At 38.0% G+C, this 72089-nt stretch overlaps 2 protein-coding genes across 2 annotated transcripts; one reads left to right on the top strand and one right to left on the bottom strand.

Moving 5' to 3' along the window:
- The first annotated feature begins 12112 nt into the window (after positions 1-12112).
- LOC145984347 (carboxy-terminal kinesin 2-like) lies at positions 12113-58386 on the top strand. Its single transcript, XM_083118003.1, has 15 exons — positions 12113-12195; positions 20303-20398; positions 23433-23537; positions 25725-25841; positions 27235-27348; positions 32903-33101; positions 35554-35689; positions 36037-36246; positions 42499-42616; positions 48129-48235; positions 51690-51848; positions 53621-53764; positions 54899-55064; positions 55568-55707; positions 57690-58386. The coding sequence occupies exons 2-15, from the start codon at positions 20314-20316 to the stop codon at positions 57906-57908; spliced, it is 2019 nt and encodes a 672-aa protein (XP_082974129.1). The 5' UTR covers positions 12113-12195; positions 20303-20313; the 3' UTR covers positions 57909-58386.
- A 10903-nt stretch (positions 58387-69289) lies between these two features.
- LOC145984383 (uncharacterized) lies at positions 69290-70765 on the bottom strand. Its single transcript, XM_083118045.1, is given in 1 exon segment — positions 69290-70765. A coding segment is annotated over 1 exon segment (1476 nt).
- Between the last annotated feature and the right edge of the window lie 1324 nt (positions 70766-72089).

The raw sequence follows: 72089 nt of genomic DNA, 5'->3' as shown, positions 1-72089 counted from the left end.
TGAAAAGGTTCGTTACGGTCCAGAACCCATTTACGCTTGCTGATTTTCTCTCCTGGACCGGAATTGAATTTATTTAAAATTCCTGAACCTTTAACAACTCTGGCCTCCACCCGCAAATGCAGACGCTGTGGCTGCTGATTAGGCGGGAAAGTTCACTACACATACAAATAAAATTAATCCAAAGTTATATAGCGAATAATAGTTACTTCCATAATAACATCATGAAATATGGATAACCAAATTACTTATCAAGCATTTTCTGTTATTTGTCTATCCTAGTGGGAGAGAAAATCTTTTGCCCTTGCTGGTGAACTCGGTTCCTGCAAATTCAAGACGGCATTTTCTAATTTTCATTTCTATTTGGGCCGACAACTCCGTGGTGGAGTGGTTAGCAGGTTACGCTACGAAGCAGAATGTCCCTTGTTCGAATTCCGGCCTGAGAATGTGTCTTCTTTGTGATGGTCCTTTCATCAAGTTAATCTTAACTCATTCTCATCTACACGATTAGTCGAAAAGAGTCAGAAAAGTGACGTAAAATCGTAAAATGAACCAAGTCAATCAATAATTTCTATTTCATTATTTTACGCCGGTTTTTCTATCTCTTGGGTTAAATGCGACGATGAGATTGAATGATGATCCGAAGGAATAGCGATGCGAGACATGATGCAACCACACCTGTCCAAGGTCCGAACCTTGGACCTCTGGTTTAGTAGTGCGTCATGCTCATGCTTCGGGAGTGGAATGCTTTGAATGAAAAACTATAAAAGTACGATGAAAGAAAACAACATTTTACTGTGCAAAAGAAGCCATGTTTAGGTCCTCTAAAGAAAACTACACTTATTCAGTAAAATTAATTTTGAAGGACAAAGCCTCCGAAGTGTTTTTCCATTCGGGGACGCGTGGTCATCACATCGAGTCCCATCTAGTTTTGAGAGTGGAATTCGCTTACATATTGATTTCAAGTAGCTTCCCAATTGTTCTCACGATGTTAGGCCATAGTGTTGCCCACGGGACGAGATGGGACAGGTTTTAAAAATTCGAGACGAGACGAGATTGACCATGTGTCATGAGACAAACGAATATTTTCGAGACGAGACAGCATTTCCACGAGACGAGACAGGCCAAAGTCTCGTCTCGTGGGCAACACTATTAGGCCATCACAGAAATTTTGGAGTTCCTACCAGGGATCGAACCTTGAAAGACTAGAGCGCAATAATTTGAACGCGCGGGAATTTTGTTGTTTCTATTGCCATCATATATTTAGTTTTGCACGCGCAAAGAGGATTACTTTTAAGAAATTAGATGTGTGCATAAAATTTCATATATATAGTCATCATTCTCCAATGTGTACAGTACGACGCCACAAAAGACTCGTGCATGTCCCATAGAATTGTGGTTAAGGGTGTCGCCTTGCACTAAAGGCCGCCGGATTCGATTGTGGTATAAACAATATACATGGGATGCCTATCTTGAACTCATTACACAAACATTTCATTTTCGCACCGTTGTCATACTTGTGCACCTGATTCCAGCACTTTTTTTATATCTAAAATGACGGAAGAGGATTTTCTCTACTTCTCAATTTTCTTCGAGCAAATTTGCAAATCTAAGGAGTAAGGACTAATGACATTGTTCTTGGTGTCTCAAAAATCTGACATAAGAGAAAATACATGGATATTTAAAGACTGTCTAGATGCCATTAAGTTAATAAGTTCATTCTGCATTTAGATTCCCGAATAATGCCGTGGATTTCGCGAGTCTATATCCGTAAATTTATATATATATATATATATATATACACATACTATACATATACTTATGTAGGCCTATATGGTATATTAATAGTTTGTTAGTTTTTAATGGTTTGATAGAAAGCAAATCTTAAGTTTTGGGCCCTCCCGAACTGATCAACCTAGCTACGTCCCTGGGTTCGAGGAAGCGTAACTTTTCTCCTGAGATTTTGGCCTGTGTATGTCTCATGATGGTGGCCACCCACCATCGTGATGAAATTGGGAAGTTTAAAATGAATAGCATAACCTGGTGACAGGGAACCTACAACTATGACTATGCTGACCACACATCACCCCGTAACCAGTTGGATGATATCCCACATCTGGTGGGAGTGAGGTCGGCAGTCAATAGGCAGGCACTAGCTATCACAGGCTGTTATGCCACGGGGTAGTTTTTGCTACTTTTGCCCCCACACTATGCTAAACCAGGCCCATAGCCAGGCAGGGGCCAGGGGGACCGTCAGCCCCCCTCCCGGCACTGAGGTCATCCCCCTTGACATTAGGTAAAACTATTTTGTGTAATTTGTTTGCAGTGAAGGGTGAAAATGTACACAGGAGAAATTATTTTGCTCACAACTTTGGTGAAGGATAAATTCAGGGAGCATGAACAGCAGTTATTTCATTCGTTCATCTTATTTATAAGAAGTCTAAGTAGCGGCAAGTATTTAGGAGATTCTCTTCTCTAGACTTTAGAAAATTCCTTCACAGGGGAGCTTCTTTGCCTGTACCTTCGTTGTCCCTGTTGCGACCTCCCATTTATACAGAAATCTGTGATGTGTCAAAGGTGAACAGCTCCCAAGTTTTGGGAATGAAGAGGAGTTTTATTGTTTCAGCCAGGAAGTGGAAAGTACGCTAGGCACTATGATTGAATATTGTCCACCTTTTCTTGGGTGATATAAATATCTGTATCATCAAACGTAGTATGGAGTGTGTAGTAAGGGATGATTTTAGTAAGAGCCAATTAACACTTCAAGTGATATTTTAAAAGATATAGAAAACATGTAGTATTTGTGTGATATTTCTAAACTGTATGTCACTTAATGACCCCCTCCCCCACACATAATTAACCTTCATTTAACACTGTTAAACTATTGAAAAATGGACTTGATTTACAAGTCTGATAACCTGTGAGCCCCCCCTGGAGATCAATTCTGGCTACGGGCCTGTGCTAAACCTTATGTATAAAGGGAAAATAAACTGTCCTTGCCCCCACAGTTTTTCAACCCAATCGCCGCTACTGCCATGGGGGCATTATTATTATTGTAAAGATTTTTAAGCTAAATTGATCGACGTTTGTGCACATGACGGATTTTTCATGCTCTTTCAGCGAGATATGTAAATAAATAAAAGCAATACTCTTAATGTATTCGGCCATTGCCTGTATTTGTACTGGAAAATAATCTACAGATTGACTGAATTATGGTAAATGCTGCAGCAGTTAGAACGTAATCCATCTACACAAAGGTGCAGTGGGGGCCAAGTGGGACCCTTGCTCCTGAGATTTCTGGAAAACATTCGTGCAATTAGAATGATAAAATTGTAGTGATATTTGATTACAAATAATATTGTTTTCTGCGGTTTACAGGCTGTCACCTACAGCAATTAATTGTCATTTCCAACAAAATAACGAGAGAACGTTTCTCACAATCACAAAAGACATTAGAATCGTGTCGACTGCCATAACTATGGGTGCGCGGGACGGGATTTGGAAGATATTGTTAATAATACTGACATTCTATATCGAAGAAATTTTCAATTTACCGACAAGGCCGGAACATTTTCGAAATTTCCCAATGATGTGAATATCTCGAATCAGGCACGTATCCAGGAATTCCTTTTGGGGGGGGCTGAACACCATTTTTTGAAGGGATATAGATAGAACCTCATAATTGTATGTTTAAGGCCAATGGTGACACCAAAATGGGGGGGGGGTGCAAGGAAAGTTTACTTACTCTTGGTAGACAAGGCTTAACAATAAGAGGCCATAGTGTGATAGTGTGGAGGCAAAAAAATGGGGAGCAACTATCCCCTAAATCGCTACTGTTTAAGGCTTTCATTTTAATCAGAACGTGAAATCGGAACATTTTCTACCACTCAACTCCTCTGTTTCCATTCATTAACATTGTTTGCCGAAACAATCTCAGTATGTGTGTTTGTCCATTTCTTCTCATCAGGCATCAAAGCATCTATATACCAGAACTGGACACAGACAGTTCTCGAATATTTCTCTCTGATTCGAGCCTGAACACCACTAATGTGTCTTGTCCTCCCATGTTTTCAGCTCTTACAAAAGCCGAAACCCACCAAATTGTTCATATTCAGGCCTAAGCACTCACAAGTGTTCAAAATTGTCTGTTGAGTGTGTGTCGAACCCAGTAGGCTTAAACAAAAGTATTTTTTTATGCCATGAAACTCTCGGACTGCATACACGAAATTTGGTCCAGGCATAACTAAATCATCACTCAAAACTTTGATTTTCAGTTGATCTATGCAGCTCAATTATTTTTTAATAAACCGCTCCAATACCCGGTCATGCCGAAATATTCACTTTAGAGAGAGAGACCTTCGATCTCTTCGGCCCTCGACCCGAACTACTTGTAGCACTACGCTGAGGCTCCGGAAGTTCCGCTGCCGTCAATGTCTTCAGCTTTGGGCCCGAACTAGAACTAGTAGTAAGTAGACTTCGTTACTTTACGGTATTTAGTCATTTTCATTTTCGAATCACTAGATCTTATAAAGCAACCAATGGGCACTGACTGATCACTAATCGACTGTATGAATTGTCAGAGTAACCTCGAAGTCTCAACCGATTCTGTTGTACAAGGTAACCAAAAAAGTTCTTGCCGTTCTAGAGCAGTGATAAACAAAGAACAATACAGTGGACGGTACGTACCTTTAGGTTTCGAAGTAATCTCCATCAGCATCCAACACCTTTTGCCAACGTTCATGCAGCTGCACAATACCCTGGTGATAAAACTCGGCGCGCTTGGATGCAAAGAAGTCCGTGAGTGCGTTCCGCAGGTCTCCCTCATTTGCGAAGGTTCTCCCATTGAGGTGGTTGTCGAGGGAATGAAACAGGTGGTAATCTGTTGGTGCAAGGTCCGGTGAAGATGGTGGATGGCACAGTGTCTCCCAGCCAAGTTGCTGAAGGGTCTCCCGGGTCCTCTTTGCACATGTGGTTAGGCATTGTCATGCAGAAACAGCACACCCTTGCGATTATTAAATTAATATTTTGGAAGAGCATGACATCTTAAAGTGTGAGGTCTTGTGCGGTAGCACATGTTACACACACACCTAACAGTGGCCCTGGATTGATCACTATTGATAAACACATCTATTGCATTATTGTAATGCTTTATGTTGAACAGATTGACAGTTACTTGAAGCATGAAACCACGAAGGTTTCAATTATTGTTGTTCGTATTTTATGCTCATGATTCTTATTGAATGTTGTCATTGTTTAAGCCACTTTTGTGTTTCTTGAGGCTAATTGCATCACTTACGATAAATTACGATCAGATGAAAAAGATGACTAGTAAGAGAAAGAAATACCAAGGTCATGCCAAGGCCAGAGCACAAATCTGGAAGCCACATTTGTTTTTAGTTTAATACAGATCAACCGGTAAATTGAAGCCGCGTATGTATATCCTCATTATATTCCAAAACGTTCCGCAGATTAAACGATTCGTAAATATTGCCAGTAGTTCGACTCCTTCTCTTATTCAAGAACGTTCCTTCTCGCTCTAGCACCTTCCAGAGATTATAAATTACAGCGAATCGCCCTACGTGTTGCTCTACCTTTGTTGTGCAGCTTCCAAATGCTGACAAGTCTCTACATAGTGCTCAAGTTCGCTGCGACAACACCGAAAGCGCAAGAAAAGCTTACATGCAATATTATCAACAACAGGGTTATAGAACATTCTCCGTCTTGCCTTGATAAGTATTTCTCACCTTAAATTATCGTCACATTATTCAAGAAGACAAAAACCTACGTAAATTTATCTAGTGTAAACAAAACAATTTCCTGAAGAGGGGGGCTCAAGCTCCTGATCCCCAACTTGGATACGTGCTATTGACAATAATAGGGTTATAGAACATTCTCAATCTTGTCTCGATAATTATTTATCTCCTTAAATAATCGTCACATTATTCAAGAAGACAAAAAACTAATTTTATCAGTGTAAACGAAAAATTTCTTGGAGGAGTGGGCTCGAGCCACCTGATCCCCACCAGTGGCGTCTCCTGACCCTGAACTTAAGGCGTTGGCAAAGAAGGAATGTTAACCCCTCCTCTTCATATTTCTGTGAACCAATATTACAAATTTTCTCCGTATCTTTTTGGTATAAATTTATAAATACTTAGAAAAAACGTTAAATTACATAAATTATTTTAAATGAAGTAAATACTTCATTTAAAGTATTAATATATTTGAAGGGTAAGGAGAAAATTAATATGTTCAATACTTCGCCATTTTTTAAAGCACCAGTTTGCAACCAGAGGGGTTGGTGGAACTCCTACCTATCACCCCTAAAAAAAACACCGTGGACATAAGAATGACCGTTCATTGAAAAATCGCTAAAATGCACATTTCCGGTTTTTCCCCTTACCCTTCATTTATCCTTTCAAAAAGTAAATTTTGAAAAATCAACTGCTCATTACTTATAGTTACTTGAATTCCAGCTCTATTCTTCTTTCTTTAGAGAGAAATGCGCTGATCACCGCCTCATAAAATTTGGATTTATCCCCTTCTCGCAGCTTAGAAAGTAATTCTCTCTGGATGGAGATAAGACTTAAATTCGTCATCCGGTTCTGAGTTTGAGTAGATCGGAAGAATGTGTGGATCCTCTTCAGTGAAGAGAACGATCTCTCGACAGATGACGTCGTGGAAGGAATTGTTGCGTTAAACACTGCTAATTTATATATTTCCGTAAACCCACCCACTAGATTTGTGTCCAGTAGATAATTTACAATCTCAATTGGTGTTTTCTCTGATCCTTCAGTGGAAGCATACCAAACATAAAGTTAATTCTGTAGTTTGGTTAAATTAAACAGACTGCCATAAATTTCCTGCAATTTATGTACGAGATGGTGAGGAAAGTTTTCTCTTTTATTCAAGTGGGATTTAGTAAATCAAAATATTGCAATTTTTCAAATGATGCGAATCTAATTGTTATCTGGTTGCTGATATTATCAATGATTTCAAAGTAAAGCCTCCGGCAGTGGTCTTTCTGTGATTCGTTGTTCAGTCGCCTCATTTTCATTTCAACAACCTCTTCCTCTACTGCACCAGTTATATAATTCCATAGTGTTTCGAAATTCTCACTTTCCTTTTTCAGCTGTCGTTGAAATTCAGTTATTTTATTACTGCAATACAAAATATCAACATTTTTAGACTGCAATATACTGAATAATACGTCTGAAAAGGCAAGCAAGTTGGATAAAGCCTTTTTTAAAAAATATATTTTCGAAATCCTTCAGGAAGCTAGAAAATGCTATTGGAGTCATTGCAGTCAAATGATCGAAGTCTCCACTTTCACTAACATGTTCAAAAAACATAAGCAGTGTTTCTGTTGTCATTGACTGTCCACACTAGCCTAGAGGTAAAATTCCATCTGGTAGGAGCTAATGACGGGAGCTTTCTGGACATCAAAGCAGAAAGTTCGTGTAACCTCTTTGAAGAATGAGAGAAAAACGTAGACATTGATTTAAGACCACAAAAGAACACCTTAAGCTCTTTGTTACATTCTAACGATTGTTGCAGCACCAAGTTCATAACATGAACATAACAATGCGTAAAAAAAAGCTTTCGGATAATTTTCCAAAACTTTACTTTGAAGGCCACTCAATTGACCATTCATTACAGAATATCCATCGCATGTCTGGGCAATTAATTTATCCCCACACTTATATTTATCCATTATTTCAGTCACGTGACTAAAAAGAGCTCCTGCAGTTTCATCGGCGCTCATGTCATGAAATCCAAGAAATCTTTCAATTACTTTTTTCTGTGAGGCCGAAAAAAAACGTAACACTGTTGACACCTGAGATTTTTTGCTAATGTCTGATGTTTCATCGACCATGATAGCCACAAAGTCTGTGTTTTGAATTTCATTATAGATTTCATCTCTCAGAACATCCGAAACTGAATTTATTAAATCATTTTGAATGCCTGCCGAAGTACCGCGAAAAACTGTAGAATTTAATAAATGTTCTTTTAATGAGGGATCGAACTCGGGCACTTGCAATAAGGAATTCCATGTAATTGCCCTGCCCTTATTTAGAGATGCTGCATTTTCCTCATGGCCTCGGAATGGCAGATCTTGCTTTGCTAAATAGCAGACGGCGTTAATCAACCTCTTTAATATTTCCCTCTTTAATATTTCCCTTTTACTTTTTCATTGTATAGCTCAGCTTTTCGTTGAGTATCAAAAAGAACGTCAATTCTAGTAGGGGTTGCAACAAAACTACTAAATTTAAAGAAACTATAAAGATGCAATTCAGACTCGCTGTGTTTTCTCACTGCAGTATTGAGATGATTCTAATCCGCACACCCTTGATAATTCCCAACACCTTTTTTAGTCTAGAATAATAAATATGTCCAACAGTAAAATTTATTCACCACATGACACCCGCAAAGCCAGTCTGAAATAGGGATGGCCAAACGGATACGGATCCGAAAAATCCGGATCCATTCGGATCCGGATCCAAAAGTTACGGATCTGGATCCGGATCCGAAAATTCCGGATCTGAATCCGGATCCGAAAATTCCGGATCCGGATCCGGGTCTGAAAGTTTCGGATCTGGATCCGGATCCGAAAGTTCCGGATTTGGATCCGGATCGATCCGGATCCGGGTCTGAAAGTTTCGGATCTGGATACGGGTCTGAAAGTTTCAGATCTGGATCCGGATCCGAGAGTTTCGTATCTCAATCCCATTATAATATTAATAATAATAATCCGTTGCGCAACAGCCCATGAAGGGCCTAGTCATACCTACCGCCTGCCGGTCTCCCTCCCACACTTTCCTTCGTCACCTCTAAGCCTGGAGATCTTCAACCAGTATTGGAATAGTCGGGGCGTCAGCCCGACGTATCCCCAGCCGTTATAGTAGGTCTTCTCGACCGGATTACGCTCACTCGTTCGGAGCTCCCCAATTTCCTCACGATGGTGGGTTGCCACCGGCCCTATACGTAGGCCGAATAAATTCCGACCAGAGCCGGATTCGAACCTACGCCGTCCCGCAGCGAACGATCTCAAGACGAGTGAACGCCTTAACCCGCTCGGCTACGGAGGAGGACACATTATAATATTACCACACCTTAAAAGGTACAAAGTTCGATTACAAAGAAATTTTTCATTAGTTAGTCCTACAAGAATTTTTTTCAAGTGTTGTTCCTAAAATACTTTGCTACGCATCGGCTAACACACTCGTGCACAAATGTCAGAGGTGATTTTGTAAATGCCATTGAAACGAATATGTATTCATTCGAATGTATTGGAAATGAAAACACACACATAAATGTGAGACATTCCATTCCAGGATGAAACCTTTAACACATATAACAAGATAGAAATGTTATACAAAAATTATACAATTGTTCTACAGTTACAGTTTTACAAATTAAAATAAAACATTATAATATATGCAGTGTTAAATAATTACAAAGTGTAAGACTAACAAGGGAGGTTATCTAAGTGTCCCCCTCCGATTTCCATGAAACTTGGCAGTTTAGTGGAGCCCAAAGGAAGAATTACGTGTTTTTTTGTTTCAGCTAAAAAACTGTTTTAGGGGGCAAAACTCCCTCAAATATCAAGATGAGGACAAATTGAAGTGAGGATCTGACATCTGTGTCCCTCCGATTTCCATAAAACTTGGCAGGTGTATAGTGGGGCCCAATGGAAGAAATACATGTTTTTTTGTTTCAGCTAAAAAACTGTTTTAGGGGGCGAAACCCACTCAATTGTCAAGATGAGGACAAATTGAAGTGAAGATCTGACCCCTGTGTCCCTCCGATTTCCATGAAACTTGGCAGGTGTGTGTATAAACGGGCCCAATGGAAGAAATACGTGTTTTTTTGTTTCAGCTAAAAAACTGTTTTAGGGGGCAACCTCCCCTCAAATGTCAATTTGAGGACAAATTTAAGTGGGCATTTGACTTATGTGTCCCCCTCCGATTTCCATGAAACTTGGCAGGTCCCAAAGGAAGAAATATGTTTTTTTTTTTTGTTTCAGCTAAAAAACGGTTTTACAGGGCGAAACCCACTCAATTGTCAAGATGAGGACAAATTGAAGTGGGGATCTGACCCCTGTGTCCCCCTCCGATTCCCATGAAACTTGGCAGGTGTGTGTATAAACGGGCCCAAATGAAGAAATACGTGTTTTTTTGTTTCGGCAAAAAATTTGTTCTAGGGGGCAACCTCCTCTCAAATGTCAAGATGAGGACAAATTGAAGTAGGGATCTGACCCCTGTGTGCCCCTCCGATTTTCATGAAACTTGGCAGGTGTATAGAGGGGCCCAAAGGAAGAAATACGTGTTTTTTTTTGTTTCGGCTAAAAAACTGTTTTAGGGGGCAAAACCAGCCTCAAATGTCAAGATGAGGACAAATTGACGTGGGGATCATCTGACCCCTGTGTCCCCCTCCGATTCCCATGAAATTTGACAGGTGTATAGAGAGGCCCTATGCCCCCTGTTTCTTCCTATTCCATATTTACATGGTTTCGGGGTCAGTTCCTTACTTCAATTTTTCCTCATCTTGACATTTGAGGGGGGATTCTATACACCAGCCAAGTTTCATGGAAATCGGAGGGGGAGACTTAGACCTCCCTTGTAAGTGTATTAATTAATTACAAATCCCGCACGCGCGCACACACACTATATATATGTGTGTGTGTGTATGTATATTATATATATATATGTATATTAGCAGGTAACAATATGTTATAAGCACATTCTTACTTTCCAAAGAAGCGCATGTGGGAAGGTAAAACGGATCCGGATCCGAAAGTTTTGGATCCGGATCCGAAAGTTCTGGGTCCGGATTCGAAAGTACCGGATCCGGATCCGGATCTGAATATTCCGGATCCGAAAAATTTTAGGATCCGGATCCGAATTTCGGATCCGCCAGGATCCGGATCTGGCCATCCCTAGTCTGAAATTTCATAGAGTTCTTTTCGAAAATGTCTCTCAAAACCTTTTCAAGCACCACTTTTTCCTTTAACACATGTTGACATCGTGAGATTCGGACATGGTCGACCATTGTAAATCACTTGTTTCTTCTCTGAATACGAAAGCGAAGAAAATTAATTATTTAAATACTTTTGCACAACACTTTCACTATTCTCCATTTTAAAATAACAGCATCACTTCACACCACACGTTTAAAAAGTAATGCACAACAATCACGAGCAAAACAACGCGGAACGCGGGGCGAATGAGAGCCAAATCGTTGGGAACAAATACAACGCCTTGAGAAGGTAACCATGCTGGTGGGTGGCAGGGTGCGCATGCGCCGCGTTCGAAAACTACCGGTCGCTCGAGACTGATAATTGAAGAAAAACGCTCAGAATCATAATTTATAAAAGTACAGATACTTTCTTCTTTATTTCATTTTCCTTTGGCCGTTGACACACGACTTACACACCCAGAGAAATCGCCACTGATCCCCACTTTGGATACGCGCTATTAACAATAACAGGGTTATAGAACATTCTCCGCCTTGCCTCGATAACTATCTCTTTCAAATTATCATCACATTATTCAAGAAGCCAAAAACCTAATTTTATCTAACGTAAACTGAAAATTTTCTGAAGGGGGCTCGAGCCCCCTGATTCCCACATTGAATACGAGCTATTAACAATAACAGGGTTATAGAATATTCTCCGTCTTGCCTCGATAATTACTTCTCTTCTTAAATTAACGCCATATTATTTTATTTAGCACCACAAGAAACAAAAAATCTCATTTTATCTAGTGTAAACCGAAAACTTTCGGGGGGGGCTCGAGCCCTTTAAGACCCCTCCCTTGAATACGTGCCTGTCTCGAATTGACTTTTGTCGGGAAATTGCGAATTTTTGCCGTCCCGCACACCCGTAGGGCACGAATGTCAACGATGCTTTAATGCGTATTTCTCAAAACCGAAAGAAAAGTAGCACATTTTGCATGTTTCATTTCATTTCTGTAGTATTATGTGTAAAATGAAAGTGCATTTCTTATCGTCGTGGAAATTTGCAGTGGAAATGTCCATTCCTCCTTGGTGATGTTTTGGTAATTACTGATATAAAAATTACAAGCCTGTGCTTGGCAACATTGATGTCTACAAGATTTGATTTGTGTTGGTGCCGGCGATGTAATGAAGTTTGTGTTTTTTTGGTGTTAATTATCAGTTGTAAACGGAAATATATATTAGGTTGGTGTGTTTTTGTGTCAATATACTATCAGTGCAAACTGTAAGTACCATATGCATGTTTTGAACGTGATATTAATACATAATTGTGTGTTTCGGTGCCGTTTGTTAAATGGCTGTTTCAACTTTCAAGTTCATAATTTCTAAGATTGCTGATTATGTCGACTGTTCCAAAGGATAAAGAACAGTGTTAAACAAATTTAGATCGAAAGTTTGTAAATGCCGTCAATTGATGTTTTTTTTACATTAATTTGAGGATAGTTAGATGAAATACGAACATAATAGGAATTAATTTGCTCTAGTTTCAGAAACATGAGCTCGTAGTATTAATATCAAACATTAATTTTTTTAAAAGAAAAGCTTCATCTTTCATGTCATTTAATACTAACTGGATAATAACGAACAGATCTAGCTTCAATATCAAGCAGTTTACCCCTGCGTCTTTCCACAATTTTGTCAGCTATGTACTAAATTTCCTCCTATCTCATTCAAGATAACATGAAAGATGACATAGAATTCAAAATGGACGTGAGAGAAGTGGGTTATTGGAGACATTTTCATAACATGGCAGCAACTTGCCCAAAATGTCATTGTAATTTTCTGATTCTTTGAACAATATGGACTACGGTAACAGTTCCGATTGATTTATGCTTTTTTCAAATTCTCCCAGCAGAAAGACGGCCCAAGTTCCTTTTGTTTTATTGCAATCTCATCATGCTATGTATGCAATTTTTACATGGTTCAATTTCGATTCACGTCTCTCAGCTCATACTGCAGAGTTTTATTGCATGTTTCCTTGACACTGTTTTTTCACTTCCATATAATTCTGTACTTGCCAAAAGCATTCATTTACTATCAGAATGTTTGAGGATTTTGTTCAGTACATGCTTTCCTGGCTAGGTTAGGCGGGTCAGATTTAGTTAATAAAAATTACATTGCGCAAGCATGTGCACTCCCCATTCTCCATTGATAGAAGTGGTTCTGATTGTTTTATGATTTTTTTGGTAAAAATTTACTATCCTTCGGACACCTCTAATTTTTTCGTTTCGTCAATTTTTGACATTCGTACTTACGTATCTGCTTCGCGGAACATTCCTGAAGGTGTAGCAACGTTGTTTTGATGAAATTTTAACTATGTTTCCTAACCTAACCACGCGCCAATGGTTCATGGGGCTAGCGCCAATAGTTCGCAATTATTTCCAATTTCTTGATACTGATACTAACACGACACCAAATTTTAACTATGTTTCCTAACCTATCCACACGCCAATGGTTCGTGGGGCTAGCTATTCTCCGTCGGAGAATTAATTTTCAACAAACAACATGAATTTCAGCTATGAAACATTCCCACATCACACAAAACACCTTCCCGATGTTCGACAATGCTACAGGAACTTATTACAGTAAGTAGTTTCTTCTGTAAAAATAAATAAATGTGTCCGAAGGATAGTAAACTACTATTGTAATAAGTTCCTGTAGCATTGTCGAACATCGGGAAGGTGTTTTGTGTGATGTGGGAATGTTTCATAGCTGAAATTCATGTTGTTTGTTGAAAATTAATTCTCCGACGGAGAATAGCTAGCCCCACGAACCATTGGCGTGTGGATAGGTTAGTTCTGTTAGGTTGGGAAACATAGTTAAAAGTTGGTGTCGTGTTAGTATCAGTATCTAGAAATTGGAAATAATTGCGAACCATTGTGCTAGCCCCACGAACCATTGGCACGTGGTTAGGTTAGTTCTGTTAGGTTAGGAAACATAGTTAAAATTTCATCAAAACAACGTTGATACATCTTCAGGAATGTTCCTCGAAGCAGATACGTAAGTATAAATGTAAAAAAATGACGAAACGAAAAAATTAGAGATGTCCGAAGGATGGTAAATTTTTACCGAAATGGTGAACCATTCATGCTAGCCTCACAAACCATTGGCGTTAGCCCTACGAACTATTGGTGCGTGGTTAGGTTTGGCAAAATAGTTAAAAGTTGGTGTCGTGTTAGTATCAGGATCTAGAAATTGGAAATAATTGCAAACCATTGATGCTAGCCCCACGAACAATTGGCATGTGGTTAGGTTAGGCAAACATAGTTAAAATTTGATGTCGTGGTAGTATCAGGAATATATATATTTGGTTGTGAAACAAAAAAATTTGCGAAAATTGACAGTTTCCATTCCAAAAATGCCTTATTTTCGCTTATTTTGCAATTTCCTTACGTTTCCGACTAATTTTAACTTCAGATTCGTGATTAGGAGCCTCAATTAGTGAGTATGCCAAATATGATGAAAATCGGAGAGGAGTCCGGTCATCTCAAGTCGTTCCTTCCTTTATTTTCTTCTTTTTCACATTGGTACTTATGTATTCTATATTCCTAAGGATTCTTCAAGGTGCCATTTCATTTTTTTTCACGCAAATAATCTCAATTTTCAACATATTGAGTAATTCTTGTTTGTTCGTTTTTGCTTGCATTACACGCAATATGGCAGAGAAATCTTGACTAGCGTTGTCCATGATCAGTGGTTATGCAGCGTTGCAACCTTCTTCATCAAAATATACCTACTTTTGTGTTTCTGATTTTGCATTTTTTTCTAGGTTCGAAAACCCCACAAAACATGCACGGATAGCCCGACAAACTATTTATAAATAAATCACGAACCATGCACGGCAAGGTTAGGTTCGGTTAGGTTAGGCAAACATAGTTAAAATTGTCATGTTCTTGGAAAACAACGGTGTGGTTGGAAACACTGACTGGGGGTTACATCATCGAATGCACGCAACATTTGCATTGGAGAGACATTAATCTTCAAAAATACATGATTTACCAGCGAAATAAATTAAGCGATTGGAAAAAAAACTTCCATGACCTTTCAAAATCACATGGAAAGTCAGTTCGGTAAGTACTTTCTCCTGTAAATTTGGAGAAATATGTTTCGGGCATACTAAAATTTCACGAAATCTTCAAACCTTTTGGCCACGTTCAATATTACAAAGCATTTAGGGATCTTATTTTAATGCTATGAGAACTAAACCTGTTCCTCCTAACCTAACTACTAAAACAAAGAGTAAAATCTAAGTAATCACTGATTCTGCTGTATATGTTAACAGGCGCAAATCGAAGTTGGAACTTTTAAAAATACATACGTAGCATCATGAAATTGCAATAAAAGAGAAGGAACTTGCGTCAAAATGTGTTACATGTGCGATGCTTTAAAAATGTATTAAAATTTGACTTATCTGTGAAGCATATATGCTGCAGATGCTGATAATTTTTGTTGGTGAAATATGCGTTCAAGAAAATGTAAACCTGAAAGCTATTAAAACACTCAAAATTTCCAGATTAATTCATTGTGTTATTTGCATGGAGTAGTACCACTTTTTGTGAAATGCTCCAAATGTTTTTGTTGTTAGGTAAGTCAGGTTTAGGGCTGTTAGCATTAAAATTACTTCCGTAAATACTTCCAATATCTGATTGTGTGATTTCTGGTCTTCCAACACTTTCTGTGGCCCAAGTTCCTTTTGTTTTATTGCGATTTACTTCTGTTACCACATGCTGTGGAGTTTTAGTGATTAAGATTTTGTTCAATATATGCTTTCGTAGTTAGGTTAGGCAGGCCAGGTTTGCTTCCCTTGACATTAAAATAAATTCCGCGAAGGTTGAAATTTGCTTCTAGTCTATGATACTTACAGTCAGTCGCTTGTCAATTGAAAATACATTGTCCATGGGAAGCGTGCATGCTTGCATAATGTAATTTTTAAGTTGTTTTTATCAAAATCCAGACTGTGTTCATTACTTTAAGGAAGGTTCAAATTTTGTGACAATAATTGCCAATATTCTACTATAATTTGTCTTCCAGCTAGGAGAATTTGAAAAAAGTCAAAAAACAATCTGAACTGATACCCTTTCTACCAAAGCTCATAAAATCCTGGCCACCATGGCAACTCAGATTTTCGACCTGCGGACTGTGGTGTTTTGTTGTAATGCCGTTTTTTATTTTGCATGTATGAATTTTGTTTTACCAAAAGCAAAAAATTGCTAAGTTACACTGTACTGCAATATGAACTTAGAATCTTAAAACTTTCATACATGCAAAATAAAAAACTGCATTACAACAAAACACCACATTCGCCAGGTCGAAAATCTGAGTTGCCATGGTGGCCAGGATTTTTTGAGGTTTGACTGAAAGGGTATCAGTTCAGATTGTTTTATGACTTTTTTCGGTACTACTTTACTATACCGGAGACACCTATCAATGATATATTTCACAATTTTTTACATTTCTAACGTACTATTCTGCGTTGCATAACATTTCTTTAGTTGAAATAATGAATTTCTAAATAATTGTCTATTTCTTACATTAACGAGTACTTACTGTTGTTCCTTATTTCCCACAAACCATCCACGGGTAGCCCCAAAAACCATTGACGTTAGCCCAAAAATTCACGATAGCCCTACGAACCATCATGGGGATGAGGTATGCCTACTAGGTTAGGTTAGGCCTGTTAGGTTAGGTTCCATTAGCACTCCTTTCATTCAATTTAGCATATACGGACAACATCGGCTTGTAGCAGCAGCAATAGCGCGTATTGTGCTCTCATGCAGGAAGCAAATGGCGGCAGCAGCAATAGCGCGTCGGAAATAGATTTTCGTAGAAAACCACATGCATTCGCATTAAAATGGATCAAAACTACGTTCCCGAACATCAACAACGCTACAGAAAATGATTTGCGTAAGTACTTTCTCATGTAAATTTGAAGAAATCCGTCTCTGGTATAGTAAAGTGTTATCCTTTTTTCAAATTCTCCTAGCAGGAATACTAATTATAGTAGAATTTTGGCAATTATTGTCATATGAAATTTGAACCTTCCTTAAAGTAATGAGCACAGTCTGGATTTTGAAAAAAGCAACTTAAAAATTACATTATGGTTAAAATTTTAGTTGTTTTTTAATTTTACAGGAGAAAGTACTTACCGAACTGACTTTCTGTACACTTTTGAAAGGTCGTGGAAGTGTTTTTTTCCCATCACTTAATTTATTTCACCGGTAAATCATGTATTTTTGAAGATTAATGTGTCTCCAATGCACGAAAGCTGTTGCCTCTATGTCCTTCTACTATGTGAATCAAATGTTGCATGCGTTCGATGATGTAACCCCCAGTCAGTGTTTCCAACCACACCATTGTTTTGCAAGAACATGACAATTTTAACTATGTTTGCCTAACCTTGCCATGCATAGTTCGTGGGGCTATCCATGCATGGTTCGTGGGGTTTTCAAACCCAGAAAAAATACACAATTAGTAACACAAAAGTAGGTATTTTTCGAAGAAGAAGGTTGGAAACACTGCACACCAATGATCATAGACAATGCTAGTCAAGATTTGCCAGTCATATTGTGTGTAACGCAACTGAAAAGCAACGAACTATAATTACTCGATATGTGGAAAATTGATACTATTGTCGTGAAAAAATGAAATTCCACTTTCAACAATCCTTAGCAAAGCAGAGTACGTAAGTACCAATGTGAAAAACAAGAAAATAAAGGAATTTCAGACGCTTGGCGGACACTAAAGTTTTTAACATCTTATTTTCGCTGATAAATAGGACTTTTTGGAACTGCAAACAGTGCTAATTACTTTCATGAAGCTTCAGATTTACTTTCACAGTCATTTTCACTATTGTGCAAAACTTCATGTGAATAAATAATGCCTTTTCAAGGGAAGTACGGATGGTGAGTGAGGGGGCTTTTCATATTTATTTATTTTTTCACTGATAAATTGCACTTTTCAGTACTCGAAACAGTGGCAGTTACTTTCACAAAGTTTCAAATTTACTGTAATAATAATAGTTTCCACAATTCTGTGATACTTAGTATTTCTCCCATGAAACTTTGAAAAAAATCATTAGTCGGGGGTACCAAGTTTGAATCCCACACTAAACATGGGTGTTCTTTGTGAATGTCCTTCATCAATTTCATCATATCACCATTCATTGTTATCTTAGCAATTAGCCAAGAGTGGCAGAAATACATAGTAAAATAAAACAAATCAAAAAAACATTACACATTTGGAACCATTACCAATGTGTTTTTCATAAGTCAGTTTTGAGATTGTATGTGTTCCAAGATCTCTGTGTTCAGTTTCTTTCATCAGAGGAAAACAATTAAACATATAGTTACCTTCAAGTGTGTTCTGTTGAGAGAAATAGATATGTTTGTGAACAATTTCCAGCATTTACACCAATCTGAAACTGTTTGTCATTTTGGAGAAGGTCTGTGGCAGATGAGTGTTATTTTCTCTTGGAATTTGACATTCACCAGGAGACTCCCCAATGGCACAGTGGTACTATCGTCACCTTGTAATCAAGGGGTCCCAGGTTCGATACCTGGTGGAGGCACATTGTTGTTTGGATCCCACTTTAAACTGTAGGTCCAGATTAGCCTTACTGTGCATAAAGTGGACTTAAAATGTCAATGAACATTCATCAGGAAATATTAATGACTTACTACAAGTTGAAAAATTGAAATGGTCTGCTAGGTTATCTTCCAGTTAAGAAAATTTTCATAAAAGCATCTTCCCAGGTACAAAAATGTAATTAAGAATCTCTCCACTTCGTTCCATACAAGCATCCCCTCTCGGTCCCGGGTTCGATACCCGGTGGAGGCACAAGTGGTTCGGATCCCACTTCAAACTGTAGGTCCAGTCCCAATTAGCCTTACTGTGCATAAAGTGGACTTAAAACAACAAATCAACCAAGCATCCCCTCTCCTATCGACAAACTAACAAAGATTTCCCTCAGCCAGAAATTTCCACTTTGAGCACTAGGTGCAAACAGATGTACGGGTAAATTTTAAGCTATATATATATATATTGGAGATGGACCGATGCCGATAAAGTACGAATATAAAATTAGAAATGGTCCTTGAAGAACCTGAAATGTTCATTGATCTCCTTAATAAATGTGTGTTTCGAAGTGACTGCGGTGCAAAAGAAGTTGAATATCTAGACATTTACTCTTTTAGAAAGTAGGGCATGGAGATTATCCATAAAAAGTACAACCAATTTTCAGAATTTTGCACTAAATTATAAGATATTTATTGATGTATCAGATCGGTAATTTTACTGATACACCTGTATTGGCCAATATATATATATAGGGTGTGTGTGTGTGTGTGTGTAGAATTGGCATGGAAACATTTATTTAAAATTCCAGAAACAAGACCAAATAAATGCTCTATAGATCGAACTTATTCAATGAAGCCACCTTCAGCTTCAATCATGGCCTCCAAATGACCCTGGAAGTGAGAACAGGCACATTTTACAACCTCAGAAGACAAATCTTGAAATACCTAGCAGATTCTCTTCCTCTGCGTTTATTGTTACAGGCTGTCTTATTAGTGATCCTTTCAACCACGCCCCACACATAATAGTCAAGAGGTTTGCAGTCAGGTGAGTTTGGAGGCCACATATCAGGGGTAAGATGATCAAAAACGTTATCCTCGAGCCACTTCTGAGTTTTCCTGTCTATGTGTGCTGGTGCCTACGGCAACTTCTTCAATCCAAGGCTTAACTACATTTGCCAGAACGTCTCTCAGTGCTTTGAGAATGGCCCAGACATCGAGAAATCTCTCTGATTGTGATTCAGGGATCATTGTCAATGAGTTGCTGTCTTTCTGGCAGCCATGGCCTCCACATCAAAGTCTGAATCCCCCAACTGCTTCCAAATTCTCTGAATTGTCCTCAATAGCAGCTTCAACTTGTCAACGTTGGTCATCCTGGCTCAGAGTAGACTATCGCCTTCCTTCTCCACTCCTCAGGCCACTCATAATCATCCAATCTGTTTGAGGTCTGAACTTTTTGAAATCTTACTGATATCTGAGAATCTGTAATGAATTACATGGATCAAGAAAAATCTTGTATTATCTGTAATTTTCTGTTTAAACTTGTGCCAATTCTACTTGTGCACCCTGTGTATGTATATATCACTTAATCTTTTATTTACCTTGTATTCAATGTGTTAATTTTATGTAGTATATTTTGTTTTATTTGTGTGTATATAAAAAACTATCAAATTAACTGCAATTTAATGATTGCTTTCATGATTGTTTATCTCTACTTGAAGGTCTGACACCAATGAAGTCTTCTCGTATCCCACAGAAGAGGGGTGAAGCTCCATCAAAACTTCCACAGCCTGCAGATCTCCCAAGGAGCATGACTGGTATGTGAAGAATCTTGTTCTGTAACTTAATTAGTCATATTCTTAACCAGTTCTTAATCTTAAATATGATGAGATTTAAAAGATATGAGCAACAAGAGAGACTTTTCAGAATGATTTGATTTCTCATGCTTCCTAGGTGGAGGCAGGATTGGTTGATTTAAAGTGGGAATCATATAACTTAAGACCTTCTGTATACAAAAGCATGTGTACCTTAACAGTGTTGCCAACTTATGAAAATAAAATACCCCACATAGCCACAAGGTGCAATGATATAACATTTGTCAAAGGATGTGGAATAAGCAGTGTTTCACTGCTGACCTGTTGGGAGTTAAATGTATGTATGTAAAAAATGAAAAATCAAAATATACATCTTGCCTTGTGGCCCACTTTTAGAGTTTCCACCAAAGTTCCCTGGTTCGAATCCCGGCATGGGTGTTATTTGTGAGGGTCCCTTCATCAATGTCATCTCACGATCACTCATCCTCGGATTAGCCAAAAATGGAAGAAAAGTGACGATAATTAACAAAAATCAAATACAAAATACAGCTAATGACAATGTGCTCGACGTACATCTTAGTGCCACACGTTCCTGTATCCTCCAGAGTGTACCTCAACGTATCTAAAGTTACATCATTCAAAAACACACTTTGTACACATTTTCTTTTACCCTACATACAAAATAACATGCACATTTGAGGGTGAATTCTGAAATATTGTCACTTTTTCCTCTTCCTTGTTGAGACGTGTTCCTTTTATTTTAATTCAACCTCCCCCACCCTGATGGGCTGCCCTCACCCCCATCGTCACGACTCGCCCTGCTTCACCCACACACTTCTGCATGCCCCCCCTGCATCATCATCCTCACTTCACTGACAATGTGAAATCGCCCTATCGTATGCCGACATACCATTTCCGTGTTTGTACTTGACTTAGTGAGAAGTATTGAGGTTGGCAACAGCCTAATAACTGATTTCTTCCACAGCATGTAGTCCGTTCTATAAAAGTACGCTAATGCAAGAGAAACTTGTAAATTACATTGGGATATACATTTTAAAATATATTTTCATTAAAGGTTTCTCTTAATAACAATAATACGTGATGATTGTATAGATTACAACCTATCACGTGAGCAGCAAGAAAATAGCGGCAGTTTCGAACATTGCATCTTCCATGCATGCAGGAAGGTCTCAGTGTTCTCAAAATTTCTTTTGGAAATACAGCCATTTGAAAAGTGGTGAGAAGCAGGTTGATCTTAACGTTTATAGTGGTATCCTGAGAAAGCAGTGAAATTAGTGTCCAGGTGTAGTTGTGTGTCTGTGTCTTGTGTTTTCGGTCTGGTGAAAGAAAGGAAAATGACTGGTCAAGTTGTGAGTCCTGTGAAGAAACACATTGATGCTCGCATAAACAAGTACACCGATTTTGAGATAAGCACAATGCGACGCAAGGTGCATTCGTATTTTTTTCAATCAAAGAGCTGTAAATGTGAAGAAGATATTGGCAGATGTTAATAGTGATGATGACGACGATCTCCCTGTTCGACGTTAAATCGCCTCTTGTGGCACATTGAGTACGTTTTGGGGAAGCAAATTTGACAGATGACACTTTGACAGGGACGATATCATTGTCTAGCATCGAAAATGCCTCCAGTTCAAAAAGGAACTTCTGAATCAAGGTAAGAAAATACATTACTTGCATGAGACGGTAAATAATGTGATTATTATTGTCTTATTGTTTTCCAGTGCACGAGAAACGGAAAGAAATATAAACAATCTCTTTTTATCTCTCAGCTTATCTTTGTTTAGCTTCCGCTAAGACTGGCGGTTTATTTGTAGCACAAAGCAGAAAACAATACACTGTATGTCAACAATGTTGGGCAATAATTTGGTGGAAGGGGAAGCAACAAAACCAAAAGTCTTGAATTTACTGAAACGATTCTCTCACTCTCTTGTAAGTTTTACTTTGGCACTGTCATACTGAAAGAGGAGGGGGAAGGGGAACTATTAACACAATGTCAGATAAATTGAACTTTTGGCGTAGAAAAATATGTTCATTCTTGAACAACAACATGTATTTAATCCCTTCTCAAAAATTTCTTATACTTCAATGTGTATAACTTAAAATAGGAATACGCTTTTCCATGGTATGTAAAATTAAAGATCGGGTGAAGTGCCAGTGAACAGCATATGATGGCCACGGCATTCACGAACAGCTGATGTGGAGTGATATGTTACTCGAAGTGAGACGGTTTGTTTACAGAGGGTCGGAAGGTTTGTGATTCTGACTTTAGTGTTTGTATGATCTTTTAAGGTTTTGCTTTCTTTCCATACAGTTCTGTAGTTACGAAAGTTTGATGTTCTTCAATTATTAAGGCAGAGTAGAAGTAATGTTGTTTTCAAAAGGCACTTCAATGTCAAAATCCTTCCTCTGTGGGGTTCACATTCTGTGTTATGTATTTCATGTGGTCACCATTAATTTTCATTGTTGTGATTAACCAAATGTAGCAGAAAAGTGATGTCGAACTAACCAAATCACTCACTCGTTAAATCATTGGAGTGACTGCTAAGAACCCTCTAAAAGTAATGTTTCAGGATTTTGTGTTGATGCCTTGAAACCACTAAGATTTCCTATCATGCAATGCCACTCAATCACTGTGCAGATATGGAGAAGTCTGAGAATAGGCACAGTTCAAACAAGCAATGTATGCTGGACTTGAGATCATGAAAGCAAACTAAGCCTCGCGACAGATTAAGTTTGCAGCAAGTTTTATGTATTAATCCACTCGAGAACGGCGCTCATCATCTCCCGTGCCAGTCTTGCTTCAACCGTCGAGCTGTTCATGTCACAGGCAGCCAGAAAATCAGCAGTATTGCAGTGGAACTATATTCTGCCGTACGTTTGGGTCTACATATGTGAAATGTTGCTGCAAACTTAACCTGTCGCGGGGTTTAGTTGCATTTTTCTTCAAAGATTACCAACAGATTTGACCAAATGCTTGTGATGCTAACATGTGTGTGTTTATATTTATGTATTGCAGAAAGCTCAATGAATGAGTTCAAGGGTAGGAAGAGGCTGCTTTCATGTGCATCTGATCATCCAACTGCATTGAAGAGACCAGATCGATCTAATACAAAGTCTTTTGGTATGTAACAAATTTATTTGAAATTTTGTAAGATTTTCCATGATAAAAATATTTTTAAAGATTATTAACTCTGAACTAATGAACATTTTCTGATGTTCTGGTAACAGATTTTTGAAAAAAGAAACTCTGTGATTGTATTACAAATTTGAAATCTGGTTGTGAGACAAAGAAGTTAAGCTGTTTTAATATTAATAAGTAACCTTAGAGATGCTTCAGATTCTATAGCTTTTTGACACTCATATGCAGACAGGCTTAGTCAACGGTCTTAGTGACTATATGTATGGGTGAGGGTGGGGGTCAAATAAGAAAGTTATAGGAATCTCTCACCAGACACACACCCAGACTGCCTCTTCTTCTTTAAGAAAAAGGTAGTGGAAGAAAAGTGTGTGTTTGTTCTGCAAAGTTGCCAGGTTCTGAGAGAAGATATAGTCATTACAGAAATATATGGGTTCTTCCCAGGCTTTCCAAAAATTGTGATTGGTGGTGTATGTGTATTGTAGGGGTGGGGGAGCAACATGAGGAGGAGGAGGAGGCAGGAATGGGGTTGAGGGGTGGAGGTGGGATTGGTTGTGAAAATTACTGAGTGGTCTTATTCAGGCCAGGCGGTGCGGTTGCCCTCACTGCTAATATGTATGACCTATCCCATCTTTTCTGTGCTGAGGTGTTGATGGATTGTGGTGAGTGATTGCTACCTGGAGCCAGTCATTAAAAGGGACATTATGATTGTATGGATGGGGACTCTGAAATCCAGGTTTTGGGTGATATATGGATAATACAGTGCTTTTCATGGTCGAGTCATCCATGGAGCTATGGCTATCATGCCGGGAAGTAAGGGCATGTCTGCCAGCAAACTGGATGCAACATCCACATAACTAAAACCACTAGCTATGTAATGAAATAAGCTCGTAGAATTACATTGACAGTCAATTAAAATGAGCATGTACCTTGTTACAAGGGGTGTTGGAAATGTCCTCCTGCATTCACACATCTACACCATCCTTTTAGGAAATTTTCACTAACACGTATCAGATCATCTTCCGAAATTGCTTCAATTTCACCCCCTACTGATATTTTCTTTCAATTCTTCTAATGTATGGCTTCACGTTTAAAATCTTGGTAGTTCTGTTTCCCTAAATTTGTTCAGAAGTTTTGAACACTGTCTGTGTGTGGAATGGGAACATCTGGCAATTCTGCTGCAAAAATCCTTCTAACTTCCCTACAATAATTCATAATGACGTAAGAGTCGTACATAAAAATTCATTGTTTTAAATTGTACGTCTAGCATAGCATTATTAGACTGCAGAAATACACCAGTAATACTTAAGCTAGAACAAAACAATCTAAAGTACTTGTTAACAACTTAACACTTCACAAACATGTGCAAATTGGACACCAGTTTTCTGGATACTGAAGCACTGATGTGTCCACTGCCACGGTCAGCATAAAGCTGTGTGTGTAAATGCCGGCAGATTCACTCACATTGCCCAGCATGCCTCTCCAAGGATGACTTGAGGCCTCCCCGATGGCACAGTGGTAGCGTCGTCACCTTGTAATCAAGAATACCCGGGTTCAATTTTGCACTTTGGTGGTAGCATTTGTGGGTGGGGGAGAGTTGATTGTGACTTGGGGAGGTATGGTGGACCAGGATGTTTTGGAGGGGGGGGGTTTGAAAACAACTCTGGGCTTGTTGGGAAGATGTTTGAGAAGTTGGGATCACTGTGGAGGGAATGTAGAGAGTGTGTGATTTTGTTGAGGTGGGGGTAACATTGGGTGACAAGTACAGGAGTGTCGGTGGAGGTGTAGGAAGCCGCTCAGGATATTTATTTGGTGACCAGTTGTTGTTCTGTGGGGAGGTGGGTGAGGTGTTGACCCCTTAGGTCCAAGGAAAATGGGATGGGAACTGGAGAAGTGTAAGTATTGCATATGGTTGGTAGGTTTAATGTTGATCAAAGAGAAAGGAGAGATTTCAAACATGAAAAGGTGGCCAGAGCATGGTGCTGTTCACATCACCTCCAACATGGCCGAGATCGAGAATATACGGGACCCTACCCCCACATCCCCTAAATGTACCTTCATGGCATGGGAAACTTTTGTGTTTTATCTTACCTTAAATTTTTGATAAGTTACGAATTTGATGGGTATATTATTATGTTCTAAAGTGAGCCTTTTTCCTTCCTCTCTGTGCAGGTCTAATAAAACCTAAGACTGATGGTAGTGGTAAGATAGTTGGTGCTACTACAAGTAGCCACAGTCTTGCATCAGCACCCATGATGAATAAGTTACCACCTGGTGTTGCTGCAAAAGGTATCATTGTTTGTTGTAAATTTTAATTTTTAACTTTTTTCATTTTAAAGGTTACCTAGTGAATTGTTTTTGTTTTTTTAAATAAGGGGGATGTGGCAGTGTTCACTGAAAATGCCTGAAATGTTTTCAAATTCATTTCATTTGGATAAACCTGATGCATATAATACATTCGTGTGATTACGTGTGAGTGGAATTACAATTGGAACTAATTTTGCACACCATAATTAAAAATTTATAGTTCTGGTGATTGTATTCTTGAATGTTGTAAGACACAAGGGCAGTGTGGGGCTTAACAGCACAGTTGGTTGTTGTTGAGCTGTTGTTGGGGTAGGGTTGCTTTTGACAGCAACAGGTTGCTTGTTTCTTGCGATAATCACTGTAGCCAATTTGATTTTGTAAAGCCAGACCTGGTCCTTTATCATCGTACTTGAAACGTAAAGTGCAAAAAATTGGCTAAAGCCACATGGACATTTGGGGAGCAGTGCTCCTTGGCAGGGTGTCTACCTGTGTTGAAATCCTGGAAAAGGCAGGGAATTTACTTTTTCTGGAAATGTCATGGAAATTTACTGTTTTTCTGGAAAAATCAACATTTTTGAAGTAGGTTTTTGAGCAAAGGAAAAAAGAACAAGTGAGGAAGTTTGAATTTTGTTGTGTACAAACAATAGTTCAATTTGGTATATTGAATATTACCAGCAGTTACAGTAGAAATTGCATATTAAATACTCTAGGAAATGGTCATGTTTCGAACAATTATCAAGTAGAGATCTATTGGCATGTACCACTTCTTTGTTGCAATTTTTGGGTTGTGTTTGGTTGATGTTGGGATTAATACATATGTTACTAAATTCTACTCACTATAATTGTTATGATTTTTTATGTAAAAATAATTATTTGTTTATCATTAGTCAATGTGTGGTAAGTAATATGTAAAAGCTCACCCCTGGTGCTCCTAACCGGCATTCAATTTCTGTTCAGTTTCCATCTTCTTACTTTTAACATGTAAATTGAATATTCTAAAACTTTGTTAAATGGGGTTCCAAGTATGGTGTTCAACTAAAATATAGTGATGATCTTGTGCACATATTCAAATACATTAATTACCCTAATGCTTGGACTGAAATAGTGAGGGAATTTTGTTTTTTGCAATATTGGGCATCCCTAGTTAGTTTGACCATAGTCATAGTTAGGAAAACGTCAAAAGGTCATTGTCATGGATTTTCCACATTTTGCAGTGTATACCTGAAAGTAGTCATTTATGTATTTTTTTTTTATGGTTTGAGTGATTTTAGACTGTATCTCAAAGTGTTCTTTTTGATTTTTTTCCATTTCTTTTCAGGAACAATATAGAAATTGATTTTCTTAAATTAAGTGTTTTCTTTTCCTCTGTTGGCAGGTTCCCATACCATGCCCAGAGTTCACATCAAGGTCGAGGGTCGTGGAAAGTCCACTGCTTCAGCAACTGTCACTTCCGGTCATCCAGAGGGACAGAGCTCAAGCTCCGTTGCAAGTAAGTTAGGCAACTTCTGGTGTTTGTCTTTTGTTTGTTGTAAATTTTAAGTTTTACATAGAAGTTTAAAGTTTTCATTCTGGATTTTAATTGCTTCATTTACATGTGAAGTTCATGAATCTTTCTGATTTTGAACCTACAGACTACATCAGACAATTAATGGTTTTATCATCAACAGTATTTCATTATTCAGAGCAACAAGGAGGAAAGGTTTTGAACTTAAAAATTATCATTACTAAATAAAGAATATTACCTAATGTAAAAAATTGTGCCTCCCCAATAGCATAGTGGTATGTCATGTCCTTGCAGTCAAGGGTCCTGGGTTCAATACCCAGAGGAGGCACGTAGTGGTTGGGATCCCCTTTGAACTGTAGGTCCAGTGCTGATTAGTTTATCTGCACATAAAATGGAATTAAAAGAAAAACTCAAACAACTCTTAAATTAATGTAAGAAATTCATATGTTGAAAATTATAAATACAGAGAAACTAGTACTCACTTTTATCCGCGAAGCTGTTTTTTCTTTTTCGGTTAATTTCAGTGGCCACTGCCACCATCCTCGTTGGAACTTGCTGTACTGTTGCTTGTCGTGCGTCTTTTGTTTGTAGTTCTCTGGCTGCCATTAGGTGCGCTGTTGTTAACTGTGTGTGTGGGTCTGTGTCGTCTGCTATTTCCCGGTGTTAACTGTTGTAGGGGAATCCAAGTGTGGTGTGCCTGTCCGCTATCGATGTTGTGTGCGGGAAGTGCATTATGGCATGTATTTCCTTGATTTTGGTGTTTACAAGTATGTGGGAAGTGTGTTTGACTTGTACCTTTTGAATTTTATGGCTATGGTATTTGATGTGTTTGGCAAGACAAGTAGTGGGTTGGCCTTTTTTTTTTTTTTTTTTTTTTTTTCATTCATTAGGTGTTGTTGGATTCTTTCATTGACAGATCTGATGGATCTGCCAATGTAATGTGCCTTGCACTCACACTGTATTGTATACACCTGGGTTATCAAGGGGGAGGAAGTAACTTTTGTGTTTGTTTAGTTTATCAGCTATTTTGGCATTGGGTTTGTGCACTACTTTGATGCCATATGGGAGAAGGGCTTTGGATATGCGGTTGGAAGTGGTGGGATGGTAGGGGAAGGCAAACCATTTAAATTGGCCACTGGAGGTTGCTTGCGGATGGGTTGGTTAAGGTGTCTGACCTGTATTTCTGCTTTACTGCACCAAGTGGAAAGTTGTGCTTCAGTGTAGCCATGTTTCAGGGCTATTTCAGTGATGGTGGCTATCTCCTCTAGTAGATCCTCTTCTCTGCAACAGTAGAATAAGGCTCTTTGATAAAAGTTCAGCCACACATTGGCTTTTTGCTTAGGGGGATGGCTAGAGAGAGCATGTATGTACTGGTTGCCTGCATCCGGTTTTCTTAGACAGTGGTTGTGAATTTGTTAAGTGCACGGCTGATGGTGATGTCCAGGAAGTTGATTTTACCATGTTTTTCTTCTTCTATAGTGAAGTTGAGCCTGGGGTGGATGCTATTTAGCTTGTTCACTAGAAGGTTGAATTCTGTCTTTTTGTATACGACTATTGTGTCGTCCGCGTACCTTCCATATCGGATGTATTGTAGTTCTGGAGTGTGGAGTATATATTTTTCAGCCAGGTGCATGATGATGTTGGCTAAAGGAGCTGATAGCGGATTGCCCATCGCAACGGCCCTCGGATTGATTGTAGAATTTATCCTCAAACTGAAAGTAGTTGTGTTTTAGACAAACTTCCAATAACCTGGTTATCTCTCTAGAGCAGGGATTCTGTTTGTTGTCAGCCATCTTCCAACTGAACGCAGCGCTAGGTCTATGGGGATTGAACTGTACATATCTACTATGTCAATGCTGGCTAATTTTGCACTATTGAATTCACCAGATTTTTAGCATCGGCACTGTTGCAGAACACACATGTTAGTTTGTGGTTGTATTGAGATATTTTGTTTTTTAGCCAGTTAGGTGGACCATGGGGTAATTGAAGCCAGCTATTATAAGGTGCATGGGGATTCCAGGTTTATGAGTTTTTGGAATGCCGTAGGTAATGGCAGGTGAAGAGTGGGGGTTGGAAAGGAATTTGTGGTCTTGTTCACCGAGTATGACACTAGACTTTACTGCATTTTTCACAATTCTATTGTACCTGTCTGTGGGTTCCTTTTTAATGACACTGTACAAGTCACTGTTTAGTTTGTCTATTACTTTCGTAGAGTAATCACCCTTGTGCATGATTGCAAACTGGTTCGTTTTGTCAGATTTTAGACACCAAACTTCGTTGGCGTTCAGCCATTTGCCAAAATCTGAGAGGACAGAAGAGATTTCTTGGGGGTACTGGATTAGGTTTCTTGATTTCATTGTTGGTCATCACTTTTTGGAAAATTCCGGCTGCTGACGTTCTGATGTTTTGTGAATCTTGGGGTTTGGGGGCAAAACAAGCTTCTTTTTCTGCCACACATATGAGGTCGAGGGTGGGGGGCTTACTGTTTTGTACGTTAAACTTATCACCACCGTAGGCAAGGAGTTCTTTGAATTTGTTTGGGATCAAGAGATTCGACAGATTTATGATGTTTTTATGTTATATGTTATATCGCAATTGCATCAACGACAATCAATTTATTACTTCATATTTAGTCTTTTGGAATCCTTACAAACTGTGAAGTAAGCCAACTAACCTGAGAATTAGGCAAAATACTGAAGAATTATGTCTAAAAAATCTTGATGTTAAAGTGACCAAAAAATGTTAGATTTCAATTATCCAAACTTGAGTTTGTATCTCCTATTTTGGCAGTAGGTATAAACTAGAAAGTTAATTCTGCCTGTAACAGATTTTTTAAACTTGTGAAGAAACCCCAAAAGTATGTACTGTAAAATAATAAAATTAAAATGAAATTTTAAATAGTTACTTTGTGTCTTGAATTTCTATCTGCCAGAGAAAGGAAGTTGTAAACCTCCTGGTAGAATGCTCAGCATAATGCACTATGAAGCTGTAGGGCCCAGGTTCAAACCCTGAGTAAGCTATACGTGTATCATTGTTTTCGTCCCACCGTCCATTTCATCATTCATTCTCATTGTCATGATTAACTCAAGAGGTAAGAAAGTTGTGTGTAACCAAAATAGCACAAGGAAAGCCATTTTCAACTATGCAACTGAACTGCCAAAAATTGGTTCTAGAATCACTTGCATTTCTCAAGAAACCATAGCAGAACACTTTTGAAGGAAATAATACCAAAAAGTTTTTAAAAGAGGACCACAAAAGAAATAAGAAAATAGAAATATATTTCTCGGAAATCTTGAACTTTGGCTCTCTCTTGCTCACCCCTAATTATAACATGGTGGGGAAATCAGTTTGCTCCTATAAGACACACCTTTTAACATGTTCATAAACAGATGAACATTACAGCTCTCATTCACTATGTTAGTGCCTGCCTCCCCTGTTCCAACTTGCATCTTTGTCTAGTGTTTGATGTGGCAGGCTGATTACCATGTAATGTTGACACTCTTCTGCTCGTGTCAGGGATCACAATGCCCCAAGACTTGTAGAACTTCAGGTGTGTCAAGTGAAGAATGTACATCCTTAGGAGCAGAAAAGTGTTGAGGATTGCCTTGTCTAGGAGGTGGAAGAATAACTTCATTGTCAGTTTTTGCATGTTGTAGATATTTAGTCTGCGAGGTCAATTTATGTTATATGTCTGTTATAGTCTTTAACTAAAGTAGTTTTCAGAACATTGTCGTGAACATATCTGAAGTTCCTACCTGCTGCTGATCTGTGGAAGCTTGAGAGGACATGGACCTTCCTTATCCTTTGTTTTTACGGAGCATGTGTGACCTTGTTTGAAGTTTCAGTTGTGCCGTTGGGAATGATATATGAATTTCATGTTATGTATTTTTACATTTTTTCATGGATATTACATGTTTTCCATTTAAAGTACATTTTACATAAAGTATGGAATTTGTGCCATTTCAGTAGTTATCATTGAGTAATGCATATGCAGTGAATTTCTCATTTAATGTATTTTCATTAGACTGACCAAAGAAGCATTATATCCAAGAAAATTTTATATCGAAAATGTGAATTTTCAGAAGATACATGTAAATGATTATCAAATTTGTTGTTAGATGAATGTAAGATAATACGGAATATCAGAATTGCATAATATGTAATTTCATTTAGCTCCTACATGAAAGAAAGTTAGAAGATCATTTATTTTTAATTATAGGTTTTTTTTTTTTATTTTGTGCTGAAAATTAGGACAGCTGCATACATTGACCCTTGTAGTCAGGGATTTTATTGCTTTGACACATGCATACCATGATATATACAAGGGTTGATCAAATGAAAAGGTACAAAACAACACTGTCAGTGTAAATGAATACTTTATTCAAAGTATCCTCCATAGGCCTGAGCACATTGATCCCATTGATGAATGAGCCGAATGATTCCTTTTTCCCAGAATTCCTTTGGCCGTGACGCGACCCAGTCCTTCACAACGTCCTTGAGTTCATCGTCCGAGGTGAAGCGCTTTCCTTTGAGATGCTTTTTCAGGGGACCAAACACATGGAAGTCACAGGGGGATAAGTCCAGACTGTAGAGCGGATGGTCTTGCTGCTCCCACTTAAACCTGGCCAGTTCCGCGTGTGTGACCCTGGAGACGTGTGGACGTGCGTTATCATGGAGCAGAACGAAAACGGGCACTCCATTTCCTCACTGATTTGCCAGACACACAGTCTTCCCCATAAACATTCACCATCCGGTGATGAATATCGGCCGGTTTAACACCTTCCGCTGTCAGAAAACGGATAACGCCTCGCTGCTCCTCAACAGTCGAATTTGCCAATGTTAACGCCATCCTGTCCGAACACGCACTGCCGCGTCACTTGGACGGCGCTCTGTATCGGAGCCTCTGCTCTCTCCTGTGCATGCGCATTCCCCTGCATGCTCCGATGCCGTGTGGCGACTCCAATCGCACCCCTACATATCACGCTACGTTCTCCCATCGCGGCATCGGTATTATATAAACAATTCCGTTGTTACAACGTTTTGTACCTTTTCATTTGATCAACCCTTGTATATATATATCACTAATATCATGATACAAAAGTATTGAATCATATTTGTAATCTTGCTGACAATGTATTACAATATCTAATTTCCAATATTTGTCCATCTCTAGTCATTACATTTTTTGCCAACCTGAGTTAAACCATGCTAGTCCCTATTTCAAAGCTGTGAAGCCCAGAGTAGTAATTCTTTCCTAGAATAAGACAAGCAACTCAGGTGAAAATAATAGAGGATAATGGTGCACTCTGAGATGGCTCAGTAACCCTAGTTTTTGAGCACGTTCGTGGAAGTCACACCAGCTTCAAGACCTGCACGAGCATATTTTTTGCCCAAAAATTTATCTTAAGATGTAGATGCTTGAAACCCATTCTGTTTACCTTCTTGAACTTTTCTCCCTTTTGTGCATCCGTATGATGTTGGTATAGAAAGGAAAATAATTGACTACTGAACTCATTATTTTTCATTTTCCAAATTTTAGAAATCCCCAAAAGAGCTGGGTGGGACTTCAAAGGCAAGTTCGAAGATTCCCGAAAGTGTATGGAAGAGCAGCGCTCAAAAATCAAAGCTCTGGTAGCTGAAGCAGAAGAAAAAGACCAGTACATTTTGGAACTCCAGAGGGACAATGATCGTTTGAGAGACTGTGAAGAGCAGAAGACAAACTTGGAGCAAGCGCTACGGTAAGTTGCTTTTATTTGTAATAAACATATATATAAACATAATAATGGATCAAATAGTAAGGAAGAAAATTAAAAGCATTGAAATTAATTGAGACTGTCTGGAAGTAACCTTTTCTTTAAAAAAAAATATGAACGCCATTTCTTTTAGACAATTACCCCCTAATTACCAGAGCTAGGAATTTTAGGTGCTGCACCTTAAATTTTTTTGTGTGAAAATGTGTAAAAAAGTGACTCATCCCCAAAATAAGCATGTATTGAACTCTACTAATGGTGTTTCGGTTGCACCTTTTTTACAATCTCAGAACCTTTTGCACCTTTTCGCCCTTTTTGCATCTTTATCATTTTTTTTAATACAACTCGCACGGTGTTTAACCCCACCCACATTCGAGGCACGGCTTCTTGGGACGCGATTCTTGTTTACCGCACAACAATGAATCGGCTTTCTTCAGTTCTTGTACGTTAATGTAGTAAGCGCGCGGACTTTAAACAGTGCCAACAATGATGCGATACAATTGCTAGAAGTTGTGCTCTTTTTGTCCTATGCTGTATTGTTTACGAATTGTTGTAGGAAAGCTGTTTTGTTTTCGTTTTCTTCTCCAGTCTCAGCGAGCAAGGTTAACTGCAGTCCGTGATCGACTGATCGATGCATCGGATTTGCTTGTTCACCATGCCAAAATATTTTCTCGGCAAAACAGATAATGCAAGTGTAATGCAAAGTTTCAATGATGCATGTTTTGTATTGTAGCCGGAGGGCGTAAAATATGATAGTGTGTGGTTAGTTCTTACAGACCAAGCATCTTACATGTTAGCTGCATTTTCTAATCTGAAGAATATGTATCCTAACTTAAAACATGTGACCTGCCTTGTTCATGCTTTGCATCGAGTTTGTGAAGCTCTTAAAGATGAATATACATATGTGAACGAATTTGTTTCTAGCATTAAGAAAATACTGAAAAAGGCTCCTTCTAGAATACAGAAGTACGTAGAAATTACGAAACTTCCACTACCACCCTCTCCCATCCTCACTAGATCGGGTACATGGTTAAAAGCTGCAGTGTTTATTTGGAATCATTTCCATACAATATCGAAATTTTTAGATGCTTTGCCTAGTGATTCCTCAGCTGTAGAAAAAGCCTTGGCTTCTCTTTCCTTACTACTGCAATCACAAAACTGGAGGAGCAGTGTCCTGAAAAGGAAGCACAGTGGGCTGTTTTGATGTATGTACAACGAGAGCTGCAAGGGGTCGGGAAAGAGAAGTTAGAACGAAGTTTAGCCAAAAACCCTGATGTTCAAGAAGTTGCAACCAACAAGGATGTGGATTACCGGTTGAAAACAAAATACGCACCACTTGTGTCTATTGACGTCGAACGTTCTTTTTCAACTTAAAAGTAGTATCTGCTTAGTGACCGCAGATGTAGCCTCACTCAGAAGAACATAGAAATTTTGAATGTAATCTATTTTAACAGTTTTCTAGATGACTAATTCTAAGCAAGTAAGCTTTCTAATGTATCAGAGAATTATCTTTGCTTAGTTATATTAAAACCAGAGAATACTCTATGTGTTTATCCAGACAAGTTGAATCGTATATGTATGCACTGCTAACAATAAATTTTACATCTGAAAATTATCACCTATTTTAGCACCTTTTTTGTACAAAAATTGGCACCTTTTTTGCACCTTTATTGGCAAATTTTTGCACCTAAAATTCCTAGCTCTGCTAATTACTTACATGAAATTTAGAAATTTCGTATTTCCACATTGCAATTAATTGTATTAAACTGCGTAAGTAATTTTAAACTGCGTTTACCACATCCATCATGAAGTACCCCCTAATTGTTTACAAACACATGGCTGTACACATTTTTCATTTGTTCAGAACTAAAGCAAGTTATTTATTTGGAAAACAGTTCAAATGCCACATACTAGATGGCAGATGGCAGCATGTTCTGACTGCTTTTTTTACAAGGCAACTTCACTTGACATCAGCAATGATGAGAATATGTGAAATAGACTGCAGTCGCTTTCTGTAAGTTACACAGTGAAGCAAATAGACTGGAGTCTCTTCCAGCAGCAAAAGTGTTAAGCTAATGGATATGATGCTATGTCGTTGGGGAGCAACGAGACTGAAATATGTACATAATCATTGTAAATTATCATGTGTGCACGTGTGTGTGATTTGAACCCTTTGTATTATTACTTAAACTCACTAAAGTTATCCAATGTAAATAATCATATGTTGAAATAACAAATAAAATTTGTTTTTACTCCACTGCAACAGTTTAAGCGTGATCCAAAACCTAAAATTGGTCACCTTTTCTCAAATATGTTTTGTTTAACTTTACTGCACTAACATAGGAATGAATATGCTTTAAATTTTTAACTACTGTTCTCTTTTATTTTTAATAATTAAGGCCAAAAAGAGAAATTAAAATATTAATCTTTGTTGTTTCAGTGATGCCCAAACCAATATTTCAGATCTACGAGCAAAAGCTTTTAAAAAAGATGACGAAGTGAAACAGTTGGAAGTGTGCATTGAGCGTTTAAAGAATGAACTTGCTACTAAGGATAATGAGTTAGAACAGAAGAAGGTATGTACATGAATGCAGTTAAATTTTGATAATTCTGTTTTGGGGTGGGTGTGTCTATTATGAAAAAGAAACATTGCTATTTTTTATGAGGTACCAACTTTAAAAATAGCAAAAGGATAAAAATTAAGTATAAAAAGTTTGTATTTCTTTGAGTGAGACTGCAGAATATTGAGACATATGCACTATCAAAAAATCAATGTAATAATAAAGATTTTTTATTGACTACATGCAGTAGTTTGGGTGCATGAAATTGGAGTCTTCTGGTGCAGACAAATTATTAGATTGTGCTTAATGTTGTTTCTCGTGGCTATTGTTTTCTTTATTTAAATCATGATTTTGTGTTACAGCATGAAATTTCTCGTTTGACATCAGTATGCAATGAGCAGAGAGAGGAAGTCAATATGCTGCGCTCTTCACTCTCAAAGTCAGAAGCTAAAGTCAATGGTCTTGAAGGCCAGATAAGCACTCAGGAGAAGACAATTCAGACATTTATTGAGAAGATTCGCCAAGATCAGGCTACAAGGCGAAAATTGCATAGTGAACTGCAAGATTTGAAGGTAATACATGATATTGATAAATGTAGTAAGAATTGTAGCTTTCCTAGCAATGTGATTCGAACAAAGTATTATTGGGTTACAAGCCAGTTTGAATCGGTGTTAGCTTTAACCTGGCTGGTAACATGAGAACAATTCTTCAATTTGGTTGAGATATTTATATTCTTTTTAAGTATAAATTATAGCTTCTAGACTCTTGTCCGCTGCTTCTTTTACATGTTTATTTGACTTTGTATGTGATGTGTTTCCAAAATATGTTCACTGTAGCCTGTTGCTATTGGTGATCCCGAGTTAAAAAGTACAGTATGGGGCTTATGGTGCCTCATGGTGCGCAGTAGAAGATGGTTCCATTGAATATCTTCCATAGTACAGACGGCCCCGTGATGGAGTAGTTAGCATATCATGCTAGGATGCCAGGGGTCCCAGGTTCGAACCACAGCCTGAGCATGGATGTTTGTGAGTGTCCATTCATGAATTTCATCATGTCATCAGTCATCCCCATCTTCACAAATTAGCCAAAAGTGGCACAAAAAGCGAAGTAAAATAAAGCAAATCAATCAATCAAATGTTCCATAGTACACACTGAGCTGCTGTTACTGTTTGTTACTAGAGTGAAAATTCCACAACAAATCGGTGGGGGTAAGAATCACTAATTTGAAAAGCAATGAATCGAAACTAGTAATAATAATAATAAAGATTTGGGTACTCAGAATACTACCAAAGGAACAAAAAGCATCATTTGTCTCATCACAGCTTCAAGTGCAAGAAAGTTCACTCAAATGCAGGAAAGACTATTGTCGAACTTTTGCCTGGCTGTTATTTTTAACCCCCCAAATCCCACAAGAAACAGATTCGTTTTGGTATTGGATTGAATTATGGGGGTTGGAAGTTGATAACATTACATTTTGTATACTTGGTGCATATTCATCCCTTTCTCTTCAGATATTAACAACTTTCCTTTCTGACAAAAACACTCTTATTGGGGGGATTTTAAATGTTATTGGGGGGATTTTAAACGTAAAAGCCCATAAGGCTCCATACTGAACTCTTAAGTTGGGAATACTTGTAGTCTTCCAGCTCTGATATCATCTTGGTATTACTTCTACCTTGTTTTCATAGTCTGCCAGTTTCACTGATGGAATTTTAGGACAGTGTCACAAGCGGTTTGATGTCATTAAATGATAGGGGAAGGCAAACCACTTATATTTGTTGTTGGGAGTTGGTTGTGGCTGTGTGTTGGATTTCTGCTTTACTGCACCATGTGGAGTGTTGGGATTCTGTGTATCCTTGCTTTAGAGCTAGTTCATTGATGGTAGCTATCTTCATCCCTTAGATCATCATCTCTGGAACAGTAGGAGAAGGCTTTGGTAGAAGTTCAGCCACACGTTAACCTTTCACTTGTGTGGGTGGTTTGAAAGTGCAATTATGTATTGGTTGCCTGTGTCCGGTTTTCTGAATACAATGGTTATGAATTTGTTGAGTGTGCGGCTGATGATGAGGTCTAGGGAGTTGATCTTGCCCTGCGTTTCATGTTCTATTGCGAAGTTTAGTCTGGAGTGGATGCTATCCAGTTTTTTCATTAAAAGCTTGGTTTCTTGTATTGACTATTGCGTTGTCAGTATGACCTGACATAGGAATATGCTTTAAATTAAATATATCCATATCTGATATATTACAGTTCTGGAGCTTGGAGTATATTTTTTTCTGCCAGGTGCATAACTATGGGAACTGATAGTGGATTTCCCCTGATGAGGCCTTCTGATTGTTGGTAGAAGTTCTTCTCGAATTGAAAATAATTGTATCTGAAGCTAATTTCCAGTAATTTGGTGGTCTCTGCTACTTCTAGTGTGGGGACTTTATTTATAGTTAGTCACCTTTCAACTGAAGTTAGGGCTAGGTTTATGGGAATTGCATTTTACATGTCCACTATGTCAATGCTTTCAATTTGAGCACTGTCTGCTTGTACATTCACGAACACTGCTGGGTTGTAATGAATACATTGACTTTCAATGGAATCGTTACAATGCACCAGTGTCTGTGACTGTACTATGGATGTTACTGTACTAGGTTTTTGGCATCGGCACTGTTGTGGAACACATATGTTAGTTTGTGGCTGGATTTAGATATTTTTTTTAAGTCAATTTGTAAGGTGTACTGTAGAGTGGTTGAAGCCAGATACCATATTTACTCATGTATAATGCACATTTTTTTCCAAAATTTTTGCTCCCAGAAACTGTGGTGCATATTATACACAATAATTCGGACAGCCAACGTGAAACCGTACAGGGCCATATCATGATTTTGTGACACTTGCATTGATTTTTCATTAGGGCTGAGCCGATACCGATGTATCGGTATTGGCCGATACCATGGGTATCAGTATCGGTTGATAATTTTGCACCAATATTGGCTAATACCATTGTTTTTGTGTCGCTAGAAGTGCAGCAAAACCCTTTCAAATGTTTGTTCAGCTTTTCCAACTTACCTTTGGTTTTGAAACAAATAGTTGTTCATTTGTTAAGTGAACCTATACACAAGTTTCCGTGAACAGCAAGTACGTGACACAAAGATCCTTACGTAGATAAGACTCGCGGTCAAGTATCTTGCAAATCAAGGGTAACTTGAAATTATCCCTATAAGAGTTTCTTTGAAGTCTACCAGGCTTTGTTCCTACAGATGCAGCCTCGTGTAACAATAATCCCAATGAGGTTCCGGTAACTAACGAGGCACCTGGTGTATTGTGGACATGTCTCTCTTTATAGACCTCCTGCAGTCAAAACAGTCATCGCTGACGTGAGTGGTGGACGTGTCTCACACATAGTACATAGCATATTCCTGGAAATTCAACCGCCTTTTGCTTTCCAACTTTAGACTTTTGTTTGTCCAGACCTGGATAACTGAGTTTCAACAGGCATGTTTTGGCAGCACAGGGAACACGACAAGGGAATAATTTTCTTTGAACTACAGTTGATGGCACTTACTTTCTGGAAAGTGTAGTGATGTGTTTTAATTTCCGTCCACGCCAAGCGACAGAAAATTGCTTTTTTTAGAAATCATTTTCCGATAATATATTATATCGAAACCAAAGTCACATCGGAATATCACTGTACTTCAGTCAATCGCCTGATATAGAAGTAAGAGACTGGTAAGTTTTCATTCTCTCCTTATATTTCGTTTACTAATTTTTATTCTTTTTGATAAAGGACAAAAAGGAGACAAGATTGGTTTCACATTACAGCTGTACTCTTAGTTTTAGACGTCGTGTCCAGAACTGGTAAATCGCCAATTATTCTTGTATTCACGGATGATTTAATGTTAGTTTGGGAAGAGTGATCCCTTACTTTTAGAGAAGGTTGAAGAGGCATGATCTCATTTTTCAGCACTGGGGGAGAGGGGGACAACAACGATGATTGCCTCGCTCTTAGCTGCACTTAATATTTCTTGCATATTTGAAACATCTGATCGATTGTCGCTTATCTAAAAAAAAAGATACTGTAAAGTTGAGATGCGACGTTGGAAGAGAGCATCATTTGATGGGTTAATTTATTCATCGCCCCTCGTTAGATGCACACGTATAATATGTAATAATAATAAAAATTACACACACACATGTATAATTATTCTATTTTTATTTTAAATTGAAATTATACAAGTATCGGTATTGGTGAGAGTGTTGGCATCGGTATCGGCTCAGCCCTAATTTTCATGCTTACGGAACCCTATCATGTTATATATCGTTGTAAAGCTTAAAATATGCATTTTATGAATATGGCAACAGTATTCCATTCAAGATGGCAACACTAATGTGCAATGAGATTGAAGTAAGTTCATCACAAAATGAAGGAACATTTTGATTTTTATTGTACTTTGGATGAAAGAAAAGATAAGGAAAACGAAAATAATAATTAAAATGTATTACTGGCCAAATAATATGACATACGTGGAGTGTGTAAATGCCTTAATTGAAGAAATCTTGTTCTGCTAACTGCTAGTTTGAGGGTCCTGAATGTGCTTCCTATAAATGTTACGTTAGTCATGGAAATTATATAAATTTTGAAGTTTTTTTATAAAAAGTAAAGAAGGAATGAGCAAAACCATATATAAACGTTTGAAGGCATTTGCCAACGATTTTTCACTTGGCAATGTAATGTTCTGCAGCAACAAGAAAGGCAGTGCCGTTCTGGCCGAATTTAAGCATGGGATTCGTATCACCAGTATAGGTTGGGCAAGAAATAATAGAAAATAACTTCCTGAGCACTGCAAATTCATAATGTAATTCTGATCTTGCTTTCTACTATTACAGAATAAATAAGGTGGTTAAAGAGTGAAAGCTTTGGGATACTAATCATAGTGGAGGGAGAGGAGGAGGTGCCATTGTTGGGTCCACATAGCAACAGGTGACTCATTGAATAGGAATGATGTCATTCACTTTTGGTCAGCATAGCAACAGCTTTATGACCTACAACTAAGAAAGCCATTTCTTGAACCTGGATTATACTCCGCATTATATACGAGACATATTTTTTTGTCACTTTTCCCCATCAAGAATCAGGGTGCGCATTATGCACATAAATATGGTATTATGGGAATTCCTGGTTTGTGTGTTGTGGGGATGCCATAAGCCAGTGATTCTCAAAATGTGCTCCGTGGAGCCCTGCTCTGCGATGCTTTCCCTTGAAAATTCTTTTCGTCACAATCTTCATACTTGCAAAGTCACCCCAGTGATTAGTTTTGAGCATTCTGGGTCCCTGCCACAACTTAGCAGGCAAAAGAAAGTACAATCTATTGTATCACTGCCAAAAGTGTAAGGCCACTGCGTCATTTCTGAAATGCAATGACTCTGCTTTTTAAATAATAAACTGCTGCAAAGCGGCAATTTCTTAATGCTGTTTTTTGATGATCGATTGTTTGAATTTAAAAAACATGATTGCATGATGGCAAGTACTCCAGTTTCTTAGTCTTGCCATCTCTTCAGTTCATTTGGCTTCAGTTGATTCGAAGAAAGTGTTGTGTCTGAATGTTCAAGTGATACATACACTGGGAAGGATGAACAAATGCTGCTGGATGCAACTCCCATGAGGAAAGAAGAAACAAGTGCACTCATCACATTGAGGTCAATAATTAAAACACTTTTTTCTTACCAATACTTACCATGCAGTTGTCAGAGCATTTTCTTTGTTACCGTATTAGGAAATTATTCACTTTTTTATGATGCCTAGAACAACAGAAATGCTAAAAGTGTAAGAATGGTTTTAGCTAAACCCAATACTTCTTGGAAATGTAATTCCCAAATTCTCATTGGCAATAAAAATACAATTTTGCTCTGATGGGCATGGGAAATTTGTTGGGGCTTCGTGATTAGAGAACCACTTCCATAAGGGGGTTGAGGAGAAATTTGTGGTGATCTTGTCTGAATATTGCACTGGTTTTCACTGTGCTTTTTTACTATCCTATTGTATTTGTCTGTCTGGTCTCGTGTAATGACACTGTAGGAGCCTCTGTTTAGTTTTCCTTCACTTCTTGCATAATCACCTTTGCACATAATTATGAATTGCTTGATTTTGTTTGATTTTAGACACCACAATCATTTCTGTTGAGCCACTTGCTAGAAACAGAGAGCTGATTTGATTTTTTGGTGTGCTGGGTTCAGTTTTTCTTGTTTTGCTGTTTGTAGTCACTTCGTCAAGCTGCTGATGTTTGGATGTTGTCCGAGTCTTGGGGTTTGGGGGTGAAAACACAAACAAGCAAGCTGCTTTTTCAGATGCAGATACGAGGTTGAAGGTCAGGGTGAATGGCAGATGACATGGGTGCAGTCAGTTACGTAGCAACCGTGTACCTAGCTGCAATTGAGGAACAAAAAACAAGCGCACCAAGCAACAACACAACAAGTTCCAACGAGTATGGTGGCAGTTGCCACCAAAATTAATAGAACAAAATAAAAACAGCTTCGTGGAAAACATGAGTATTAAGTTTCTCTGTAATTATATCCTACCATGTGTCTCATTTCCAAAAATATGAAGTAATGTTTATTGCTGGATATAATTAGAAAAAGTAAAAGACCTTTAGAAAGACCAATACGAAAGTGAAAAAAAGTGTTGAAATAGACATGAAGCAATTGGGCAAGAGTGGTAAGAATGGCGTTGCCCGGAGTAGGAACAGATGAAAAGGTCATGTGCTGCAGCAATAAACCTTAGTTTAGTTTTGCATGAAACATTTTAAAGTGCTTACATTATGTGTTGGTTTTACTTTCTTCAGGGAAATATTAGGGTCTTTTGCCGTGTCCGACCCCTGCTGCAAGAAGAAGCTTCAGAAGAGAAGAAGGAAATCACGCATCTTACTTTTCCATCTGAATTTGGCATTGAAGTTAAAGGTGGTAAGTAATAAAAGTATCAACTGAAAATTTATCCTTTGATAATTTTCATCCTCTTGAAGCATATCCAGTCTCTAGCTTGGTAGGTATAGTGTTCTCCGTAACAGTTCGACAGTCTTTGTCTCCCCCTTGCCAAGGAAAACTACCGACTTAGAAGGGGCTGCTTATTAGTTGCCAAACCTTTTCCCTTCACTGAACAGGAGGGAGATATCTTACGCTTGTTTCCATAAATATGGGGAGGGGTGGTGAAAAGTTTAAAATTTGTTATTGAGTCATTCCATGCGAAATCAACACAGCCTTTGACCTGACCATCTCCGATTTTCATGAAATTTGGGGAATTGAAACTATGCATGGAACTTAGTAAGTATAAAAATTTTTAATTTCGTGCGTCTTGTAATTGTTAAATTATTCAAGGTCAAAGTTTGCAGAAATTGCCCTTTTTGAGCCCGCTTAGCTATACTAAATGTGCTGTAACTCCGCCCCTATTTCGCCTAGGAAGCTCAAATAAAGCTTATTGTACAGGGAATTGAACAAGCTTTCCAGATATATATAACAAGCCCACCTTTCGATAACAATATAATTTTGTCACGTGACCTTGACTTTTGACCTTGAATATCTCAAAACATGTCATCACCAAAAATCGTGAAAAAAATATATTTGGTCCCTCATACCATACTCTAAAACATACCAAAAAATCATTCTGGGACTGCAATGGGATCAGAAGATACAAAATAATATGTGTAACTATGTGACTGATAAAAGCCCCATTACATGAACTATGAAGAGTCAAATGTCCCTTAACACCCCCTACAAAATGTGAAGGAGTTATCCTGGGTATAATTGGTCATAAAAGAAATAGGTTAGGCACAGGGAGATCCCTAGCCGTGTGTGTCAAGCGCAGGTCCGGCATATTGTTGACCGCCATATTGAATTCAACGCAAAAATTTCAAAGGAAAGGGGGTGATGTGATATATCAAATCAGGCTAGAATTTCACGAGAAATGAAGTGACGAAGGATTTTCCAACGTATCTTACGCCAGCTAAAAGTTATACACATATCTTTCACTTACGATATATGCACATTATAATGTTGTCAATTTCCTGTGAGCACACTCGTTGACGTCTCTCACACTCGCATAGAAGATTTGGTAATGTAGCATGTGCAACAACATCGCAAGCAGCAACTATGCCTTCTCTCAGATGGTCAATATCAGGGATTTTTAGTGCATGCACCATTCTCTTCAAATGTTTCTGAAGGTAAAAGTCCTCCTAAGATGTTATATCTGGCCTTTTAATAGATCCCCGTGTGCCCATCAATCTACCTAGAAAATTACCATGAAGAAATTGCAAAAATGTCTGCATAGTGTGGTCATACTCTGTCCTGTTTCAAAACTCTCGAAAAGTGCCATATCCTGTAAGCAAGGGTGAAAAAAACTGTTCACTTAACAAATTCAAGAAACCCTCACCATTTAAGGTTCCGTTGTTGAATATGGACCAACCATTTCCGTTCGCTATACATTATACCACACAATTAGCTTACCAGCAACAACCATTCGACTGAGCAAATCACAGGTATTGCATATTATTTTTATTAACTTCACCGTGAACATAAAAATTTGCCTCGTCACTGAAGAAGTTTTCATTCCAAAGGAAGTGTCACGTAATTGTTTGAGATACTTTTCCCAATATTCTTCACTATTCAACTATTTGGTGAATGTAGCTGATTAAAATCATATGCAATGGTGCGTATACTTCTTTCTCTCCCAAGATGTCAGCGTGATCTCGATGAGTTCCTAACACGTTAGGAGCATTCCAATGCTTTGTTTTTAACACCTCGAAAAGGAGAAAATGGTTACAAGCATGCAGTAATAAATTTTTGCTTGTTAAATGTATGTTGGAAAATCCTTCGTCACTTCATTTTTCGTGAAATTCTAGCCTGATTTGATATATCACATCACCCCCTTTCCTTTGAAATTTTTGCGTTGAATTCAATATGGCGGTCAACAATATGCCGGACCTGCGCTTGACACACACGGCTAGGGATCTCCCTGTGCCTAACCTATTTCTTTTATGACCAATTATACCCAGGATAACTCCTTCACATTTTGTTGGGGGTGTTAAGGGACATTTGACTCTTCATAGTTCATGTAATGGGGCTTTTATCAGTCACATAGTTACACATATTATTTTGTATCTTCTGATCCCATTGCAGTCCCAGAATGATTTTTTGGTATGTTTTAGAGTATGGTATGAGGGACCAAATATATTTTTTTCACGATTTTTGGTGATGACATGTTTTGAGATATTCAAGGTCAAAAGTCAAGGTCACGTGACAAAATTATATTGTTATCGAAAGGTGGGCTTGTTATATATATCTGGAAAGCTTGTTCAATTCCCTGTACAATAAGCTTTATTTGAGCTTTCTAGGCGAAATAGGGGCGGAGTTACAGCACATTTAGTATAGCTAAGCGGGCTCAAAAAGGGCAATTTCTGCAAACTTTGACCTTGAATAATTTAACAATTACAAGACGCACGAGACTAAAAATTTTCATAGTTACTAAGTTCTATGCATAGTTTCAACTCCCCAAATTTCATGAAAATCGGAGATGGTCAGGTTAAAAATTGCACATATCTGTGTTGATTTGGCATGGAATGACTCTATTGTAACTTAATTAGTGGGGAAGAGGTATAAAATGTAAGTGATTTCAGATGTGAACTGTGGTTTCTGCAGAATGACAGATATGCCCTGTCACAGAGAATTGCTGAGCCTCCATTTTCCTCTATTTCTTTGTTTTTCACCATTCCTGTCTTTCAATCCTGTCCTCATCTTTAGTGTTGTTGGGTCTCCCTGGTAAGGGTACATTCGTATTTTTGCTTCTTCCTCTTTTGAATTTTATAACTTTGACACCTGCTCTATATATTTATCACTTTTAAATTCTCTGGGTCATACATCCTTTCTCTTTCAACTTCCCCCCCCCCCCATTATCTCTAGTTCTCTCTTGATAACATCCTGCATCTGATTAAAAAATAAGGAAGTTGAAGCAATTAAAAGTGAACAATGGTATTTGAGGTGAAAATAAAAGAGAATGGGGTTGATCACACAGATTCCATATATAGCCACAAGACTGCTAAAAATTGGAAGTTTGATTTCTCAATATGGTCATATGAGAAGTATCCAAAAAAGCATGAGAAAATAGAATATAAATATACCTCTTATGCAAGTATCCACAATTACAATGAAATAGAAATATAGATATGTACAAATGAGATAAACTTCTTTATGGATTATTTTGTGCAACTGATAAAACTTTAAATGCAGGAAAATGTAAAATCGAGGAAAATTTTAAAGGGTTTTGCTGTGTTGAAACTATAAAGATTGAATATATAATGCGGGAATGTAAAATCACGGGTCCACTGTATGTAATCTTGAGTTTTGAAGTATTTGTTACAAATATAATAACTACAACAGTAGCCGGACCCTGTGGCCAAGTGGTTAGCACACGTGCTGCGACGCCAAGGGTCCCGGGTTCAAATCCTGCTCGGACTTGTTGTTTGTGAATGTCCATTCATCAATTTCACCATTTCATCACTCGTCCCCATCTTCACAAATTAACCAAGAGGCACAAAACACGAAGTAAAATAAACTAAATCAATCAATAAAAACTACAACAGTAGATATAACAAGAATGTTGCTACTACTACCACCACCACCACATTTTCTTCCTTCTTTGTGTATCCTGCCTATGGGACATAGCACCTGCCTTATTTGTATCATTTACCATCTTATTGTTCATTTTGAGTTTTGTAAATTTTATCATTTACCTTTTTTTCTCTACTTTCTCACTTAGGCTCTTTCAGATTGCAAATTGAGCCCTATTTCTCTTATGTTTACTACCTAACCAGTACATTGTTTACGTGCCACTTCTTTTTTCATAAAAGACTGGAATAAATTTACATTTTTGCATATCACTGTACCATTCTACAAATCAATAAATTATATGAAGGCATTTTTTAAAATGTATATTGAAGTACAGTCATCATTTCTTGTGTAGTTCTTTGATTGGAATATCATACAGAGTTGGTCATCTTACTACTTCTAATATTAATTTGTCAGTTTTTCATCTCTTACAACAGACATTACCATTCACGTACAGAGCAAAATCACACGTGTGTCCTCTATGAAAACCATCTAAAAATTGCTTCCCTTTCTCTGCCATCCTACACACAAGATAGGACAAAGAGCTAGCAGTGCAGTGTAGATCCCTTGGAAGGGAGGGCAAATTTTATTGGCATGAGGTAGGGATACCCAAGCAGCCTTCAAGGCTTAAAATTACTGCTAGGTGCATGAATGAACATTACTGCATTGCACTTTCAGTCTACCTCCAACAATGTATTTCAATTGGACTTTGTGTAGTAGTAGTAGTACTTGAATTAGTGTATTTACATCATTGTTTGCATGAACAATTGAGAGAAAAGATGAAGGGGTTGGGTATAAATAACTGTAGAATGCAATGTTCTAAAAAGTTGAATTAGAATGAGGATTTATTTGGCATGAAATGCAAATAATTCACTGAAAGTTTAATTTGTAATTTAACTGAATAATAAATTAGTTCCTCCTGTAGAGTTACTACATGTTTATCTAGGATTGTGTATCTACTGAAATCAGAAACTGATAATAGTTATTATCTTTGAGTGAACATGAATTGTTCAGAAGTGGATCTACATTTGATTTATGGCTTCTGTCAAACTGTTGCTTACTGATTTGCACAGTGCCATTGAAAGCATGGGCAAAATCCCTGTTGGATAACAACATGGATGCTGCATAGTTGTAGATTTCTACAACCGATTTTTACATCCCAGAAACCAGGATCCTATTTATAGTAATATTTAGCCATTCTCAAGCATCTTCCATTTCAAAGCATTGACCTCAGAATTTCCAAACCTTTCAAGTAACTTGGACAGTAAAGTGGCCATCCTCTATGTACACTATGCATAAAGTGAACTATTCAGGTTCTTGGTAGAACATTTGCAATTACATGTGAGATTTGTAAAACACTGGCTATTGGTAAATTTTGTAGTGTCTGCACTTTATTGGTATTAGCAAAATTTTGTTATTGGTCCATTCTTAGGATATGCTCACATCAGTATTTAAATCCTTGTTATAGTAGGTGGTGGTAAAGGGATGGGTGTCCTGGAATGGCAGAAATAGAGGAGGATGGGAGCACTTAGAGTTATTGGGTGGTGATATTTAGTCCAGAGGTTATGTTGCAGGCCTGTTCCTAGTGCCATTGGAAAAGTTGTCTGTGGATGGAGCAGTAATCCTTCAATGCCTCAAGCTTAGGCACTTACTTTTATTGTCCGTGTATTTCTAAGATTTGTGTTTTTTTTTTTCAAATGTATTGTACCTGTGTTTTATTTGTACTGCACTTCTGTATTAGGCTTAGATGCTATTTGTGAACAGTAAAACCTATTTTAAATGATGTTAAAAATATTACAACTGCAATGTCTGCTTCCAGCTGATGTAAAGACGAGCCGCGGGAAATTAGACTTTACATTTGACAAGGTGTTCAAGCCTACCGACTCCCAGATGGATGTATTTGAGGAACTGTCACAGTTAGTGCAGGTAGATATGAAGTTTACGTTTTGTGCGTGTGTATGTGTAAATATTAAGAGATTTATATAAATATATATATAATTATATATTTTATTAAATGGTATGACTCAGTAGTTATCATATGCAGATGATGTAGACTTATTAGGGGATGATATAAATACAATTAAGAATAATAATTTATAATTTTTTCCGAATATGAAAAAGGTGGAAAATGTATGTACATCAACAAAAATAAGTGGTTTGCCACATTAAAGACCCACTAGAAAGAAACGCATTTAGGTCTGAGTGTCAAAATGTGATCAATAAATTTGAATTTCGGGACCATAAATCCAATAAAATTAAACAAGAACTAAGGGACCTCAAAAACTGGTTAGAACAAGAAAACTTATGGTGCATCCCCTCTGACAAGGGCAACACGAACGTCATCTTAACAAAAGGGTCATATTCGGAAAAAATTATTAACATTGTCACGGAACAAAACTACAAGCAGGTTAAAAGGAACCCTCTTCCTAGAATCATCAAAGAGACTAAATCTTACTTACAAAACTCCCTCATTTTCCCAACCGGCAACAAACTAATCATGAATGCACCCCAACTAAGTTTTATATACGGGTTACCAAAAATCCACAAAATGGGATGGCCACTTCGCCTGATAATAGCAGGATATTCCCAGCCTAGATACAAACTTGCAAAAGCTCTATTAAATAAATTGCAGGAATTGAAACCCACCTTCAAATACTGTGTAGCCAACAGCAGAGATGTCAAAAAACAAATCTTAAGCATCCCAAATGCAGACCAACTCCACCTCGTCAGCATAGATGTCAATGATTTATTCCCTTCCATACCAGTACCCAAAGCCCTCGAAGAAGTTGAAAAACTACTCGCCAAAAAAAGAATCGAACCACTCATCAGAGAGGATTTCCTTGATGCCCTGAAAATATGCCTCAAGAATGAATTCTTCACTTTTGAAAAGAAAATCTTTCACCAAGCAGAAGGTTACATAATTTAGAACTACATAATTTGTATTCATGTCCAGATATTATTAGAATAATTAAATCAAGAAGACTTAGGTGGGCAGGCCATGTGGCACGAATGGGAGAGGAAAGAGGAGTTCACAGGATTCTTGTTGGGAAACCTGATGGTAAGAGACCTATAGGAAGGAGGGACAAAGTTGAGATGGACCTAAAGGAAATCGGTAGGGATGGAAAAGAGTATATAGATCTTGCTCAAGATAGGATAGGGACAGATGGAAGGCCTGTGTTGCTGCAGCCATGAACCTTCGGTTTTAAGAAGGCTAGAGAGGTAGTTAGTTAGTTAGTGTGTGTGTGTGTGTGTGTGTAAAGAGAAAAAAAATCTTGGTAAAGGGAAGAATATAGTTTAAATAAACTGAACTGAAAAAAAACTTTATTTTCTGAAAATTCCATTTCAGTCAAACAATAATAAATGATATTGGTGCTAAACTTATTGTTTTTAGTGTCTAATCCTGCTGCCCAGTAATTAGATTTTCCCAATTTGCATGTGACACTATATTCAAATTTATCTTGCATAAAGGTCCATAAAGAACAGAAAAGTTTTGAGACCGAGAATATTTATGCAGTGTTTATGCCTTTCAGTATAATTTCAACTACCCATGCAGAAACATGGATTTTTTTATATTTGCTAAGACAAAAAAATGTTGCCGTTGCAAGAAAATGTTTTTTATGTTGTGCAAGAACACATACTGATAACTACAGCATTGTAAAATAATTTGATGAATTGTAAACTTGTTGCAAATGACATCACAAATGTTGCAGCATAAATCAAAAATTGCTAGTAGCATGAGTTCAGTTCAAATGTAGGTGTAAATTTATTTTGGAGTGAGTGTCTCTCTCTTTCATGTACAGTGTCTCTACCAGTCTAGAAATTCTAGAAACGCCAGGAAATTTACTCTTTTTCTGGAAAATTAAAGTTATATAATGGGAGAACTCTTTAACAATAGAGAATGCTTAAATCAGTAGCTGTAATGGATAATTCTGCTTCAGCACTTGTTAACTCATCCAATGAGAAACATCTGAAAGGGGCACTGTTCAGTGGCGTTATTCTCCCACGTTATCTGGTATACCACTGATGTAGAAATTGCTGGAAAGTTGTTGGACTTCCATTTTCGTTTCACTTGCATGCCTGCATTGGTGTTTTATTTCTATTATATCTAATTAATACATAATAAATATATACAATAAATAATTGTGTATAAGAAATAGGAATTGTGGAAAACCAGGTCAAATTTTCAGAATGTGCCACTGGTGCTGCTCCCTTCATTTGGAGGCTGTATTTTCCATGTGAAACAGATCTGTCCACAACAAGTGCTCTTTGACTGTTATACCTTAGCTTATCATGAGGTACTGGATTTGGATTATTTTGAAACCTTTGCTCACTTTATTTCTAATTTCTACAACAATGAAAAATTATTTCTCTATAAATAGGGAAGTTATGTTTTAATTTTGTTGTGGGAAAAGCATGCTTTAGTTTGAAACACTTAATATTACTGGTAGTTGGAGTAGACATTTTGTATTAAATACTCTAGGAAAAGGGATCATGTTTGCAACTCTAATCATGAATAAAGCTACTTCCATAAGTAGCCCGCAATTAGGGGGGCAGTTGCCCCAGCACTATGCTATAACTTATCTACAAAGGGAAATATACTGTCTATGCCCCCTCAGTTTTGGAACCCAATCGCCGCCACTGTAAGTAGCTATTAATATTTGCCACTTTTTTGTTGCAATTTTTTGTGGCTGTTTGATAGATAGTTACTTGGAGTTGCATATTACTAAATTTTAGTATACTTGCATATTTACATTGTAATTATGAACACTACAGTTATAGTTCAAAGACCACAATCACCATTTCTGCAAAAACAGTATAAGTAGATGAAAAGATTCTCTCGGGCTATCGACCAGGTGAGTTGTGGAAAAGATTCCAAGCTTTCGAGAGCTAACGTCACTCTCACTCCACCTGGAAATTGCATCTTCCATATGAGAATGACGTTAGCTCTCAAAAGTTTGGAATCTTTTCCACAACTCGCCTGGTCGATAGCCCGAGACAATCTTTTCATCATTCGTCGCCAGGAAAGCTTCAAGTCTTAACTTAACAGTATAAGTTGCCTCATCCATTGATGGAGGGAAATGTGTGAATCTGCATGGTGGCTATACAGAAAAGGAGTTTAAACTTGAGCCAAGGATTAACAGGATAACCTCTGCAAGTTCGTCAAGATGATTTTTTATTGAACAACCCTCCTACATATTGTGTGACACACTATCACACTGGAAATGTGATGTTTTGATTAGCATATTTTCTCCTTGCTTGACTGTTATGCTGCATTTTAAATATTTCCTAAAGCTTTATTTAGGAAAAAATGACTAATTACTTTGATAAATTTTAAATATAGTGTATTTATTTCACTTGACTGTTGTGATATTTCTTGCAGTCCTCTCTAAATGGCTACAACGTATGTGTGTTTGCTTATGGCCAGACTGGTTCCGGTAAGACATACACTATGGAGGGAAAAACTGATGAGGAGAGCAGAGGTATGATTCCTAGAACAGTGGAATATATTTTCAACAGCTTGGATGAACTGAAAGTTACTGTAAGTTAACATTTATATGTATCATAAATTACAAATATCTATAAGTATCTGATAATTTAGTGCAAAATTATTCCATTTTGTTATAATTTTTATAGATAATCTCTATACCCTACTTTTAAAAAAAATAAATGTCTAAATATTCAGCTTCGGTTGCACTGCAGTCACCTCAAAACACACATCTATTAAGGAGGTCAACCATTAAGGTTGTTCTTGTCCCACTTGGAATTTATATCAGATTTGTAGAATAATGGTTATCGGTAGGGGCATGCACAGTGCTCGAAAAATCGTTATCAGAGCTAGGCGCCAGCTCTGAAATTCAGGCACCAGGAAACCACCTACTGGCAATTGTGCATACTATAAGAAGTTGAGCATCACTGTATTCAAAACATTGCTAAATCATGTGAGAAAGCAGAAATTTAGGGGTTGGGAGACAAAGAGTAAGGAATAGTTACTGATTCTATGAAATGTTCACAACGTTGATAAAAAAATCATAACACCATTAAGCCTTGTTTCCATGATATGAAAAACTAAATATGCTGATCAAGGCAGAAAATTATTTCATTTTAAAACATAAACCTTAAAACATTTCAACCTTCTAGCAAGGTCTTTTATACTTGGTACAGAGTCTGAAGAAGACCTTGCTAAAAGGTTGAAACGTTACATTTAGTTTATGTTTTAAAATGAAATAAATTTCTGCCTTGGTCAGCATATTGAATTTTTCAAGAAAATCATTTGCTAACTTACGCTGTACTGCTGTTTGAACTTACAATCTTCAAAATTTCGTACATGCAAACTTAAAAGAACAGCAATATTACAGCAAAAGATCACAGTCGCCAGGCTGAAATTTTTAGTCACCATGGCGAACTGGTGACTGGGATTTTTCGAGCCCTGGACATGCATATTTTGTTTTTGACGTAAACACAAAATGTGAAATAACACATTCTCAAAGGTGTGAAGTGCATTTTCCTACCTTGTTTGTCACGAAATGATGCGAAATGAACTGGAAAATGCGAAATTTAAAGTTTATTTACTGATGCAACACTTTCTGAAGTTTGAATTATCCTGTGAGTTATGCAATTAATGGAAAATTGATTAATTCTACTGTAAATATTTGAGAAGCAAGAATGGACCCCTTTATACAGGAATAAACTTAATACTCTGGTAAGGACATAAATGTGCTATTAGAAGGGTTATGTTTATTTTGTAATAAGTGCAATTTTTAAATCAAGTTTTGCATTATGTTCACAATTCTTGCAAATTCTTTGGCCATAAAATGCACCAACAAAGGTAGTGGAGCACTTGAACATTGAGGTAGCTTCTTTTTTTTTATCTTCAAAAGCACTGGCAAACTCAACACACTTCCTTTTCTCTCCTTCCCTCCCACAGAAGCACTCAAAAGAAGATCAGCCATTTCACACACAAGCAATTGTTTGTTGGCGTCCTCTATGTGCATGCCCCTGTGTGTCATGAAATTGCCTGGGGGGTGAGGCATGCAACTAGTGCTCCACACATCCTCGAATTGAAAAATCCATCTGGGATCACCCACCCCAGGAATTGAATCTGGGGTCTTCCACTGACTGGACCACCACACGCAACCAGTGACTTTAAGAATTTGCTGTAAGCAAGAACTGAACTGTAAAAGGGCTTTACGGAATTCAATGTTCTGGTATCTCTATCTCTAATTATTTTTGTTCTCTATCACATTTTTTTGGTGAATTTCTCAAATTAGTAATGTAGTAGTGTATATTACTTTCTTTTATCTAATCAAACAGGGTTGGGAACATGATGTTCAGATTTCCTTTCTGGAAATTTATAATGAGAAGATTAGGGATCTACTACGTCCACCAAGAGATCAAGAGATTTATGATATCAGAACGTCTCCAATCAATGGCGAAACCTTTGTCAACAACCTAAAGGTGAGTATTAGCATGTAAATGCATAAGATAGTGGTTCATCTATTGTACTGGTCTGTATAGGTCAAGTTGTTTTAAAATTTTGGGTGGTTTACATGTAGCAATGTGAAGCACATTAGTGCATATTGTTCAAAGGGCCTCCATTGTAGTGACTGTTGCCTTGTAATCAAGAGGCCCCATGTTTGATCCCTTGTGGGACACATTGTTAAGTTGTTTTGATCTTACTTTAAACTGTAGGTCAATGCCTGATAGATAGATAGCCTTTCAGTAGAGGCATGCATATTTCGTTTTTGATGAAAACACTAAATGTGAAATAACATATTGTAATCTTAATGTTTCATGTTTCTGAAAGCTGTGAGGTGCATTTTCCTACCTTGTTTTGTCACGAAATAATGTGAAATGAACTGCAAAGTGCGAAATAGACTCTTTTACACGACATTTAAAATTTATTTACTGACTCGACAGATTCTGAAGTCACAATTATCCTGTGAGTTATGCAATTCACGGAAAATTGATTAATTCCACTAAATATTTGAGAAGCAAAAATGAACTTCTTTATACAGGAATAATCTTAAAATTCTGGTAAGACATAAATGTGCTATCAGAAGGGTTGTGTTTATTTTGTGTAGTAAGTGCAGTTTTTATATCAAATTTGGGATTATATTCACATTTTTTAAAACCAAAAATGTAATTTATATACTGCTTTTTCACTGCTGTAACAGCGAAATTTTATTTTATTTGTCGCTTTTGAACCTAAAATTGACTGTTTTTGTACCAAAATTTTGCTTTTTTATTTACCAAAAATATGTGCCTCTACCTGTCAGTGCATAAAATGCACTTAAAACAACCCCATGCGTATTCTCCTAATTTGTTTTGAGGGTTTTGCATCCATTAACCTCCTCAGTTTGATTTTGCTGTTACTCTAAATAATGCACAACAGTGGCAATGATGGTTTGTTGAAATTTTCGTGCATGCATTAGTGGTTCGTGTTACATGATGCAAACAATGTTGCCAAACTGCACCAGCAGCTAAATTGAATATTAAAATTATCGCCCTGCCAAAATATGTATTACTGATGTTTGTGAATAATTGTTTAATTGCAAGGTAATGCTTATATTCAATCTTATTATCCTACAGGTGGAGAAGGTTAATGGGCCGTGCGAAGTGTACAAATTACTCAAAGTTGCACAAAAACACAGATCAGTAGCTGACACAGAATGCAATGAGTACTCTTCAAGGTCACATTCCGTGTGCAAGCTTGAAATGCAGCTTGCAAATAAAGTTACAGGCGAGTCACGGAGAGGTAAGTTTAATTAATATTTAAAAAAATATATTTTTATTGTTGTGATTATGACATTTATTTTTCTACCAGACATAAAAAATACAAAGTAGATACTTTCTATTTTTCGGGATATTTTCAAAATTTTTGTATTAATTAGCTAATTGAAAGAGCTGTGTGATGTTATTTAATGTTAGGAATGATTTGATGTATGATGTTTACTGTTTCTGATACGGTAATCATGGAATTCAGATTTTTAAGTGGAAGAATGGTGGCTATTATATCGGAGGTCCAATTTGTCTCATCTAAGTACAGATAACAAGGGAGAATATATGTTAAGCTGGTTGAGAGATACTTGATTGAATGCAAGTTTAGAGTAAGTGCAGAGGAGTCTAGAGAGTACTTGAAGCCATGGAGGAATTGCCTGCAGTTTGACAGGCAGGAAACATGGTTGGTATCGGGATTTTCAAATTTTTGGTGTTTGAATTTTTACCTTCAATTGTCATCGTTCTTCTTTTATGTTACAGGCTCCCTGAGCTTGGTTGATCTGGCTGGATCTGAAAGACTCAAACAATCCCACGCACATGGCGACCGCCTGCAGGAGACCAAAAACATCAACAGGTCACTCTCAGAATTGGGGCATGTTATCTCATCTATTGCTCAGAAGGTAAGTACAAGTAATAAATAACACACTTTCTTGTAACCAATGTGTTGCGGAAAAGGAGACAAAAATTTGGCATTAAAAACAGATCCAGGAGAGGAAGGGAACGACATTGCAAAGTGATAGTTTTATTTGTGATAATTTTCTGTTTGTGTGCGTGTCAAATGTGTGGAGCATGATGTTTGAGAATCCTCTTGGGGAGAAGGCTGACTGGAAAATAATCTACAATTTCTGAAACTTTAAAAATATATATACTTCCAGTATTTCAAGCATTTTGTACTGATAAAATATGATGTGTCTGTTTTTCTGAACAATTATGAGATGTTAGTCACCAAACTGTAGCTTGGGTATTGCAAACCACCCTACTTGGTCATGCACACTTGGTGACATAATATAATATCGTATATATTTTTCATATTAGAACATATGTTAACTTGACTAGGCATAATTTTATGTTACTCTTGTCATCATTGAAATATAAACTGATGGACAGTCACCTTTACCAGCCACTACATCCTTGTTCCACCTGGCCTTGATGAGCTGTACATTCTGTTATCCCCTCCTATCCTTCTGCTGTGGCTGCTTGAATGCCTATTCATTTACTAGTCACATCTTGACCTTGAAAATGGAGCAGTCTTTTATTGCATGAGGCAAGAGAAAAGACAGTGTCAGGGGTGGAAAATGGTCAGTAAAAGTCAGTTTCTCTTCATAGTCTGTAATGTGTCAGTGTTTGTAAATAATGGTCAGTAAAGTCTGTAATTTTTATGTACGACTACAATTTATGATTTTTTAAAAAAATTTTAACTCCTTTACAACTTCCCAGTGAGGTTTTTTTTCATTCTTTCTTTGATTGCAATCTGACTAAAGGTAAGGCACAGTTTGTACCATTTCTCCTACCAATGACTAAGGCATTTCTTGAGTATGAGATTTCTTCAAATACCGAAGTGTTCTAATATTACAGCCTTAGAGACACATTTCCTACTATGTTATTTTATGTGAAGAAAGCAATAGAAAAAAATAACAATGAATGTCAACGAAGTGCAGAAAACTGTAGAGAAACAAGAGTTTATTAATAATACTTTTTCATCAAAAAGCAGACACTTCAAGTAAAGGCAACATGTTTTGAATTTCAATATCTGCTACACACTATTTTTTAAAACAAATTATTCTTTTATTGCCTTACATAATTTTGTACTTGTAACAAAAACATTGTTTTATCATCAATAAAGTCGATAAAAATGTGTGATGGCTGGCTGTAAGGATGGTGGAGGCCAGAATATAATTTAGAACAAATGAAATCTCATTTTAATTTTTAAATACGGAGAAACTAGTACTCACTTTTATCCGCGAAGCTGTTTTTTCTTCTTTTTCGATTAATTTCAGTTGCCACTGCCACCATCCTCGTTGGAACTTGCTGCACTGTTGCTTGGCATGCGTCTTTTGTTCGTAGTTCTCGAAAAAGAAGAAAAAACAGCTTCATGGATAAAAGTGGAACTAGTTTCTCCATATTTATATACTACCGCGTCTCTCTTTTCCCAATTATGAATTAATTTTTAAGCTAATGATTTATTGACATTGTGTAAATAAATAGCTCAGTAATTTGTCAGTATTTGGTCAGGTTTGTTATTTTAGTCAGTTCAATCAGTAATTTGATCACTTAAGTAAAACAACTCAACCTGCTTAGTGCAGACTTTAAAATTAAATAACAAATTCCCCAATAGGCATATTCTGCATGTTGCAAATAAACCACCTCACTCTATCTCTCTTTCTACCGAAAACAGTACAACAGTTGATACCATTGCCCCCCCCCCCCCCAAACGTCATACAGGGTGTTGTATTCTGAAAATTTGACCTGGTTTACCACAACAATTTTTATTTATTGTGTGTATTAATTAGATATTAATCAGATACAATAGAAATAAAACATCAATGCAAGCATGAACGTAAAACAAAAACTTTGTTCATTTGCATTTCTTCTTATTTTTCAGTTGGACCATATTCCTTATCGTAACTGTAAGCTAACTCATATACTGCAAAATAGTCTTGGCGGAAACTCGAAGACGCTGATGTTTGTCAACATTTCGCCACGTGAAGAATGTACCAATGAGACCATCAGCTCCCTCCGGTTTGCTGCCAGTGTGAATGCCACACACATCGGAGCAGCAAAGAAAGTAAAACCCTCATCGCTTGCTACTTGTGTTGAATGAAACAGTTTAGTATTTTTGTTTGTAATTTTCTTCATACTTCCTACCTTTTACATAAAAGGTCCTTTTTATTTTCATTCAGCAATATTCTGTTCTTAAATCGAAGTTTCACGTGTTTTTGAAAGTAAGACTAATTTGAAGATTACTTGTACTTGAAAGTACTTTTCCTTACTAAATGAATTGCAATTTAATCATTGCTTTGTTTTAAACCAATTTTTCATCATGGCGAATGAAAGAAAATTTTATTGTGGCAATTGCCACATGTATTTAATGTACGTAAAATTTTATTTCTTGTATTTAAATTTGTACATGTTAGAATAGTGGCTTATGAAGTTACAGAAGAAAATGTTATGAAGTTTTAGTCACTATTCTCTGTCTAATTAAGAGTTCTGGAAATAATAAAGCCAGTTTTATGTCAAAAAATATCTTTATTTGAACACACAGTTTTAATATAGTGACCTGATGTTCGTAGTGCTGCATTTTATCACACAATAAAATTGATATTTAAGTAAAAATAAAATATCAAACAAGATGTTAGTGTTTGTACTTCCCGGGAATTCCTTGAATTTTGGGAATCACTTACAGTGGAACCCTGATTCCTGCATTTTACGTTTTCCCACATACAATCTTGATAGTTCCAACATAGAAAAATGCTGTAAAATTTTCCCACATTTTAAGTTTTCTCAGCTTGGTCCCCTGAAAAGCCTAAAATCAAGGTTCCACTGTATTTACATTAAAAATTTGGATGATGATTCTTCATGAATTTTCTCTGCCAATGTAGAAAATTTACTGCACCAATGATGCCAAATGCTGGTAAGCGTTCTAAAAGGCATCTTTATCTTAGTTGTGTCATGGGGTCCATGTGGAAAACCTTGCATAATTATTAGGGATGGGACAGATATATCTATAAATATCTTAGAATTTTGTGCCAAGTTGTACCATTTTGTTATAATTTTTATGAGTTATCCCCATTCCATACTTTTTTAAAAAATAAATATCTAGATATGCAACTTCTTTTGCACTGCAATCACCTACAAACACCCATGCATTAAGTAGGGCAATGAACCATTCAGGTCTTCAAGGAACATTTGGAATTTTGTATCGGATTAGTAGAATATCAGTTATTAGTATTGGAAAATTTTATATCAGCCCATCCCTGATATTTATGGACTACAAACAAAATTAAAATATCCTGTCTTTTATTAAGATTTTCTTGCATCACCCTAACATTTTGTAGATGCAGCAAACAAAGGCATTTCCTACATTACGTCCAGTAAATTTCTGTTGCATGAGTTAGACCAAAACATTGTGTTAAACACTAAGTTGAAAAATAAATTCAGAGAAACTAGTACTCACTTTATCTGCGAAACTGTTCTTTCTTTATTCTATTAATTTCGGTGGCCACTGCCATCATTCTCGTTGGAACTTGTTGCACTGTTGCTTGGTGTGCTTCTATTGTTTTAGTTCTTTGGCTGCTGCCAGGTGCGCTGTTGTCAACTGTCTGTCTGCATCCGGGTCATCTGCTATTGCATTGATATGTTTAGCAAGACCAGTAGTGGGTTGGGCTTTTTTCTTCATCTGTTAGGTGTTGGATTTGTTCATTGACTGATCTGATGGACCTGCTGATGTTATGTGCCTTGCACTCCCACTCTGCATCATATACACCTGGGTTATCAAGGGGGGAGAGGAAGTAACTTTTGTGTTTGTTTAATTTATGAGCTATTTTTCATTGGGTTTGTGCACTACAGTCAACTCTCGATTCAACGACCTTTCACAGTTCCCGGGAAAAGGGTCGTTATTTCGAAGGGGTCGTTATTGGAATTTGCACCAATTTTCAGCTTAAAGGGAGCTCAAACGGACACAAAGATGCCTAGGAGATGGTAACACAATTTATCCTGGTAGTTATACAACCTGTTATGCACAGGATGCGTGTTGTGAGAAGGAAAATAGAACATGAAAAAGTTTTCACAAAAGAGAATTTAAAATAATGTTACTTTGTTTCAATTGTGCACAGTCGTTGCTTTTCCAGGAAATTCTTACAATTCTAGTTAATGAGAAACCCGTTTCCACTGAGACCTATGGAAAGGAAAACAATCTCTCGCTTATTGCAAGCAAAACTCGAAGAATCTTGACACCAGTCAGACTGGTGCCAGCAAAAGTCGGGAGATAATCGGGCAGAATGAATGTTGGATTTTATACGGGTTTACTGGAGCATTGTCTGTTACAAGATTAACTGGTAAGATTAGATCTCTCGGGAGAAACAACACAACCTCTCTAGGTACCAGACAAAAAAATAAAGGCAGGGCTGTAATTTTCGTTCTGGTTCGGCTATGTAAAATACATCGTAAAAAAAAAAAAAAGTCACTTTTCTATGCTTCAACCAACTTCATTCACCCTCCTTCCCCATTCAAGGGAGCAGTCCAAACACCTTCCTTGACTTGCATTATAATCCAGCGTGAAAAAGGAAATGCGCAACTAGCGATCTATTTTAACCCAAAGCGTATTGTAGGACAGGTCATTAAACAACGTGGCAGTTGATAATCATTCGGGTTTGGAATTGAATTTCACTTTAAACTGTATATTTAGTTCCGATTAGCCCATCAGCATAAAATGAACTGAAAACAAGCTTTATGAAACTGCGCATTTTCACATATCAAAATGGTAGATCTTTATTTACTCTCACGTTAATGGACGATTTAATGTTGGATTTAGGAGTATTCTCGATGTCAAACACCCACCCCTCCAAATGTTTTCCCCTTGAATAATGTATTTTTAATCAGTCTCAGCGACCATTCCTACATTGAACACACTTTTTTTTTTACTCCACATGAATGTTTCTGAAGAAAGGTAAATTAAATTTACAGTTGTGCTTATAAAGAAGGCGCAGAACATGAAGTTATTTTAACTCTTGTTTTGCTTTCTGGAGATCGTTGGGTTATCGTCAAATCAAAACAGCTTTGCGAGATTCAAAAGAATAACTTTTTTCTTCGCGCTGGATGAGTCATCGCTGTTATCTGCAATCAAGAGCTTAGCAGACGCTAAACAAAACACTGGCGCCAGCTGCATCGTAAAAACAAAGAGACTGGCTGGAAGTTCGAGCAACAGGTGGCGGAAGAGAAAAGTCCCAGCATTTTAAAGATAACGCAACTGTCGAAGACGGAACTTTTAACAGCAGTGTAAAGAAGAAAGAAATGACCTTTGCTTTACGTTTTACCGTTTTACCACGCAAAAGACAATAATACGGGCAATATTTCCTATGCAGACAACAGCATTAAAAAAAATATATAATAAATAAATTTAAAAAAAACAACTGAATTCTGCAATTATCAACATTGCCGTGCACACCAGTGGCGGAGAATGAGCTGGGGAAAGGGGGGGGGGGTCCCTTTTTGTTTTACTTGTTCTATGGTTTTTGTTCGTTTTCAAGAATATATCCAGAACTGGTTGCCCCATTTTAGACGTCAAAGGAAAGGAAGAGGGATGGGTCCTTTTCCACCCTCGCCTGTAATCAGCCCGCATCAGCAAGAAAATTGTGGCTGAAACAATCTGCATCGCACCCCCCCCCCCCCCCCGCTACGTTTCCTGACAGGAAAAGAGGGAGAAGTCAGTAAGCCAACGGAACACTTTTTTAGCAGATATTACGACATCGACACAATTAGGAAAACATATGAAGTGGGAAACGGGAGTTATGATGCACGTAAGATCGAAGTAAACTTTTGTGGAAACCTGGATGACAACGCATTAAGCTGGTTGACGATCTTTAGTTCACCTATGTGGTTTTGATTATCTCTAACAGTTTCGCTTTTTTATGAAGTGTTGCAGGGAACAAAGAACACATTTTGAATGAAAGCGGTTACCGGAAGTTGTCGGCTACAAGGCCGAGAGTTGCTCACTCACGGGAACCTGCTGAACTGGACAGATGGGCCAGACTTCCAGGCGCCACACATCTGTATTTTCGAACATTCCTGCGATCTTATCTCTCAAGGTGGTGTATTTATTGATGAAAGAGCTTGACCTGCCATACACATTGGCAAAGACTGCAAGTCCAGCAGTCATTTCGGGCTGCTCCCACCCTTCCCCGCGAGTTTTCAGCAGCTCTTAGGACAAGGAAATAAGTCAAGGTCGATTTAAAATAACATCCAAGCACATTCGATCTTCTCTTCTCGCGTATCCAAGAGAAAGCGTGGCAAAACAAGCCTGGCACGTTGGGTAGCAGCCGTCGGGTGCGGGGTAACATTGGTGCGCTTGAGGGAGGTGAGGGCAGAGGTCAAGTGCTATTGGATATCACTCAAGCATGGTGTGGTGGTGTCTATTTTTAGTTCAGACCCAATTGTGAGCGGTAGAGCGCTCGTGAAGGAAATGAGCGGGGGAAAAAACAACGCATTTTTCGGCCGATTTCCTTCAATTTTTCAACTTTTTTTTTTTCAAATTTTTCTATCTTTTTCTAAATTTTTCACGGTTCCTGGGAAAAGGGTCGTTTCTTCGAGAGGGTCGTTATACCCGGGGTCGTAGAATCGAGAGTTGACTGTACTTTGATGTCATAGGGGAGAAGGGCTTTGAGGTTGAATGTGGTGCGATGGTAGGGGAAGGCAAACCACTTATATTTGCCTTTGGAGGTTGATTGTGCCTGACCTGTATATCTGTTTACTGCACCAAGTGGAAAGCCGGGTTTCTCTGTAGCCATGTTTCAGGGCTATTTCAGTATAATACAGTGCTTTTCACTGTCAAGTTTTCCATGAAGCAGCGGCTAACATGCCAGCATTTAGACCCACAGCTGTTTGCTGACCTTGGCACTGGATGTGTCGGTGCTTCAGTATTTAGATAACTGGTGTTCAGTTTGCACATGTTTGTGAAGTGTTAAGGTGTTAACAAGTGTTTTAGATAGTTTTGTTTGAGGTTACTTATTGCTGGTGCTTTTCTTCAGTCTAATAATGCCATGTTATGCGTACAATTTAAGACATAGGATTTTATTCATTATGAATTCTTGTGGAGAAGTCAGAAGGCATTTTGCAGCAGAATTCCCAGGTGTTTCTGTTCCACACACAGAGAATGTTCGAGAACTTATAAGCAAATTTAGGGAAACAGGGTCTGTTCTTGATAAGAAGTGAAGGGTGAAACAGTGTGTGCTTATAGGGGAGAAACTAGATGATGATGGAGTACAATTGCTTCACATTTTTCAAAAATCCCTCTGACACCTTGCACAATAAACAGACATTGGCATGATGTCTGCATGGCGAACTACCAAGCTTTAAACCTGAAGCCATATGTTAGAAGTAGGGATGGGACCGATTAATCGGTACTCTTATCGGTATCGGCCAATATAGGCATATCGGTGTATCAGTAAAATTACAGATTATTTTACTGGTCCAATATATCGATAAATATCTGATAATTAAGTGCAAAATTCTGCCCTTTTGTTGTAATTTTTATGGATAATCTCCATGCCCTACTAAATATGCAATTTCTTTTGCATTACAGTCACCTTGAAACACACATTTATTAAGGAGGTCAATTAACCTTTCAGGTTCTTCAAGGACCATTTCTAATTTTATATTGGATCAGTAGAATATTGGTTATTGGTATTGGTAAATTTTATATCTGTACTTTATCGGTATCGGCCAGAATTTCATATCGGCCCATCCCTAGTTAGAAGAATTGAAAGAAAACATCAGAAGAAAATTTGAAGTAATTTCAGAAGAGGACCTGCATGTGTTTCTGAAAATTTCCTAAAAATATGCGGTAAATGTGTGGATGCTGGAGGGCATCATTTCCAACACCTCTTGTAACAAGGTTTGTGCTCATTTTAATTTTAACTGTCTGTGTAATTGTACAAGCTTATTTCATTACATAGCTATTGGTTCCATTTACGCGAATGTTGCATCCAGTTTGCTGGCAGAAGTGCTTGCTGCTTGGAGTAATAGCTGCCGCTCTGTGGAAGACTTGATCGTGAAAGGCACTGTAGAACAAACTAAGGAAAAACAGTTTCATGGATAAAGAGAGTACTAGTTTCTCTGTACATATTTATCTACTACTGCGTCTCTGAAAGAGTTAAAGTTAAAAGTATTGCAATAACATCTGTTACTTAATTCCTGTTGCTCCATTGGGAACATAGAACTTCAACAACAGGTTAGTATAAGTATTTCAGAGGGGCAATGGTTTGGTTGAAGCAACTTTAAACTCCCATCGTCATGATATCAGTGCCCAAACAACTGAAAACCCATGAAAGTTCATGCTAATTGCAACTGGAATAATGTCCTGTACATTGAACTGTTCCATGAAGACAGGTAGGGGATGCGGAAACAAAAGTCCCACACATTCTTCATCTTGGCCATACTGGATGTGGTACAATCAATAGCAAATAAATGTTTTTTCCAGTAGAAATCAATTTAATGTTTATGATGATAGTATTGAATTTGAAATAGTATTTGCGTATTGCCGTAAATATGTATTTCCCAGTTTTCACATTTTATTGCAACTGTGATAGCATCATAAATTATTGATTGATTGAATTTGATTACTTTATGTTTCTTTTCTGCCCCCATTGTTGCAAATTGTGATGATGGAGATGAATGGTGATACAATGAGATGGATGAAGGGACAGTTGCAAACACACATGGATGACCCAACACAATTCCCCTAGAGGATTATCCTGGTTCAGCGCCAGATGCCAGAACCTTGTTAGTCTGCTAAAGGCAAAGGATTGGAACACAGTGGAAAGTGAGGAACGGTGAAAGGATATGGAGATGTTTGACCTCTGTGCCAACCAAGCTACAGACTGAAAACAGTGAAAGATTATGAAGATAATAGCATATATCCTCACCTTCAGCTGTGGGCCCAGTCCAGTGTCCTTCAACCCATGGTGGAAAGACAAAAAGGTGGATGAATGCAACACCGTCATGAACTCTCTCCCTCCTGGTGCATGACATCATCCGAGTTGCAGAAACTGGTTCCGTTCCTCTGTAGGCAGGGGAGCAGGGAAGCGTTCTTTGCGAAACAAAAATATTTCATTCGCTTTTGAAAATTTGAGGGGAATATTTAAGAAATCACTTCTAACGTCCAAAATTTACCACTAAAATATTTTCTAGAGCATATTTTTTTTTTAGTTAGTGTAGTCATTAAACTCACACCTTACTGTGAAAAGTATTTTTTACTAATTATTACCTAATTAAGCAGTCCTGGTTTCCATCAACGTAGTGTGAATCATTCTACTGTGCTTTCTATTAGCCATACTTAGGCATCTCGGTGGTCGAGCATGTTAAGTGGTACACAGACAACCTAGTTACCAAAGGATCCAGGTTCGATTTCCTGTCTGGTGTGTAAGGTGTGATCTTTGCAAAAGGCATCCAAACCTCTTCCACATAGTGTACCCCGGATCGAATTTTGCAGACTTAAAGGGGCACTGACGCCTAGACACACATGCAACATATTCCTCTGTGGGGTTGAGTGTTGTGTTACTTGTGTTACAGCACATTTAACTTTGATATGCATAGTTTAATATAATATTAACTATTTAAAAATACCAAAATATAGTTTACTTACATTTGTGAGTATGTACAGTATGCCAAACTATGAATGCATAGTTTAGTCTTCAGATGACAGTGTAGTTACAGTATTTGACTTGGCTGTACTTTTAGAAAGTGGGACAGTTTTATCACGAAGTTTTATTCTTTGCTAAGGCCCTGTTCTGGACATTGTTTTTGTCTAAGGCATTTTCCCCTTATTATACAATGGGTGCAAATAGTCAATGTGCTGATGCACCCATAATTAAAAAAATCAATCATTCGAGTTCTGGCCTAGGCATGAGTATACATATAGTTGGGAGCTGAGGTTCGGGGGTGAACGGGAGGAAGTGTGGGGAGGGAAGCTTCGACTTGGTGTTCAATTTTTCAGTGTTGCCAGACATGCAGAAGTCCCTGTAGGGAAGGGTGAGAATCTGATAATGGAATCGGGACTTACAGTGTGAGGTTAGTCTGGTGTTCGGAAAAGTTCGGAACCATTGTGAACCTCCACGGATCATGTCAGCCACGGGACATCTCAAAGACCAGCAACAGCATAGGAATTCACACTTCTTCCTTGTTTTAGGAAATAAATTTGTTTTAAAAATTGAATGAATGTTCTGGCGTGTGTGTATAAGTAAATGTATATGTATAGAACAGACTATATCTAGTAAAGTGGGTCGCTGAAGGTTAACTATCAATAGAATTAACATGCAACGAAAGGCGGGAAAGCCGGCTCGGGGGTTGAGCAAAGGTTTATTCAGATTTTTTTATTATTTGAGGGGTGTAAGTTTGTGTTTATGTGTGTGAAAAGGTATACTTAGAGCCAAAATGACCATAAATTTGTCCTTTTATAAGAATTGTGTGGGGTGTTAGGGCGTAGTTCGTGGATAAATCAATGGGGCCGAGACATTACAACTTCATGTTCCATAATCCGAAAGTTGCAGAAAAGCGATGCTACATACCAAAATGTAAATACAAACGAGGGAGAAAATGTACTACCCTGCATAAGTTAAAATTAATTGATCCATGTCCATGAAAGAAGCATTGACAAGACTCTAGGAAATACACAAATAGCACGCACACACCCTTACTTTCTTAGTCACGTTGGAAGCAGATTGCTTTGATTTGTGAAGTTTTACTCCATTATTAGAATTGCTTTCACTTGTTACTATGTAATATGTTCCATTCATTTGCAACGCGTTTTCGTACCATGCCTTTTTTATTTATGCCACTGCCACCCTGAAAGGAAGACGAGCTGGCTGCACACGGCGACAACAGGCAGGTCAGTTTCGCATTCCTCAGCCTCGCAGTCTTCTCAGCTCCCAACTGTACCTTTGTGAGTGTAACTCATAATTCATCCTCGTCATCTCAATAGTGGTAGATAAGTGACATGAACTTTTATAAATGAAAACACAAATTTTAGTTCTACGCTGAAACAATTCTGACCACCTCTCTCACATTTGAAAAGCAAAATTTCTATTTTTTTCCATTTCAATGCTTCTCAACATCGCTGTTATCTGGTTTTCTAAGGCAGAAAGGGGAAAGGAAGGGGTACAATTCATTTTTGCCTTATAATTTTACCAAAGTTTTTTAGGTGTAATAGATTCCAGGTTCAGTCCCCATAGATAAAATTATGGGCATGCTACTGTAACCGTGTTATGAGATTCGGAAGGCAGTGCTATTGGAAATTAGCCGAATGTAGTCTCAAATTATAAGGGGGTGCAATCAAAGTTGCCGATTCCTTTATAACATCTCCTTTCTATGTTTTAGGTTCATTGCAACAAGGATTTTGTGTAGATGAAATTAACCCTCCGTAACCCACGCGGCGGGAGGCACAGAGTGCTGCCTTTCTTAAATTTTTTAATTATTTGCCTTACCAGCGCAATAATGGTCAGGAAAACACTAGGTAACTTATCTGCACTACTCCCACAAAAACATAGAGGCATTGGCACCTTTTTTGTGTTGTTCTTTCAGTTGCTTACACAATTCTGAAGTTACCAGTCCCCCTTTGGCGGCACTCAGTACCACGCGGGAACCTTTCATATCTTAAATCACAGCATGCCAGCCATGAATTTGGGGGAAATAAGAAGAATAAAACCACGGTACGTTGTTCTGAATGCAAATTATTTGTATGCAGAAACCATTGCAGTACCCATACAAAATGTCGGGAGTTATCAAAATAACAATATTGAAAAGTGACTACAAATGGTTCCTTATATTTGAGTCTTTTCTTACGTATACCTCGTAAGAGTACGAGAATCAAATTGAGATTTGAACATTTTAAAAATATTTTGTAAGTTTCTTCTAGGTGTGTTTGCTACATTTGATTGCTTTTTCTGGGAGTCAGTCAGATTTTGAGAGAGAGTTTTGGAACAAATAGTTCCTTTCTATGTCCGTACAATTTGTATGACTTCAATTTGATTTGAAAAATACGTTGAACATTTTTGGAAAATACTTTGATAATTTTGTGAATGATGAGTTAATTTTTTAGTGCCTTCATTATATGGCAAAGTTTTAATTACTTGTAGAATAATATTTTGGTGCATTTGCTTCAACAGTCTAAGCTTGTAATTATATAAGACTCTTTCTAATAGCTGATAAAAATGTCCGAAATGGATATGTTTGCATTCATGTATATTTCGCCTGATTTCCAGTAAGTGTTAGTGTAATTCAACCTCGATTTGCATCAATAATTCACGTAATGTTTGTTTTGATGAGGTGGCACTGACAAGGGAGGTTATCTAAGTGTCCCCCTCCGATTTCCATGACACTAGGCAGGTGTATAGAGGGGCCCAAAGGAAGAAATACGTGTTTTTTTGTTTCGGCTAAAAAACTGTTTTAGGGGGTAAAACCCCCTCAAATCAAGATGAGGACAAATTGAAGTGGGGATCTGACCCCCAACCACGTAAATCTGGCATAGGAAGAACACAGCACAGAACTGTAGGATTGTCGGTACCAAACTCAGTGCAATTGTATAATGAGATGCCGAATTCATAGACACCGTTGTTCCCGGATAGGGATGGGCATAACAATAGACCAACCAGAGCAGGGTAACGGAGCATCAAAATAGCTGCACACGGGAACCATAACCCTATCAAGCATGACCTAGATATCATATAGGTGATATCCATAGCCAAGGACACAAGAGGATAGTTCCACAGATGAATACACAGGATGAATAAAACATTTACAGTAGAGCGTCGATTATCCGAAGTAATTGGGGGACATGGGTGTTCGGATAATCGAACTGTACATGTTTATTTGCCAAAAAGAAGTACTGTACAGTAAATTTATTCATAAAAACAGGCATCTCTTTAAGTATTACAAAGTAACGTACAAAGGCAACTTTAGTAGGAATATATAGTATGTGGTACAGTTTATTAAACAAAAATATGTACATATTACATACGCATTTTGCATGAACAATACATACACCGACAGAAGTGTGCTGATTGTTGAAACACAGCGACTGGCGGCTTGGCCGGTCAGCAGCGCCTTATGAAGGCCCCATTAGAAGCAATGTTCCGCCAGCGGTGGCTCAGTGCAGCGACTACTGAGGGAAACTTGGTTTGGGAGTGAGGGGGATGATGGACGGTAGGGTGGGAGAGTAACAGGTGCGAGCGAGTACACAGTTCGGTTAAGCGGTCGTTCGGTTGACCGACGTTCGGATAATCGACGCTCTACTGTATTACCATCAGAAAGTAACACGAAACAACGTTATGGTAACCGATCTGCCAACACAAAGTAAAGACAAGCACCCATGCATCACATTGAAAACCGCCCCCATTGTTGCTTCCACGGTGTCAATGTACATACTTGTCACAGTAATGGTACTCCTAAAAAAAAATGATATAAACAATGTTCGGTTACACCATGCACATCTGATTACTGCACTGCACCACAAACATCAAATATCGGATTACTGTCACTACCAAAACAGAATGCCACCGGATTCTCAAATGGAGGTGACCTCTCGGGAAGATACCCACTCTTATACCATGCGTATTGGAAGACGTTTCGAAACCTGGGTGAGGACAACCGATTATGTGTGAGTGATTGTAGTTTGATAATGTTATTGCGTAGGTGGAGATTAATGTCACTGTGTAGTAACAGGACAAGATCGGAAAACAGTCACACAATTTTTTTCCAAATCCTAAATCCATACACATCTAATGGTTGGAGAGTGCCAGTCAATCCTTTAGGTATTGTCAACAGAGTAATGTTTTTGTCCCGTGGTGTCACCTCTCGCATAACAATATCACTATGTCCACTCCACGAATCCAAAATCAGAGCACCGAAATCACCTGTGTTTGGGAAGTACACCTCCTTGAGCCAGGTCTTAAAGTGATTTGTTGTCAGTTTCCCCGATGTAGAGGCTGCAATGAATACATTTGCTGGACGGAACAGTGTTCGGTTGGCATAGGGTCCAAAGGTACCTTCAGGTTCCTTCAGAACAATGAAGAGTGAAGACAACAACTCTCCCACGGCCGAAATAATTGGTTGAATGGTGTAGCTGTGTGTTGTGGATGCAACAGATTGCACGATAGTTTCCACTTTCTTCATTCCCTTAATAGCTAGGGTGCGACCACTGTGTATTTCTAAATTAAAACCACTTTGATCAGAGTTAAACACATTTCCAACAGAGTACTGTGCAATACATGATTTAACAGTATCCACAAAGCCATCATGTTCGTTCTGAACATGTTCCCCCTGCCAGGAGATATGCGTGTAAATGAATTTGGTGACCTTCCGGGAAATGATGTGATGTGCTTTCTTGAATTTCCAAAGCCAAAACCGTGACGCTGTAAACCGAGGAACGTTCAATTCAGCTTTAGCTTGCAGAGCCCATCTCCGAATATCAATATCATGAATTGGAACCTGTGCTTGCACTCCATCACTAAAGTTTTCTAAAACGTATTTGCAAACCTGACACAGCTTTTCTTTCCGTGTTCCTTCTGCACGTACCTGCTCTTCCCATCTTCGTAGTTGCCTTGTTGAGGTAACCTTCTGATACTGATTTTGCACGGAGGTCAGAGACAAACGTCGCTTCTGTCCACTCCTCCAAAAGTCAACTGCTCTTCGTTTATATCCAATGGATACAGTATGTGGTGAACAATGGTCGGTATAGTCTTCTTCCGTGTCATCATCTGTATCTTCCAAAGCGTGTGCATATGTATCGTGTTGCTGGTCAAAGTCCAAGGAAGTAGCAAATTCAACGATGTACGCAGGATCTTCGGTACATCTTTCAATGACGTCCTTCACAATGTCTGCGACATATGCCTCCTCTGCTGTTAAAGGAGATGGGCTACTGCCATTAAATGCCTGTATTAAGAGTGTGACCACATTCACTACATTCAACATGGTACCTCCATACAGAACGATTGTCCTTATTTTCTTCTGTGAGCCTTTATATACAGGGTCACGGATACAGAATTTGGATTAATGATGTCTTATCGTACATACCATCCCACTACAGCACACCTGATAATTGTGTTTAACTGTGGCCTCCTGGCACCTTTTCACGTTTCCTTACTCTTATCTCCTCTGCTTCTGAGGTATCTCCTGACAGACTGCCCATAGGTGATACGTCGTAGTGGGTGCGTTGCACATGATTTGTGTCAAGCATGTATCGTGTGTTATGTAACGCATTTGGTCACATTGTATAATTTTGAATGGCATATTTGCCTTTCCTCGTCTCGTCGGTGATAGCTGTGTTTCCCAGTGACATGCACTTCATATCTCAAATGGTCCACTTGTGTATCTGGGAGTTTTTTAGCCGAAACAAAAAAAACACGTATTTCTTCCTTTGGGCCCCTCTATACACCTGCCACGTTTCATGGAAATCGGAGGGGGACACAGGGGTCAGATCCCCACTTCAATTTGCCCCCTTCTTGACATTAAAGGGGAGGTCTTGCCCCCTAAAACCGTTTTTTGGCCGAAACAAAAAAAACACGTATTTCTTCCTTTGGGCCCCTCTATACACCTGCCAAGTTTCATGGAAATCGGAGGGGGACACTTAGATAACCTCCCTAGGGAATGAATTTGGTGACCTTCTGGGAAACTATGTGATGTGCCTTTTTGAATTTCGAAAGCCAAAACCATGACGCTGTAAACCGAGGAACGTCCAATTCAGCTTTAGCTTACAGAGTCCATCTCCGAATATCAATATCATGAATTGAAACCTGTGCTTGCACTCCATCACTAAAGTTTTCTAAAACGTATTTGGAAACCTGGCACAGCTTTTCTTTCCGTGTTCCTCCTGCACGTACCTGCTCTTCCCATCTTCGTAGTTGCCTTGTTGAGGTAACCTTCTGATACTGATTTTGCACGGAGGTCAGAGACAAACGTCGCTTCTGTCCACTCCTCCAAAAGTCAACTGCTCTTCGTTTATATCCAATGGATACAGTATGTGGTGAACAATGGTCGGTATAGTCTTCTTCCGTGTCATCATCTGTATCTTCCAAAGCGTGTGCATACGTATCGTGTTGCTGGTCAAAGTCCAAGGAAGTAGCAAATTCAACGATGTACGCAGGATCTTCGGTACATCTTTCAATGACGTCCTTCACAATGTCTGCGACATATGCCTCCTCTGCTGTTAAAGGAGATGGGCTACTGCCATTAAATGCCTGTATTAAGAGTGTGACCACATTCACTACATTCAACATGGTACCTCCATACAGAACGA

The sequence above is a fragment of the Lepisma saccharinum genome, chromosome 2, assembly GCF_977018435.1.
Source record: "Lepisma saccharinum chromosome 2, izLepSacc3.1, whole genome shotgun sequence".
In the NCBI taxonomy this organism is placed as follows: domain Eukaryota; kingdom Metazoa; phylum Arthropoda; class Insecta; order Zygentoma; family Lepismatidae; genus Lepisma; species Lepisma saccharinum.
The sequence above is the reverse complement of the archived record's forward strand: the minus strand, read 5'-3'. Positions and strand labels throughout refer to the sequence as shown.

What these genes read in the sequence shown, in the direction of transcription:
- LOC145984347 (XM_083118003.1), top strand. Translation starts at nt 20,314, where the DNA reads ATGAAGTCTTCTCGTATCCCACAGAAGAGGGGTGAAGCTCCATCAAAA. An exon ending in ACCTGGTGTTGCTGCAAAAG is followed by an intron (nt 25,842 to 27,234) that starts GTATCATTGTTT and finishes CTCTGTTGGCAG; the next exon opens with GTTCCCATACCATGCCCAGA. An exon ending in TCTCATCTATTGCTCAGAAG is followed by an intron (nt 55,708 to 57,689) that starts GTAAGTACAAGT and finishes CTTATTTTTCAG; the next exon opens with TTGGACCATATTCCTTATCG.